The following is a 72,089-nucleotide window of genomic DNA, read 5'->3' on the forward strand; positions in this document are numbered from 1 at the left end:
TTTAGGCGAAGCCCTGCTGCTGTAGTGCATCAAGATCGTCACCACGCCGTCGTGCTGACGGAACTCTTCCCCAACACTTTGCTGGATCGGAGTCCGGGGATCGTCATCGGGCTGAACGTGTGCTCGAACTCGGAGGTGCCGTAGATTCGGTGCTTGATCGGTTGGATCGTGAAGACGTACGACTACTTCCTCTATGTCGTGTCAACGCTTCCGCAGTCGGTCTGCGTGGGTACGTAGACAACACTCTCCCCTCTCGTTGCTATGCATCACATGATCTTGCGTGTGCGTAGGAATTTTTTTGAAATTACTACGAAACCCAACAGTGGCATCCGAGCCTAGGTTATTTATGTTGATGTTATATGCACGAGTAGAACACAAGTGAGTTGTGGGCGATATAAGTCATACTGCCTACCAGCATGTCATACTTTGATTCGGCGGCATTGTTGGACGAGATGACCCGGACCAACCTTACGCGTACGCTTACGCGAGACCGGTTCCCCCGACGTGCTTTGCACACAGGTGGCTTGCGGGCGACTGTCTCTCCAACTTTAGTTGAACCAAGTATGGCTACGCCCGGTCCTTGCTAAGGTTAAAACGGAGTCTATTTGACAAACTATCATTGTGGTTTTGATGCGTAGAGGGGCATTGGTCACGGTTGGTGGCACCAACCGGGACCAATGCCCCCTTTAGTCCCGGTTGGTGCCACCAACCGGGACCAAAGGCCTTGTGCGGCTGCTGCGTCAAAAGTTTAGTCCCACCTCGCTAGTTGAGAGGGGTGCGCAGTGGTTTATAAGCCCCACTGCCGCACCCCTCTCGAGCTCCTCTCCATTGCAGGCTTACGGGCCTAATTGTCACTGCTATGCCTGTGGGCCTGAATCCTGGCCCTTGGATGGGTTTCTAGTCGTATTCAGGCCATGGGGGCCCAGTAGGTGGCATTTTTTTGTTTTTTTTGTTGCTTTAATTATTTTCTTTTGTTTTTTGCTTTATTTTTTAATCCTTTATGCTTTTAGTTTTAGAAAAATTATAAACTTTTTGTTAATGCCATTAGTTTTCAAATTTGAAAACACTTTTTTGTTTTTTGTTTTCTTTGTTGCTTTATTTATTTTATTTTGTTTCTACTTACAACAAAATACTTATTGTTGCTATTTTTTCCAGTTTTTTTGTTTTGTTTTCTGCATTATTTATTTTCTTTTGTTTTTTGCTTTATTTTTTTATTCTTTTTGCTTTTAGTTTTAGAAAAATTATAAACTTTTTGTTAGTGCCATTAGTTTTCAAATTTGAAAACACTTTTTTAGTTTTTTTGTTTTCTATGTTGATTTATTTATTTTATTTTGTGATTAACTTTAGTATAAAAATAGTTTTTTTTCCTGTTTTTTTGATTTGTTTTTTGCATTATTTATTTTCTTTTGTTTTTTGATTTAATTTTAAATTCTATTTGCTTTTAGGTTAGGAAAATTATAAACTTTCTGTTAGTGCCATTAGTTTTAGAAAAAATATAAACTTTCTGTTAGTGCCATTAGTTTTCAAATTTGAATAGTTAAAATTTGAATTCTTTGAAAATTGTTTGAATCACAAGTTTGTGATTAACTTACTAAAAAAATGAGAATGGATGCGCTTATAGAGAAAATTCAACCTAAATTCCTAGTAAATTTCTATGAATTTCAGAGAAATTAACTATGAATTTAGGTTAAACTTTTCTCTATTAGGGCATCTATTTTCACTTTGAGAGGAGCTCAACAAGGCAGAGAGGGAAGGGCTTATAAATCGGTGTGAGCCCCCTTCGGTTGGCGAGGTGGGACTAAACTCTGCCCGCAACAAGGACCAACCCTTTAGTCCCGGTTTGTGGCATAAACCGGGACTAATGGTCATGGGCCAGGGGTGAGGAGCAAAATTATAAACTTTTTGTTAGTGCCATTAGTTTTAGAAAGTTGAAAGTTGAAAGTTGGCATGGGCCAGGGACTAATGGTCATGGTATTACGAGGGCCGAACCATAAGACATGAAAGCATTTCAAATGAACTCTGAAAAAGTTGAAAGTTGGCATGGTATCATAATTTCACCCACATAGCATGTGCATGGACAAAACGGACAATGGTAGCATGTTCGTGTGTTACAAAGTTGGCATGGTATCATCATAATAGTTGTGGGAGAAAGTCTTCACTTTTTCTTCGCTTGTGTCATTTGCTTATTGCGCTGTAACCATGGATAATCTTCATTGTTTATCAGGATGGTTGGGTCAGCCTTGACATTGAAGGGAGGAATTTCATGAAACTTTTCATAATCTTCAGACATGTCTGTCTTGCCATCCACTCCCAGGATGTCCCTTTTTCCTGAAAGAACTATGTGGCGCTTTGGCTCATCGTATGATGTATTCGCTTCCTTATCTTTTCTTTTTCTCGGTTTGGTAGACATGTCCTTCACATAGATAACATGTGCCACATCATTGGCTAGGATGAATGGTTCGTTAGTGTACCCAAGATTTTTCAGATCCACTGTTGTCATTCCGTACTGTGGGTCTACTTGTACCCCGCCGCCTAACAGATTGACCCATTTGCACTTAAACAAAGGGACCTTAAAATCAGGTCCGTAGTCAAGTTCCCATATGTCCACTATGTAACCATAATATGTGTCCTTTCCGCTCTCGGTTGCTGCATCAAAGCGGACACCACTGTTTTGGTTGGTGCTCTTTTGATCTTGGGCGATCGTGTAAAATGTATTCCCATTTATCTTGTATCCTTTGTAAGTCAATACAGTCAAAGATGGTCCCCTGGACAACAAGTACAACTCATCACAAACAGTGTTGTCACCTCTGAGACGTGTTTCCAACCAACTGCTGAAAGTCCTGATGTGTTCACATGTAATCCAGTCGTCGCACTGCTCCGGGTGTTTGGAGCGCAGACTGTTCTTGTGTTCATCGACATACGGGGTCACCAAGGTAGAGTTCTGTAGAACTGTGTAGTGTGCTTGAGACCAAGAATATCCGTCCCTGCATATTATTGAGTCTCTTCCAAGAGTGCCGTTTCCAGTCAGTCTCCCCTCATACCGCGATTTAGGGAGACCTATCTTCTTAAGGCCAGGAATGAAGTCAACACAAAACCCGATAACATCCTCTGTTTGATGGCCCATGGAGATGCTTCCTTCTGGCCTAGCACGGTTACGGACATATTTCTTTAGGACTCCCATGAACCTCTCAAAGGGAAACATATTGTGTAGAAATACGGGCCCCAGGATGACAATCTCGTCGACTAGATGAACTAGGACGTGCGTCATGATATTGAAGAAGGATGGTGGGAACACCAGCTCGAAACTGACAAGACATTGCGCCACATCACTCCTTAGCCTTGGTACGATTTCTGGATCGATCACCTTCTGAGAGATTGCATTGAGGAATGCACATAGCTTCACAATGGCTAATCGGACGTTTTCCGGTTGGCAGTCATGAGACTTTAGGTTCTGAAACTTTTTCTCTGCCATATTTATTATTCCCTTTATATTCGACGAGAAGCCAGTCGTGACCTTCATACTGAGCAGGCATTCAAAGAAGATTTCTCTCTCTTCTTTCATAAGAGCGTAGCTGGCAGGACCTTTATACTGCTTCAGAGGAATGCCGTCTTTTTCGTGCAAATGTTGCAGTCCCTCCCGTGCCTCAGGTGTATCTTTTGTCTTCCCATACACGCCCAAGAAGCCTAGCAGGTTCACGCAAAGGTTCTTCGTCACATGCATCACGTCGATTGAGGAGCGGACCTCTAGGTCTTTCCAGTAGGGTAGGTCCCAAAATATAGATTTCTTCTTCCACATGGGTGTGTGTCCCTCAGCGTCATTCGGAACAGCTAGTCCACCGGGACCCTTTCCAAAGATTACGTAGTGTAAATCATTGACCATAGCAAGTACGTGATCACCGGTACGCATGGCGGGCTTCTTTCGGTGATCTGCCTCGCCTTTGAAATGCTTGCCTTTCTTTCGACATTGATGGTTGGTCGTAAGAAATCGACGATGGCCCAGGTACACATTCTTCCTGCATTTGTCCAGGTATATACTTTCAGTGTCATCTAAACAGTGCGTGCATGCGTGGTATCCTTTGTTTGTCTGTCCTGAAAGGTTACTGAGAGCGGGCCAATCATTGATGGTCACGAACAGCAATGCCTTAAGGTTAAATTCCTCCTGTCTGTGCTCATCCCACGTACGTACACCGTTTCCATTCCATAGCTGCAAAAGTTCTTCACCTAATGGCCTTAGGTACACATCAATTTCGTTGCTTGGTTGCTTAGGGCCTTGGATGAGAACTGGCATCATAATGAACTTCCGCTTCATGCACATCCAAGGAGGAAGGTTATACATACATAGAGTCACGGGCCAGGTGCTGTGATTGCTGCTCTGCTCCCCAAAAGGATTAATGCCATCCGCGCTTAAAGCAAACCATACATTCCTTGGGTCCTTTGCAAACTCATCCCAGTACTTTCTCTCGATTTTTCTCCACTGCGACCCGTCAGCGGGTGCTCTCAACTTCCCATCTTTCTTTCGGTTCTCACTATGCCATCGCATCAACTTGGCATGCTCTTCGTTTCTGAACAGAAGTTTCAACCATGGTATTATAGGAGCATACGACATCACCTTCGCAGGAACCCTCTTCCTGGGGGGCTCGCCGTCAACATCACCAGGGTCATCTCGTCTGATCTTATACCGCAATGCACTGCATACCGGGCATGCGTTCAGATCCTTGTATGCACCGCGTAGAGGATGCAGTCATTAGGGCATGCATGTATCTTCTCCACCTCCAATCCTAGAGGGCACGCGACCTTCTTTGCTGCGTATGTACTGTCGGGCAATTCGTTATCCTTTGGAAGCTTCATCTTCAATATTTTCAGTAGCTTCTCAAATCCTTTGTCAGCCACAGCTTTCTCTGCCTTCCATTACAGCAATTCCAGTAGGGTAGCGAGCTTTGTGTTGCCATCTTCGCAATTGGGGTATAACCCTTTTTGTGATCCTCTAACATGCGATCGAACTTCAGCTTCTCCTTTTGACTTTCGCATTGCGTCCTTGCATCGAAAATGACCCGGCGGAGATCATCATCGGGCACATCGTCTGGTTCCTCTTGATCTTCAGCAGCTTCACCCGTTGCAGCATCATTGGGCACATCGTCTGGTTCCTCTTGATCTTCACCAGCTCCCCCTGTTGCAGCATCACCATATTCAGGGGGCACATAGTTGTCATCGTACTCTTCTTCTTCGCCGTCTTCCATCATAACCCCTATTTCTCCGTGCCTCGTCCAAACATTATAGTGTGGCATGAAACCCATGTAAAGCAGGTGGGAGTGAAGGATTTTCTGGTTAGAGTAAGACCTCATATTCCCACATTCAGTGCATGGACAACACATAAAACCATTCTGCTTGTTTGCCTCAGCCGCATCGAGAAACTCATGCACGCCCTTAAGGTACTCGCAGGTGTGTCTGTCACCGTACATCCATTGCCGGTTCATCTGTGTGCATTATATATAATTAAGTGTCCAAATTAATAGAAGTTCATCATCACATTAAAACCAAAGTGCATACATAGTTCTCATCTAACAACATATAGCTCTCCAGAGCATCTAATTAATTAAACCATACATTGAAACTATGTAAAACATTTCAATGCGAAAACAAATGCGATCATAATCGCAACCAAGGTAACAATTGATCCAACGTCATAATGATACCAAGCCTCGGTATGAATGGCATATTTTCTAATCTTTCTAATCTTCAAGCGCATTGCATCCATCTTGATCTTGTGATCATCGACGACATCCGCAACATGCAACTCCAATATCATCTTCTCCTCCTCAATTTTTTTTATTTTTTCCTTCAACAAATTGTTTTCTTCTTCAACTAAATTTAACCTCTCGACAATAGGGTCGGTTGGAATTTCCGATTCACATACATCCTACATAAATAAAATCTATGTCACGTTGGTCGGCATAATTTTCATAAACAATAAATGAACCAATAGTTATAAAGATAATATATATACCACATCCGAATCATAGACAGGACGAGGGCCGACGGGGGCGGATACCAAAACCATCGCACTATATAATATGCGATAATAAAAGTAAGAAAATAATACAAGTATCTATGTAAACATACAAGTAAGAATATTTTTCCTTTCAGAAAGAAGATAAGAACAAGAGGCTCACCACGGTGGTGCCGGCGATGAGCTCGGCGCGGGTGATCGACGGCGGTGAAGACGGGGACGGGGCATGACGGACCGCTAAACCTAGACAAATATTATGGAAAATGGAGCTTGGAGGTCGAGATTGGAGAGGAGAAAGCTTAAGTAGTGTGGCTCGGGCATTCCATCGAACACCTTGTGTGCATAGGAGGTGAGCTAGAGCACCACCAAGCCCTCTCCCCCTCGGCCAGAGAAAAACAGAGCACTGGGGTGCTCTGCTCGCGAGCGAGGGGTATATATAGGCACCTCATTGGTCCCGGTTGGTGACATGAGCCGGGACTAAAGGGGAGCCTTTGGTCCCGGTTCAAGCCACCAACCGGGACCAATGGTGGTGGGCCAGGAGCGAGGCCCATTGGTCCCGGTTCATCCCACCAACCGGGACTAAAAGGTCCAGATGAACCGGGACCAATGGCCCACGTGGCCCGGCCGGCCCCCTGGGCTCACGAACCGGGAGCAATGCCCACATTGGTCTCGGTTCTGGACTGAACCGGGACTAATGGGCTGACCTGGCCTGGACCAAAGCCCTGTTTTCTACTAGTGCTATCAGACATAGGGTCCACATAGTATTCTCCGTCTTCAGCGATCACTTGGTCAAGGAAGAATGCCGCCAATTCCTCTTGAATTGCTCGCATACGAAATGGTGCTAGGAGTTCATCCCGCATCCGAAACATCTAATTTGAACAAGGGGGTCAATACATATACATATATATATATATGAATAAATGAAACTCAACACAAATGATGGTAATAAAATAAAATTGTGAATATTATTGCTTACGCACTTCATATTGTTCGTCAGAGTACCCTCCTTCACAGGTCGTGTGGCGGATGGACTCGCAAACGTAGTATCCACAGTAATTATTCCCGGGTTCCTGCCACAACCACTTTACAAGAAATAGAGGTCAATCAAACTGATAAACAAGCATGCTATAAATGGTATTGATGAAACTAGCGCTTGAATCGCTAGGAGATGCGTGGAACATGTTACTATAGTACTTACTTTCGGGTGTCTAAATTGCAGCTTCTTCGGCAGTCCCGGAGCTTTTTTGGTGAATTTTCTCCAAACCCTGCTAGACAAAGAAAACAATTACTTGATATATCAGGAAATGAACAAAGTTGCTGATATGGTGGATAATGATCGATTTAACTTACTTATCGAGCATTTGAGTCATGTCCGCATACTCCTGGGGATCTTTTCGTCTCGAGTCTAAGACGGTTACTAGTCCCTGCTCAAGATTAATCTCTAGGAGAATATAGTGGAACCTGTGCACACATGCATAACTCATCAATTACATTACTAGAACCTGGTCTAATAAGGGAAACCGAATATGCACAAGACAGTAACACTCACTTGAAGTTGTAAGGAAAGAGTATTATATCTTTGTTTTCATTTATTACCAACGATTGTAGTAAGTTGGCCTCAGTATCTTCGGCACGATATTTAACCTCGTTTTCATCTATGAGATTTGTGTTAATGAACCCTATATCACCGATTTGTCTTTTCTTCAATTTGGCGATCTTCAAACTGCATAATATAGTGAGGATAATTATAAATACATGCAATGAAAGAGCTGACGTATATAGAGAGACTTAATGACAGAAGTAGTACTACTTACAGACAGTAGCAAGTGACCGTTGCTTTATCGAGGGCCTTTTGATTGAAAAACTGGAAGAACTCCTCAAATGGAACATTCAACAGTTCAATTCCAACGAGGTCATGCTCCTCTCTAACTCTTAGTGTCAAAGTATTCCTCCCCCCAGACTCTCTGCAGGTTTTCATGTACCAATCATGGAATCTTTGCATCATCGTTGTTAGAGATCTTTCATCTTTGACGAGAGGCTTCCCGTACTCGTATTTGTGTTCCTCCACCTCCAAGAACTCATAATGTACATTGTCGGGCAGGTAATCTCCAAGATTGCTATAACCGGGCACCATCCTCGGATCATTAGTAGGCACCTTGAGCGGGGGGCACGATTGGTTCGCTTGTTCACCGAGCTAGGGAATTTTTTCCCAGCTCGTCGTTCTTTCAACCTTTGACCACTGACAGTACTTCCCGACCGCTCCGCTTCGACAAATGACTTTGCAATAATGCAGTCATAGTTTCCTTTTGGCGGAGACTTTGCTGGTTTTTTCAGGGCAGCCAGAATGCGCTTCGCTTTCACCGGATGTACCTTCTCCTCCGGAGGTGGATGTTTCTTTGCTTTCACCCCTTCAAAGAAGTTCCTCACTTCGGCTCGCGCGATCTTGGCGTTCTCCTCCGGGGTCCTCTCATATGGTAACTTCTCTGGGTGTACTACTAGACGGCGACAGAGCAGACGGAGCGACTGCGGCTGTCTTCTTTCCTTGCTTACGAGGCGGAGGAGAAGGACTACGACGCGCCGGAGCAGCCGGAGCGGCGGCGGATCTCTTCCGCCCTTGCTGACGAGGCAGAGAAGGAGGAGGAGGCTGTCTGCTCGGGTGCGCCGGCGCAGGCGGAGAACGAGGCGGAGTGCCGCCACGCACCGGAGAAGGAGGCTGAGTGCCCTAATCACTCGCCGGAGGAGGCGGAGGAGGAGGCGGAGTGCCCTGACTCGCCGGAGGAGGAGGAGGAGGCGGAGGCGTCCAGTTCAGAAGCTTGATGAGCTCCTTCCGCCATAGGCATGGAGTCAGTAGACAAGAACCCAGCCGAGTCAGACCTTCACCGGTAGGGTAGTTAAGCTGGAGGTCCTCAAATCCCTCCGTTATTTCGTCCACCGTCACCCTGGCATATCCTTCTGGAATCAAACTATAGTGAAAAGTTGCGTCGGGTTCAGTAGGTCAAACAGAGCCGACAACCGCCTTGACTTTGAAGTTCTGCCATTGCGTCATAAGGTGGCAATGTGGAGACTCCGTGATAGCATCCACGGGGTAGCTAGCAGGAGCCGTCAAGACATGCTCCGACTGAAGCAGCTCGGTGGAAGCCACGCTGCTTCTCCGCTGAGATGGCGGGGTAGCTTCGGGGGTAGTTTCGGTAGGTCGCTTGCTGTGAGCTACTTCTCGTTCCTCTAGCGCTTGAACCCTTTCGTGCAGCGTCTGAATTTGGGCATCCTCCACTTTTTTCCTCCTCTCCTGGCATTTGTAACCGCATGCGTCCGGAAAACCAGCCTTCCACGGAACGGAGCCTGGCGTGCCTCGTGTCCGTCTAGGGTGCTCAGGATTCCCAAGGGCCATTGTGAGCTCATCGTTCTCTCTGTCTGGAACGAACGTCCCTTGCTGCGCTGCATCAATATAGTGCTTTAGCTTCTTGACTGGTATGTTCATTTGCTCATCCGTCCAAACGCATTTCCCTGATACAGGGTCCAAGGTTCCGCTAGCCCCGAAGAACCAAGTCCGGCAACGATCTAACCAGTTCATTGTCTCTGGTACGATCCCTTTATCAAGCAGATCATTCTCAGCCTTGGCCCACTTAGGCCGGGCTTTGAGGTAGCCACCTGACCCTGTGCGATGGTGAAGCTTCTTCTTTGCATCATTTTTCTTGTTTGTCGCCGACATCTTCTTACTCTTTTCCGATGTCTTGTAGGCCACAAATGCGGGCCAGTGATCTCTGATCTTCTCATATCTGCCGATGAATTCTGGTGTCTCTTCTTTGTCGACAAACGTTTTCAGCTCATTCTTCCACCTCCTGAATAGGTCTGCCATCTTCTTAAGAGCATGAGACTTGATTAATTTTTCTTTATCTGGCTTCTCCAGATCCTCCTCTAGCGGTAGGGTGAAATTTGCCTTCAGCTCAGTCCAAAGATCATCTTTCTGCATATCATTGACATAAGACACCTCAGGGTCTTCGTTCTTAGGCTTACACCATTGCTGGATGCTGATCGGGATCTTGTCCCTAACAAGAACCCCACACTGAGCAGCAAATGGTTCCGTTGTACGGATGGCTTCAATCGGCATGCCATCGCGCGCGATTGCTGTGATCTCAAACCTTTCATTTGAGCGCAACTTTTTCTTCGGGCCTCGTCTCTTTACCGAAGTTGTGCTCGATCCGGAGGGCTAGAAAAAAGAAGAATTAGACGAGAGTTAATTAATATGTGTACATACCAAAACAATGAATGCATCAATTAGCTAGTCATCACAGGCTTAACTAATATATTTACCTGGCCAGACTCTGTTCGGTCACCGGAGCCGTCACCACGGGCTCCTTCTTGCACCAGCATTGGGTCACCGGAGCCATCATAATCATGTCTTTCCTCCTCCATTCTTCGATCACCATAGCCTTCTTCTTCTTCACCCTGTTCTGCTTCCAGACCATCATTGTTGTTAAGATACGACATGACATCACCTCCGGCTAAGATTATGTCCCCCAACACCTGTTCTTGTTCCTCGTCTCGTCCGAACTCCATTGTTTCTGCAAATATTTCAACATGGCAATTATTACACAAACATGACAACATGTGGATATATTAGTGGCAAACGTAGACCTAGCTTATTCCGGGTTTGGGGTGGCCTCGGCAACGCTTCAAGGGTAGGGGCGCGGCGGGAGGGGGTAGGAGACTGACATCGTTTTTTTCTAGGGTTTGGGTGTCCTCGAGAGTTTTGGTCGAGCGAGAGGGCCGGGGGTGCTCCCGTGGTATAAGTTATCATGGTCGAAGTTATCCAGGAGGGTGTTATATCGACAACGACGACATACATACATGGGAAAATAATGTTATCGGGGAGGGGGTAGGTCGAACCCCCCCTCTTGTTGAAGTTATCGGGACACGGGGTATATCGACAACGACATATCCGATAAAAAAAAAGAAGACGAAGAAGAAATAAAAAGAGGAGAAGAAGATATTAATAGAGGAGAAGATTGAAGAAAAAAAAAGAAGAAAAAAAGAGGAGAAGAAGAAAGAAATAGAGGAGAAGAAGAGAAAATAGAATATTCTATTTTCTCTTCTTCTCCTCTATTCCTTTCTTCTTCTCCTCTTCTTTTTCTTCTTTTTTCTTATTCTTATTTATTTCTCCTCTTCTTCCTCTTCTCTTCTTCTCCTTTCTTCCTCTTCTTATTTCCCTTTTTCCTCTCATTCATTTTATTCTTCTTCCTTTCCTAGGTAGATATATAAAACTTTTCTAAAAATGTAACTTTTGCATACATACATGGGAAAATAATATTATCGGGGAGGGGGTAGGTCGAACCCCCCCTCGTGTTGAAGTTATCGGGACACGGGGTATATGGACAACGACATATCCGATAAAAAATAAGAAGACAAAGAAGAAATAAAAAGAGAAGAAGAAGATATTAATAGAGGAGAAGATCGAAGAAAAAAAAGAAGAAAAAAAAGAGGAGAAGAAGAAAGAAATCTATTTTCTCTTCTTCTCCTCTATTCCTTTCTTCTTCTCCTCTTCTTTTTCTTCTTTTTTCTTCTTCTTATTTATTTCTCCTCTTCTTCCTCTCCTCTTCTTCTCCTTTCTTCCTCTTCTTATTTTCCTTTTTCCTCTCATTCTTTTTCTTCTTCTTCTTCCTTTCCTAGCTAGATATATAAAACTTTTCAAAAAATGTAACTTTTGCATACATACATGGGAAAATAATATTATCGGGGAGGGGGTAGGTTGACCCCCCCTCGTGTTGAAGTTATTGGGACACGGGGTATATCGACGACGACAGACCCGATAAAAAATAAGAAGACGAAGAAGAAATAAAAAGAGGAGAAGAATAAAGAAATAGAGGAGAAGATCGAAGAAAAAAAAGAAGAAAAAAAGAGGAGAAGAAGAAAGGAATAGAGGAGAAGAAGAAAAAATAGAAATTCCTCTTCCTTTTCTTCCTCTCCTTTTCCTCTTCTTATTTTCCTTTTTCCTCTCCTAAATATATAAAACTTTTCTAAAAATGAAACTAACCAAAAATGCACTAAATCAGAGAACATATATAGATAATCCTTTTCTAAATATATAAATCTAACGTTTGCATATATGAACATATATACATAGAGAACATACAAACATATATACATTTTTATAAAAAAGCAAAATACAAATCATCATATATATGAAAAAGAAATCTGAAAAGAAGCAACATACACAATACATATACTCACATATATACATATATATATATAATCTAAAAAAACAAGCATATAATATATGAAAAAAGGAACAGGGGAGGGGCGGCGCCGGCCGGACCAAGGGAGGGGCAGGGGCGCGGGTTCGGCGGCAAGGATGACGACGGGGCCGGGGGCGCGCGGTCGGCGGCAAGGACGGCGACGGTTCAGGGGCGACGGCCGGCGAGGAAGGGGGCGGCGCAGGGCGACGACGACGACGGGGGCGCGCGACACGCGTTTGGGCAGGGCGGCGAGCGGCGACGGCGTTGGGCGAGGGCACGGGCGACGGCGAGCGGGCGGCGACGGCGACCTCGGGCGGCTAGGGGAGGCGACGGCGACGTCGGGGCAGGTGCCAGCGTCGAGCAGCAGCGTAGCAGCCTGGCGGCGTTGGAGAGAAGAATGGCGAGTGGGGGAAATTTCCTAAGTGTTTGGTTATATAGAAAAGGCTTTGGTCCCGGTTCGTGGCATCTACCGGGACCAATGCCCCTCTTTAGTCCCGGTTGGTGCCACCAACCGGGACCAAAGGCCTCTTTTCAGCAGCCCAAAGGGCGGGAAGCGGCGGCCTTTGGTCCCGGTTGGTAGCACCAACCGGGACTAAAGGGTGGCATTGGTCCCGGTTTATGCCACGAACCGGTACCAATGCACACCTTTAGTCCCAGTTGGTGGTACCAACCGGGACCAATGGCCTTGTGCTGGAACTGGCGCGGTGCGGTGGGATGTTTAGTCCCACCTCATTAGCCGAGAGGCTTCGACAGTGGTTTATAAGCGCTGCTGCGCTAACCACTTCGAGCTCCTCTCAAATGCAGGCTTATGGGCCTAAAGTCACTTTATCTGCCTGTGGGCCTACTGGGCCTCCTACGGGCCTGAATCCTGGCCCATGGTAGGGTTTCTAGTCGTATTCAGGCCGTGGGGGCCCAGTAGGTGGCACTTTTTTTGTTTTTTTGTTGCTTTATTTATTTTATTTTGTTTCTACTTACAACAAAATACTTAAAGTTGCTATTTTTATTTTTTCCCAGTTTTTTGTTTTGTTTTTTGCATTATTTATTTTCTTTTGTTTCTTGCTTTATTTTTTAATTCTTTTTGCTTTGGGGTTAGAAAAATTATAAACTTTCTGTTAGTGCCATTTGTTTTCAAATTTGAATAGTTAAAATTTGAATTCTTTGAAATTTGTGTGAATCACAAATTTGTGATTAACTTATTAAAAAAATGAGCATAGATGCGCTTATAGAGAAAATTCAACCTAAATTCATAGTAAATTTCAATGAATTTTAGAGAAATTCACTCTGAATTTAGGTTAAACTTTTCTCTATAAGGGCATCTATTTTCACTTTGAGAGGAGCTCAACAAGTCAGAGAGGGAAGGGCTTATAAACCGGTGTGAGCCCCCTTCGGTTGGCGAGGTGGGACTAAACTCGGCCCGCAACGAGGACCAACCCTTTAGTCCCTGTTTGTGGCACAAAACGGGACTAATGGTCATGGGCCAGGGGCGAGGAGCATTGGTCCCGGTTGGTGCCACGAACTGGGACCAATGCCCCCTTCAGTCCCGGTTGGTGGTACCAACCGGGACCAAAGGCCTTGTGTTGCCCCGCGTCAAAAGTTTAGTACCACCTCACTAGCTGAGAGAGCTCCAGAGTGGTTTATAAGCGCTGCTGCGCCCACCCTCTCGAGCTCCTCTCAATTGTAGGCTTTCGGGCCTAACCATACGCTGTGTGCCTATGGGCCTACTAGGCCACCTGCGGGCCTGAATCTTGGGCCATGGTAAGGTTTCTAGTCATATTCAGGCCGTGGGGGTCCAGTAGGTGGCACTTTTTTTGTTTTCTTTGTTGCTTTATTTATTTTATTTTGTTTCTACTTACAACAAAATACTTATTGTTTTTAATTTTATTTATTTTCTTAAAGTTTATTTTTAATTATTTTTCTTTTAGGTCACAAAAAATATAAACTTTCTGTTAGTGCCATTAGTTTTCAAATTTGAAAGTTAAAATTTGAATTATTTGATATTTGTGTGAATCACAAGTTTGTGATTAACTTTACTATAGAAATAGTTTTTTCCAGTTTTTTTGTTTTGTTTTTTGCATTATTTATTTTCTTTTATTTTTTGCTTTATTTTTTTAATACTTTTTGCTTTTAGGTCAGAAAAATTATAAACTTTCTGTTAGTGCCATTAGTTTTCAAATTTTAGAAGTTAAAATTTGAATTCTTTGAAATTTGTGTGAATCACAAGTTTGTGATTAACTTTACTATAAAAATAGTTTTTTTTCTAGTTTTTTTGTTTTGTTTTTTGCATTATTTATTTTCTTTTGTTTTTTTGCTTTATTTTTTTAATTCTATTTGCTTTTAGGTCAGAAAAATTATAAACTTTCTGTTAGTTCCATTAGTTTTAGAAAAATTATAAACTTTCTGTTAGTGACATTAGTTTTCAAATTTGAATAGTTAAAATTTGAATAATGGTATTACGAGGGCCGAACCATAAGACATTAAAGCATTTCAAATGAACTCCGAAAAAGTTGAAAGTTGGCATGGTATCATAATTTCACCCACATAGCATGTGCATGTACAAAACGGACAATGGTATCATACTCGTCCGTTACAAAGTTGGCATGGTATCATCATAATAGTTGCGGGAGAAAGTCTTCACTTTTTATTCGCTTGTGTCATTTGCTTATCAGGTCGTAACCATGGATAATCTTCATCGTTTATCAGGATGCTTGGGTCAGCCTTGACTTTGAAGGGAGGAATTTCATGAAACTTTTCATAATCTTCAGACATGTCTGTCTTGCCCTCCACTCCCACGATGTCGCTTTTTCCTGAAAGAGCTATGTGGCGCTTTGGCTCATCGTATGATGTATTCACTTCCTTATCTTTTCTTTTTATCAGTTTGGTAGACATGTCCTTCACATAGATAACCTGTGCCACATCATTGGCTAGGACGAACGGTTCGTCAGTGTACCCAAGATTTTTCAGATCCACTGCTGTCATTTCGTACTGTGGGTCTACCTGTACCCCGCCTCCTGACAGATTGACCCATTTGCACTTAAACAAAGGGACCTTAAAATCATGTCCGTAGTCAAGTTCCCATACGTCCACTATGTAACCATAATATGTGTCCTTTCCCCTCTCGGTTGCTGCATCAAAGCGGACACCGCTGTTTTGGTTGGTGCTCTTTTGATCTTGGGCGATCGTGTAAAATTTATTCCCATTTATCTCGTATCCTTTGTAAGTCAATACAGTCAAAGATGGTCCCCTGGACAACAAGTACAACTCATGACAAACAGCGTTGTCACCTCTGAGACGTGTTTCCAACCAACTGCTGAAAGTCCTGATGTGTTCACATGTAATCCAGTCGTCGCACTGCTCCGGGTGTTTGGAGCGCAGACTGTTCTTGTGTTCATCGACATACGGGGTCACCAAGGTAGAGTTCTGTAGAACCGTCCCTGCATATTATTGAGGACCCTCCCAGCGTGCCTTTTCCAGTCAGTCTCCTCTCATACCGCAATTTAGGGAGACCTATCTTCTTAAGGCCAGGAATGAAGTCAACACAAAACCCAATGACATCCTCTGTTCGATGGCCCATGGAGATGCTTCCTTCTGGCCTAGCACGGTTACGGACATATTTCTTTAGGACTCCCATGAACCTCTCAAAGGGGAACATATTGTGTAGAAATACGGGCCCCAGAATGACAATCTCGTCGACTAGATGAACTAGGACGTGCGTGATCATATTGAAGAAGGATTGTGGGAACACCAGCTCGAAACTGACAAGATATTGCGCCACATCGCTGTTGGGTTTCGTAGTAATTTCAAAAAAATTCCTACGCACACACAAGATCATGTGATGCATAGCAACGAGAGGGGAGAGTGTTGTCTACGTACCCACGCAGACCGACTGCGGAAGCGATGACACAACGTAGAGGAAGTAGTCGTACGTCTTCACGATCCAACCGATCAAGCACCGAAACTACGGCACCTCCGAGTTCGAGCACTCTTTCAGCTCGATGACGATCCCCAGACTCCGATCCAGCAAAGTGTCGGGGAAGAGTTCCGTCAGCACGACGGTGTGGTGACGATCTTGATGTACTACAGCAGCAGGGCTTCGCCTAAACTCCGCTACAGTATTATCGAGGACTATGGTGGTTGGGGGCACCGCACACGGCTAAGGAATAGATCACGTGGATCAACTTGTGTTTCTTTTTCTGTCTTTGGTGCTAGCCCTGCCCCTCTATTTATATCTTGAGCCCTGGGGTCGAAACTTGGAGTAAAAGTCTCCACAAAGTCGGTTTCACCCGATAGGCAAGAGTCCTTCTCGGACTCCAGGGCCAGACGCCAGGGATCCCGGCGTCTGGACCCAGACGCCAGGGACCTTGGCGTCTGGCCCCTGGACTCCGCAAAACTTCCTTTTGCGCTTTCCAAAAACCTTGTGGGCTTTCCCCTTTGTCCCAAATAAAGTGTTCTCGTGCCCAAACATTTAGGGAAACATCCGGAACCTCTTCCGGTGATTTCCGGAACCCTTCCGGTGACCAAACACTATTATCATATATATCAAACTTTATCTCCGGACCATTCCGGAGTTCCTCGTCATGTCCGTGATCTCATCTCGGACTCCGAACAACCTTCGGTACATCAAAAATGCATAAACTCATAATATAACTGTCATCGTAACCTTAAGCGTGCGGACCCTACGGGTTCGAGAACAATGTAGACATGACCGAGACACGTCTCCGGTCAATAACCAATAGCGGGACCTGGATGCCCATATTGGCTCCTACATATTCTACGAAGATCTTTATCGGTCAGACCGCATAACAACATACGTTGTTCCCTTTGTCATCGGTATGTTACTTGCCCGAGATTCGATCATCGGTATTCCAATACCTAGTTCAATCTCGTTACCGGCAAGTCTCTTTACTCGTTCTGTAATACATCATCTCACAACTAACATATTAGTTGTAATGCTTGCAAGGCTTATGTGATGTGCATTACCGAGAGGGCCCAGAGATACCTCTCCGACAATCGGAGTGACAAATCCTAATCTCGAAATACGCCAACCCAACATCTCCCTTTGGAGACACCTGTAATGCTCCTTTATAATCACCCAGTTACGTTGTGACGTTTGGTAGCACCCAAAGTGTTCCTCCGGCAAACGGGAGTTGCATAATCTCATAGTCATAGTAACATGTATAAGTCATGAAGAAAGCAATAGCAACATACTAAACGATCGGGTGCTAAGCTAATGGAATGGGTCATGTCAATCAGATCATTCAACTAATGATGTGACCTCGTTAATCAAATAACAACTCATTGTTCATGGTTAGGAAACATAACCATCTTTGATTAACGAGCTAGTCAAGTAGAGGCATACTAGTGACACTTTGTTTGTCTATGTATTCACACATGTATTATGTTTCCTGTTAATACAATTCTAGCATGAATAATAAACATTTATCATGATTATAAGGAAATAAATAATAACTTTATTATTGCCTCTAGGGCATATTTCCTTCAATCGCTCCTTAGCCTTGGTACGATTTCTGGATCGATCACCTTCTAAGAGATTGCATTGAGGAATGCACATAGCTTCACAATGGCTAATCAGACGTTTTCCGGTAGAAGCCCCCTCAATGCAACCGGAAGCAGTTGCGTCATAATCACGTGGCAGTCATGAGACTTTAGGTTCTGGAACTTTTTCTCTGGCATATTTATTATTCCCTTTATATTCGACGAGAAGCCAGTCGTGACCTTCATACTGAGCAGGCATTCAAAGAAGATTTCTTTCTCTTCTTTCGTAAGAGCGTAGCTGGCAGGACCTTTATACTGCTTTGGAGGCATGCCGTCTTTTTCGTGCAAACGTTGCAGGTCCTCCCGTGCCTCAGGTGTATCTTTTGTCTTCCCATACACGCCCAATAAGCCTAGCAGGTTCACGCAAAGGTTCTTCGTCACGTGCATCACGTTGATTGAAGAGAAGACCTCTAGATCTTTCAAGTAGGGTAGGTCCCAAAATATAGATTTCTTCTTCCACATGGGTGCGTGTCCCTCAGCGTCATTCGGAACAGCTAGTCCGCCAGGACCCTTTCCAAAGATTACGTGTAAATCATTGACCATAGCAAGTACGTGCTCACCGGTACGCATGGCGGGCTTCTTCCGGTGATCTGCCTCGCCTTTGAAATGCTTGCCTTTCTTTCGACATTGATGGTTGGTCGGAAGAAATCGACGATGGCCCAGGTACACATTCTTCCTGCATTTGTCCAGGTATATGCTTTCAGTTTCTTCTAAACAGTGCGTGCATGCGTGGTATCCCTTGTTTGTCTGTCCTCAAAGGTTACTGGGAGCGGGCCAATCGTTGATGGTTACAAACAGCAACGCGTGCAGGTTAAATTCCTCCTGTTTGTGCTCATCCCACATACGTACACCGTTTCCATTCCACAGCTGTAAAAGTACTTCAACTAATGGCCTTAGGAACACATCAATGTCGTTGCCGGGTTGCTTAGGGGCTTGGATGAGAATTGGCATCATAATTAACTTCTGCTTCATGCACATCTAAGGAGGAAGGTTATTCATACATAGAGTCACGGGCCAGGTGCTGTGATTGCTGCTCTGCTCCCCGAAAGGATTAATGCCATCCGCTCTTAAACCAAACCATACGTCCCTTGGGTCACTTGCAAACTCAAGCCAGTACTTTCTCTCGATTTTTCTCCACCGCGACCCGTCAGCGGGTGCTCTCAACTTCCCGTCTTTCTTACGGTCCTCACTGTGCCATCGCATCAACTTGGCATGCTCTTCATTTCTGAACAGACGTGTCAACCGTGGTATTATAGGAGCATACCACATCACCTTCGCAGGAACCCTCTTCCTGGGGGGCTCGCCATCAACATCACCAGGGTCATCTCGTTTGATCTTATACCGCAATGCACCGCATACCGAGCATGCGTTCAGATCCTTATACGCACCGCGGTAGAGGATGCAGTCATTAGGGCATGCATGTATCTTCTGCACCTCCAATCCTAGAGGGCATACGACCTTCTTTGCTGCGTATGTACTGTCGGGCAATTCGTTATCCTTTGGAAGCTTCTTCTTCAATATTTTCAGTAGCTTCTAAAATCCTTTGTCAGGCACAACATTCTCTGCCTTCCACTGCATCAATTCCAGTACGGTACCGAGCTTTGTGTTGCCATCTTCGCAATTGGGGTACAACCCTGTTTTGTGATCATCTAATATGCGATCGAACTTCAGCTTCTCCTTTTGACTTTCGCATTTCATCCTTGCATCGACAATGACCCGACGGAGATCATCATCATCGGGAACATCGTCTGGTTCCTCATGTTCTTCAGCAGCTTCCCCCATTGCAGCATCATTGGGCACATCGTCTGGTTCCTTTTGATCTTCAGCAGCTTCCCCTGTTGCAGTATCACCGTATTCAGGGGGCACATAGTTGTCATCGTCCTCTTCTTCTTCGCCGTCTTCCATCATAACCCCTATTTCTTCGTGCCTCGTCCAAACATTATAGTGTGGCATGAAACCATTGTAAAGCAGGTGGGTGTGAAGGATTTTGCGGTCAGAGTAAGACTTCGTATTCCCACATTTAGGGCATGGACAACACATAAAACCATTCTGCTTGTTTGCCTTAGCCACTTCGAGAAAATCATGCACGCCCTTAATGTACTTGGAAGTGTGTCTGTCACCGTACATGCATTGCGGGTTCATCTACGTGCATTATAGATAATTAAGTGACCAAATTAATAGAAGTTCATCACCACATTAAAACCAAAGTACACACATAGTTCTCATCTAACAGCATATAGCTCTCCAGAGCATCTAATTAATTAAACCATACATTGAAACTATGTAAAACATTTCAATGCAAAAATAAATGCGATCATAGTCGCAACCAAGGTAACAATTGATCCAACGGCATAATGATACCAAGCCTCGGTATGAATGGCATATTTTCTAATATTTCTCATCTTCAACCGCATTGCATCCATCTTGATCTTGTGATCATCGACGACATCCGCAACATGCAACTCCAATATCATCTTCTCCTCCTCAATTTTTTTATTTTTTCCTTCAAGTAATTGTTTTCTTCTTCAACTAAATTTAACCTCTCGACAATAGGGTCGGTTGGAATTTCCGGTTCAACTACCTCCTAGATAAATAAAATCTATGTCACGTTGGTCGGCATAATTGTCATAAACAATAAATGAACCAAATAGTTATAAAAAAAATAATATATACCACATCTGAATCATAGCCTGGACGAGGGCCGACGGGGGCGGATAACTAAACCATCGCACTATATATATAATACCATGCAATAATAAAAGTAAGAAAATTAGACAAGTATCTATCTAAAGTAAGAATTTTTTTCTTTTAGAAAGAAGATAAGAACAAGAGGCTCACCATGGTGGTGCCGGCGACGAGATCGGTGCGGGCGATCGACGTCGGTGAAGACAGGAATGGGACGTGACGGGCCACTAAACCTAGACAAATATCGAGGAAAATGGAGGTTTGAGGTCGAGCTTCGAGAGGATAAAGCTTAACTAGTGTGGCTCGGGCATTTCATCAAACAACTCATGTGCATAGGAGGTGAGCTAGAGCACCACAAAGCCCTCCCCTCGCCGGCCAGAGAAATAAAGAGCACTGGGGTGCTCTGCTCGCGGGCGAGGGGTATATATAGGCACCTCATTGGTCCCGGTTCGTGGCATGAACCGGGACTAAAGGGAAGCCTGTGGTCCTGGTTCAACCCACCAACCGGGACCAATGGTGGTGGGCCAGGAGCGAGGCCCATTAGTCCTGGTTTGTCCCACCAACCGGGACCAAAGGGGCCACACGAAACGGGACCATTAATCCCACGAGGCCCGGCAGGCCCCTGGCCTCACGAACTGGGACCAATGCCCCCATGGGTCCCGGTTCTGGACTGAACCGGGACTAATGGGCCGACCCGGCCTAAACCAAAGCCCTCTTTTCTACTAGTGTGGGCTAAATTCAGCCCGTGGTTACAGTCGGCCCGTTTGTGGTTCATTAATAGGTTGGGCCGTTTTCGTAGCATCATCAAATACGACCTATTAACGATGGCCCGTTATGGTCGGCCCATGAACGGACGATTCCAACTCTAGCCCGTTTACGGCCAGAATGCGGTCTGTTTGGCCCATGTTTGGCCAATTGACACATCTCCAATGTATCTATAATTTTTGATTGCTCCATGCTATATTATCTACTGTTTTGGACATTATTGGGCTTTATTATCCACTTTTATATTATTTTTGGGACTAACCTATTAACCGGAGGCCCAGCCCAGAATTGTTGTTTTTTGCCTGTTTTAGGGTTTCGAAGAAAAGGTATATCAAACGGAGTCCAAACGGAATAAAACCTTCGGGAACGTGATTTTCTCAACGAATAAGACCAGGGAGACTTGGACCCTACGTCAAGAAATAAAACAAGAGGCCACGAGGTAGGGGGGCGCGCCCACCCCCACTAGGCACACCCTCCACCCTCGTGGGCCCCCTGTTGCTCCACCGACGTACTCCTTCCTCCTATATATATCCACATACACCGAAACGATCAAAACAGGAGCCAAAACCCTAATTCCGCGGCCATTACTTTCTGTATCCACGAGATCCCATCTTGGGGCCTGTTCCGGAGCTTCGCCGGAGGGGGCATCGATCACGGAGGGCTTCTACATCAACACCATAGCCCTTCCGATGAAGTGTGAGTAGTTTACCTCAGACCTACGGGTCCATAGTTAGTAGCTAGATGGCTTCTTCTCTCTTTTTGGATCTCAATACAATGTTCTCCCCCTCTCTTGTGGAGATCTATTCGATGTAATCTTCTTTTTGCGGTGTGTTTGTTGAGACCGATGAATTGTGGGTTTATGATCAAGTGTATCTATGAAAAATATTTGAATCTTCTCCGAATTCTTTTATGTATGATTGATTATCTTTGCAAGTCTCTTCGAATTATCAGTTTGGTTTGGCCTACTAGATTGATCTTTCCTGCAATGGGAGAAGTGCTTAGCTTTGGTTTCAATCTTGCGATGTCCTTTATCGGTGACAGTAAGGGCAGCAAGGCACGTATTGTATTATTGCCATCGAGGATAACAATATGGGGTTTTCTTCATATTGCATGAGTCTATCCCTCTACATCATGTCATCTTGCATAAGGCGTTACTCTGTTTTTAACTTAATACTCTAGATGCATGCTGGATAGTGGTCGATGAGTGGAGTAATAGTAGTAGATGCAGGCAGGAGTCGGTCTACTTGTCTCGGACGTGATGCCTATATACATGATCGTACCTAGATATTCTCATAACTATGCTCAATTCTGTCAATTGCTCAACAGTAATTTGATCACCCACCGTAGAATACTTATGCTCTCGAGAGAAGCCACTAGTGAAACCTATGGCCCCCGGGTCTATCTTTATCATATTGATCTCCTACTACTTAGTTATTTACTTTGCTATTTACTTTGCCTTTATTTTACTTTGCTTCTTTTATCATAAAAATACCAAAAATATTATCTTATCATATCTATCATATCTCACTCTCATAAGTGGCCTTATAGGGATTGACAACCCTTATTTGCGTTGGTTGCGAGGATTTATTTGTTTTTTTCAGGTACAAGGGACTCACGCGTAGCCTCCTACTGGATTGATACCTTGGTTCTCAAAAACTGAGGGAAATACTTACGCTACTTTGCTGCATCATCCCTTCCTCTTCGGGGAAAACCAACGCAGTGCTCAAGAGGTAGCAAGAAGGATTTTGCTTAAAATCCTAATATGCTAGGTATTCAAGATTAGTAAAATTTTCTTAAGAGTGTTTTGAATACTAAGAGAAGTTTTATGCTTGATGATTGTTTTGAGATATGGAGGTAATAATATCAAAGTCATGATAGTTGAGTAGTTGTGAAATTGAGAAATGCTTGTGTTGAAGTTTGCAAGTCCTGTAGCATGCACATATGGTAAACGTTATGCAACAAATTTGAAACATGAGGTGTTATTTGATTGTCTTCCTTATGAGTGGCGGTCAGGGACGAGTGATGGTCTTTTCCTACCAATCTATCCCCCTAGGAGCATGCGCGTAGTACTGAGGTTTTTGATGACATGTAGATTTTTGCAATAAGTATGTGAGTTCTTTATGACTAATGTTGAGTCCATGGATTATATGCACTCTCACCCTTCCGTCCTTGCTAGCCTCTTCGGCACCGTGCATTGCCCTTTCTCACATTGAGAGTTGGCGCAAACTTCGCCGGTGCATCCAAACCCCGTGATATGATACGCTCTTTCACACATAAACCTCCTTATATCTTCCTCAAAATAGCCACCATACCTACCTATTATGGCATTTCCATAGCCATTCCGAGATATATTGCCATGCAACTTTCCATCATTCTGTTCGTCATGACACATTCATCATTGTCATATTGCTTAGCATGATCATGTAGTTGACATAGTATTTGTGGCAAAGCCACCGTTCATAATTCTTTCATACATGTCACTCTTGGTCCATTGCATATCCCGATACACCGCCGGAGGCATTCATATAGAGTCATCTTTTGTTCTAGTATCAAGTTGTAATCATTGAGTTGTAAATAAATAGAAGTGTGATGATCATCATTTTCTAGAGCATTGTCCCAAGTGAGGAATAAAAAAAAGAGAAAGGCCATAAAAAAGAGAAGGCCCCCAAAAAAGATAAAGGCCATAAAAAAGAGAGAAAGGCCATAAAAAATGAGAGAAAAAGAGAGAAGGGACAATGTTACTATCCTTTGCCACACTTGTGCTTCAAAGTAGCACCTTAATCTTCATGTTAGAGGGTCTCTTGTTTTGTCACTTTCATATACTAGTGGGAATTTTCATTATAGAACTTGGCTTGTATATTCCAACAATGGGCCTCCTCAAGTGCCCTAGGTCTTCGTGAGCAAGCAAGTTGATGCACACCCACTTAGTTTCTTTTGATGAGCTTTCATACATTTATAGCTCTAGTGCATCCGTTGCATGGTAATCCCTACTCCTTGCATTAACATCAATCGGTGGGCATCTCCATATCCCATTGATTAGCCTTGTTGATGTGAGACTTTCTCCTTTTTTGTCTTCTCCACATAACCCCCCTCATTATATTCTATTCCACCCATAGTGCTATGTCCATGGCTCGCGCTCATATATTGCATGAAAGTTTATAGGTTTAAGATTACTAAAGTATGAAACAATTGCTTGGCTTGTCATCGGGGTTGTGCATGATGAGAGCATTCTTGTGTGACGAAAATGAAACATGACTAAACCATATGATTTTGTAGGGATGAACTTCCTTTGGCCATGTTATTTTGAGAAGACATAATTGCTTAGTTAGTATGCTTGAAGTATTATTATTTTTATGTCAATATGAACTTTTGTCTTGAATCTTTCGGATCTGAATATTCATACCACAATTAAGAAGAATTACATTAAAATTATGCCAAGTAGCACTCCGCATCAAAAATTTTGTTTTTATCATTTACCTACTCAAGGACGAGCAGGAATTAAGCTTGGGGATGCTTGATACGTCTCCAACGTATCTATAGTTTTTGATTGCTCCATGCTATATTATCTATTGTTTTGGACATTATTGGGCTTTATTATCCACTTTTATATTATTTTTGGGACTAACCTATTAACCGGAGGCCCAGCCCAGAATTCCTGTTTTTTGCCTGTTTTAGGGTTTCGAAGAAAAGGAATATCAAACGGAGTCCAAACGGAATGAAACCTTCGGGAACGTGATTTTCTCAACGAATAAGACCAGGGAGACTTGGACCCCACGTCAAGAAATAAAACAGGACGCCACAAGGTAGGGGGCGCGCCCACCCCCACCAGGCGCGCCCTCCACCCTTGTGGGCCCCCTGTTGCTCCACCGACGTACTACTTTCTCCTATATATATCCACGTACCCCCAAACGATCAGAACATGATCCAAAACCGCAATTCCACCGCCGTAACTTTCTTTATCCACGAGATCCCATCTTGGGGCCTGTTCCGGAGCTCCGCCGGAGGGGCATCGATCACGGAGGGCTTCTACATCAACACCATAGCCCTTCCGATGAAGTGTGAGTAGTTTACCTCAGACCTACGGGTCCATAGTTAGTAGCTAGATGGCTTCTTCTCTCTTTTTGGATCTCAATACAATGTTCTCCCCCTCTCTTGTGGAGATCTATTCGATGTAATCTTCTTTTTGCGGTGTGTTTGTTGAGACCGATGAATTGTGGGTTTATGATCAAGTGTATCTATGAAAAATATTTGAATCTTCTCCGAATTCTTTTATGTATGATTGATTATCTTTGCAAGTCTCTTCGAATTATCAGTTTGGTTTGGCCTACTCAATTCACTACAAGAAATATGCTCGTTTATGACAAAAAATAATGACCGTGGTCAGATTGGTCATGGATCTGTGACCAAAATTGACGAAATGGTCGTGTGGTGTCTAGCAGGGTCCAAACCCTACAACATTACGACCATTTCTACCAGGAAGGTCATGATCTCATTGCACAAAATGGTCATAAAGATGTGTAGAACTATCCATATTCTCATTATTGGTCCTCCTTGACCAAATTAATAAGGTCATAGGCTTGAATAGAGATGACATGGCAGACACCTCAACAGTTTCACCTACATGTCGCGTATAGGTGTCAATTTTTCCTACATGTTGAGGCCACAAAGTATAACTACACCTAGATATGAATTCACAATCCTTTTGTGTGCATTGTTTTACTTACTTGTTGTTCAAATTTCAAAATATCCATAAAAATGCACAAGTATCCATTGAAATGACTTAAAAATAGCAAAATGACATTGAGAAATGTCAAGTTTTGACATGAAAGGCATGTCTATATATCCGAATACGATGACGTCTATTTCACCCATGCTTCCATCTACGTTGATATCTTACTTTGAAAATAACTAAACTCTAAAACCCCATGATTTTAAAATTGAATATAATGGCCGATGCAAATCATGCCATCACCTAATCACATTAGAATGCATCAGTTGGTGATGCCATTCGACCACCATATCCAGTACAATTGTAAATGGTAAGGAACAATTTTTACATAAAAGAAAGAGATCACGATTCAAAGTGTTACAACGTGTTAACAAACTTCATAAAACATTTATTGTCATATCAAGGTTACATCATCAACAATTATCAGAGTATGTTTTATTTGTATAACTTTGCATCAAGATGTCGCTTTGTATTTTACTCTAGTTTTTCTACTAGCCATACCATACTTTCTATGCAGTGTGGGGTAAAATAGAAGACGGGGCCCAGCTACAGCTAGCGAACATGAAAGGATGGCGTGAAAAATGCAAAAGGAAAATCGCGCGGAGTCAAGATCATTTTGGAGAATGAGGGCGGGATCACGGAATTTCGGCTTTTGGAATGAGGGCGTTGTGCAAGTGGGCGGTGTCTTCTCCTCCACCCATTCTACATCACAGCTGCCACACAACCCTATCCTATCAGGCTCACCTCCCACTCCTCTCTCTCATTCTCCTAGATCCTCCGCCGCCCCCTCCCCAACCAACCCCCTGCCGGTGTGTGACCTCTCCCGTCATCTCGCTGGCCGGCGAGCCTGCCGCCTTCCTTCACCGCCACCAGCTCCCCAGCATGGCTTCCCTCCCTCTTCCCCGCTTCCTACACTGCATCTCCATCCGGCCCTCCTCGACCACCTCTTCTTCTCCCCGGCCTCGTCCACCGCATCGGGCACCCATGGATCTGCCGCCACTTCTCAAGGGGTGCCCTCTGATGACCAATTCATGGTGCTGCCAGCCAGATCCGCGTGGTGACCCAGGGGTACTGATGCCGTGCACCCAGCCGCCGCCACGCCCGACCACCAGGGCAACTGGACGGTGCTCCCGTCTGCGAGAAAATCACCCGCGCGGGCAAGGCGCTGAGCGCCACGCTGGTGACGGTGCTACTACGCTTGGCCGCCATCACGGACGTGATTGTCGCCTCTAACGCTCCCGCCTACCGAGTGGCGCTGGAGCACCCACGCCTTTTCCATGCCGACCTCCGTTCCGTGCTTCGCCCCGTCGGCGCCCTACTCGTCGCCTTCCTCCTCGGATACTTTACGCACTACAACAACTCCGACCTGTGTCACTGCCGTCAACCTCCTCTCCAACGGCAAGGTTAGGCCATCTCCCGACTCTCTTTCCAGTTTTTGTTATAACATTGTGTATTCGATTTGTTAATGGGCACCTCTGTTGGTGTATGCTTGGAAATGTTGTATCTGTAGTTCCACATTTTTTGCTTAGGTGTGGTAAAATAGAGATGTGATAATGGGACAGGGACGAGTGGCTATCAGGTGGGCAACACCCTGAATTCTTCACCACTGTCTACCTACCTTGAGATAGCTGCATTTAAGGATTTCTGAATTAGTCGAATACACATCCAATACGAAGTTATACACAGTGGTATCCTGGCATACTAGTGAATGCACACCAATTGCTATTTGCGGATCGAATGGGAACAGATGAGCCATGTGATACTTGGCTGCACCCGCACTCTTCTTCCCCAGCTCAACATACACCACACCACACCAAACATTCCCTAGAAGTTACAGTCCAGAACATAACCATAGTTCACTGACTACATGAAAACATAAAACACTTAGAGCTAATTAATGTGTCAGGCATATAATTACATGTTAATCCAACACTAGTTATTGTCAGTTACTATATTAAGCATAAGATTATTTTGCGTCCCATTTCCAGAACCAACAGTGGCCAATCTTTGCATGAAAGAGAGAGGTTAAAGAATTTCATGGAACACGTGGAAGTCTCTCAATCCATGAACCTCCAGTTCGTTGCTCTTGGATTCCACCATGGTCACTGCATCATGTCAGAAAACAAAATAAGTAAGGTTTTGACTTTGAGCAAGGACACACACAGGAAGCATGAATTTTTGATGAACACAAGAGTCTGGAGTGACTACTGTGCAGGGGGCTCACCCTACTCCACCCTCTCATGGCCCAAAATAAGTGTCGTTGATTTAGTACAACTATATAATAACTTTGTACTAAATCAACGTCACTTATTTTGGGACGGAAGGAGTAGAACACATTCGTGCAAAATATGCGATACCTCTGATTGTGGGAAACCCATTTTGGCTGCTATTAGTTCTTTTGAGATCTTGTGAATTCTTTCATAAGCAGTTAAAAATTTAGCACCATGTAAATTATAGCTTGAACAAATGCATATTTTTTAGTTTTTTCTCTTGATGCAAGTCTATGCAATTCTTTTGGGATCTTGTCACTCTTGTTGTAATTTCTAATAGTTTATGCAATTCTTTTCTTGTCTTCCCTTTTATTCTATATTTCTTTCTCATGGGCGATCCATCCAATGTCAGGTCAATCTGGTACATAAAAGTTGGAAATGTGACCATGAAGCTGGAAATGGAGACCATCAATTGTTATGGCGCTTCCGGACCATAGATTACTTCTCTGTGCCATACGCTACGACGCTGAAGACGCCATGAGGAGGACTGGACGTCCTCAAGCGGTGCACTTGTGGGGTTGTGGCACACACCGTACATCCACGGGCGTCCTCAACTGGTGCTGCTTCTGGCTTCCTCGACCAAGCAGCGCAGCTTCACTGCATCGGCAGGTACCGGTCCACAAACTAGACCATATTGGTATACTAGCATGCTACATAGTATGAAGAGTGCAATTTTGCAAGGTGGATATGGTCCTAATAGAATCCTGCAAGTGTTTGTGATACTATTGTCCTATGCAACTGTAGTTTGTTGCTTTGGATCTCTACGTGGTTAGCGTTGCAAACGGTGGGCATGACCATTTGTAGTTTGTTAGAACTATGGGCCAGTCCTGCGGCCGCTAGTGGAAGCACCTCCTCTAGGCCCCCGATGCCTCCTCACTTCCTTCAGACTTCCCCGACCGTGAGCGCCTTCATACCCTTCATGTTGCTAATGTCTCAATCGCCTGAGATCTGATCTGCAAATTAATTGAAATTCTAGATGCTAGATCTTCCTCTGCCACGCTTCTTGGTTGCTGCACACGTGCGATTATAGTCTGTTGAGCTGTTAAGAATAAACTGATGATCCACTTCAGTCCTATAAACTGATGAGGTGTTTTATTTTGCAAGATATAATGGTTATTTGGTATATAGATACATATCAAATATACGGAATTGTATTACAATTGTTACTATGATCATGCAATTGAACACATTTTTTGCCAGAACAATGGCTAGCCTGTCAATTATTATATCATATGCTCCAAGCTTTGTAGTTTCTGATTGTATCTCAAGCATTGTTTTCTGTATTTGTTTCTGTGGAAAACTACTGGTGTAATATGCAAACAATAACATAGCTAGAGATGCTATGTTATAATTAATCACCATTTACTAAAATTTAGCTTCTGCTTGCTACTGGTGCAATATATTTCCTGTTTTTGTCTACTAATCATCAGTTACTAGAATATGCCTTCTACCTGCTACTGCTTGGTTCTTGACGCCACTAGTTTGTACTGAAACATGGAGACTTTACCCCTTGCAAGATCATTTGTTCATGGTGACCCATATGATGGCGATTTGCTCTGGCCATCTCAGTTCTGGCGGTGGTGGTGGCGCTGCTCTTATAATGGTAGGCTCATCTGCCTCCCCTGGCCGCCGCCGTGGTGATGAAGCTCGGCCTAGGCTACAACCCCCTCCGGTGAGCTCCTCACGTCCCCTTCTACCCCTCCTACTTGCTCCATGATTCTATGCTCCGCATTTGTGAGGTGTAATTGTTCAATTTTGTTCATAGTCAAGCATTGGAGGATATTGTATTTGTCACGATGTACATGGTTCATGAACTATGCCAACCTGCAGCTTGTTATACTAGTGATAGTAGGATAATGCAAGTTTTGACAATCCATACATATTTCCGCATGTTTAGTGTCTCTCCGGTTTCTGACCTGTCTGCCTTCTAACAAAGAGAAACCAAGAACAGACACTTTGATCGATGCATGATTCAACTTGTTCTCTATTTAAGGACCTTCTTATTTTTGTTACCGAACATTATGGATTGCTGCTGCGATCGAATTTGTTTCACTCATGGAGATTAGCTCCTTTACTTGCTCTGTTTTGGTTAAGATTGATGATACCATGGATAAGAGCATGCACATTACTACTGAATCTGTTTCATGTCTCTGTCTACTAATCATCAATTACTAGTAGTTGGCTTTTACATGCTGACCATTGTTGATAGTTAGATACTAGGTATGTGATGCGCTAATTGTACACCTACATTTCCAAGTTCCAACTCCTATAGTCTCTGCCCGTGTTGGATTTTGTTGCCTGTGTAATAAAATTAGTGTATGTCTTTAAAGGAGTTCGTGATTTCATTTCTGGTTGTGTCAAATCTTCACTATGTACCATCCTTAGTGTTTACTTAACCGAGGCATTGGACATCGGAATTTGTGCATGATGTATAATCTCAGTTCTAGATGTGTCCAACACAAACATTACTATCAACTATGAAGTTGATTCTAAAATGTCTTATTAACTTCAGTTCAGATGGTTAATTTTGGATTCGATACCAGTTTATTGTTGGCCTGGCCTGTGCTTCGTACCTTGCTTTGGTTTCATGTAGCAAGTAGTGCCTCAGTACCTTTTCTATGTGGTGTCCATGGATTGAAATTTTGGCTGTATGTATTTATTATAGTATCGAAAATGGCTCAAACATTAAGTTCTTAGGTTGTGCATATGGCTACGCTCCATTCTTTTGTGCGTGTTAATTCAGTTTTGGTGTTGATTTGATGCCGATGTTTAGAAACAAAAATTTGATGGATGGGTTTATTTCAGTAGTCTAAATAGGTTAATCTTCTTCCACCAGTTGTAGCGGGAATGATGCTGGAGCAGTACAACGATCATTAGATACCTGTGCCATTTGGGCAGGGAGAAGCTGGGACGGCCCTAATGCAGTAACACCACCATGTGGAAAATCCAGCAGATGGACACAACATTGGTGCCTGGGTGATGGGATAATGTATGTGTACTAGTGACATGATATTTGTGCTTCTCGTCCAATCTATATTGTTGTGCACTTGTGTACTTGTTGCGCTTTTTTGCCGTGCACTTGCAATTGTAGAACTATTTTTTTGTTGTTGTGCACTTCTTGGTCCTTGAACCTTGCTGTGTATAGGAGTCAATGGATGATTTATTGTATTTCTTGTGATGTGTTACTGAAATGAAATATACAGTTTTTTTGGAAATATTGTATTATGTTGTACTTGTTTTATAATGGGCCTATCCTAAGATGTGCATGCTTTTGACAAAATAATGCATTAGCCCAAATAAATCAAACCATTTCAATTAAGAAAATAGGTATTGGGCACGGCCCATGTCGTTTGGAGTGGGCTGTGAAATTTATGATGATTGGGCTGGGCCCATGTAGGCTAGATTGGTGGACTGGGCTGTGAAATTTATGATGATTCCATTTGGTCACTAACAATGCCACGTCAGCTCAGCCAGGTCAGATCCTACGTGGCTCAGGCAAATGGGTAATGACCTTTCTGAAATTTTGGTCACAAATCTATCTAAGACCAAAATTCCAAAAAGGTCACGTTTGTTCGTTCTTGACGGCCAACTGTTGATCATCTGAATTTGGTCAAAAAAAGTTCAATAAAAGATAACAATGACGAATCAACGACCAAAATGGGGAGTCACAATTGACCGTATTTTTTGTAGTGATTGATCTTTCCTGCAATGGGAGGAGTGCTTAGCTTTGGGTTCAATCTTGCGGTGTCCTTTCCCGGTGACAGTAAGGGTAGCAAGCCACGTATTGTATTGTTGCCATCGAGGATAACAAGTTGTGGTTTCTTCATATTGCATGAGTCTATCCCTCTACATCATGTCATCTTGCTTAAGGCATTACTCTGTTTTTAACTTAATACTCTAGATGCAGGCAGGAGTCAGTCTACTTGTCTCGGACGTGATGCCTATATACATGATCATACCTAGATATTCTCATAACTATGCTCAATTCTGTCAATTGCTCAACAGTAATTTGTTCACCCACGGTATAATACTTATACTCTTGAGAGAAGTCACTAGTGAAACCTATGGCCCCCGGGTCTATCTTTATCATATTGATCTCCTATTACTTAGTTATTTACTTTGCTATTTACTTTGTCTTTATTTTACTTTGCATCTTTTATCATAAAAATACCAAAAATATTATCTTATCATTTCTATCAAATCTCACTCTCGTAAGTGGCCTTCTAGAGATTGACAACCCCTATTTGCGTTGGTTGCGAGAATTTATTTGTTTTGTGCAGGTATGAGGGACTCGCACATTGCCTCCTACTGGATTGATACCTTGGTTCTCAAAAACTGAGTGAAATACTTACGCTACTTTGCTGCATCATCCCTTCCTCTTTGGGGAAAACCAACGCAGTGCTCAAGAGGTAGCACCAATCGATCATACGACCCGTATAAGGCCCATTGATGATATACTACTACGGAAAACCCTAGTAGTAGTGCGGGTTTAAAGCCCACTAGTAGCGCGGGCAGCCGCGCTACTAATAAGGCGCTACAGCTATTACTTAGCAGTAGCGCGTGCGACAAGCGCTACTGCTAAGACACATAGCGGCAACGCTTGTTCTGTCCCGCGCTGCTGCTAATCTAGCTAGTTGTAGTGTGTTTCTTATCCATCGCTACTAGTACTCTTTTTTTCATTTTTAGTGTATTTATACGACATTATACAAATTTTGGTACAATACCAATTATGAGGTTTATAACATTATGTCCATAACAGTGTGTCAAATGAAGGTGGATTAGGTTCAAGTGGAGGCAATATGTGGTGCATGTCAAAAGTATACTACTAATCCAAACTTGATCTAGTTTGGACTAGTAGTACTTTCGATGTGCACCACATGTTGCCTCCACTTGAATCTAATCCGCCAGCACAAGCTATTTAATCATCATCATTGTCATTACCACCAACAGTATTTATTTAATCACCATAGTCATAGTGTAGCAAATCATCATCTTCAAACTCATTCTAGCTAGCTAATCACCACCAACACTAGCCGCGATAGCTATCTAATCACCACCAACACTAGCTAATAATAATCATCATAGTCATTACCACGAACACTAGCTATTTAATCATCATAGTCATAGTGTAGCACATCATCATGTTCAAACTCATTTCTAGCTAGCTAATCATTCCTGCTGCTCTCTCTCAGGTAAAATAACATAAAACATGTATAGCACTCCTCCTTCATCAAGTTGGAGCATGCAGATGAACCTGTCTCCTAATCGTGGGCCGCACTTTTGATTGCTGCCCCCTAGTACTTCTCTGCGATCATTCACAATTTTGCTCCAGTCTTTCACTATTAAGCATTCCTCGCTATTAGAAATCCTGAATGCACTAAAGTGCATTGTAGGATATCTTGTCCGTAAGCTAACAATATTCATGGTACCTTTAGTCTTGATCCAATCAGGCACAACATTCATCGGGAGTCCTTGTTGAAGAACATCGTATAGTAACATACTTAGCAATGAAGTTTAGCTTAAAAATAATGTATGCAAAAGATGAACCGAGGACAAATAGTAAAAATCTTACCATCTTTCGTAGATAGATGTGACCGTAGTTCAGTACAAACACTATTGGTCTCGTGTTTTCAGTACTAACATTTCTAAGTGCAGGAAGAAAATTTGTCTTGACAGTATCAAGATCCTAAAGTCATGAAACATAATGACTTAGCTCCTCGCAGTTTAGTTCAGCCCAGCGACAGTAGTAGGTCCTGTCTACCAAGCGCTGGTCATGTTTGCTGGAACGGAAATAAGCTGACAATAGAAATTAGTTGTCAACTATTTTTGAATAAACAATATCGAAGACATAAATATGGTTAAGAAAGTCACATAATGGTATAACTGGAGGCGTCTGCACATCGACCCAGATGTCGGTATTACCTTCAGTATCATCTTCTGGATGAATATCAAAGGTGATAACCATATCAGGCTCAAATGCATAAGTCTTGCATAGTGCTCGCCAAGTTTTGCATCCAAAATAGGTGTACTCATCTTCGTTGTATAATTTTGCGTGGAAAATATAACCATGCTCGGTCTTCAAGTAAACTTTCTTTACCTCCATAGTACGACTGAAACCTATCTTATCCAAGATAAAAACTCTTGCATGGTAGGGGATACGCTAGTAGAATAGTAAAAAAATTAAATTATAAGTTGAAGCAAATGAAGGAGATGTCATGCTTAATTACGAAAAAAGACTTGCCATTGTGACTTACTGTATCCACTTCGAAGTTCTCGTCCAGCTTGATGCTGAAGCGCCTATCAACATCTAGGAACATTCCGTCGCATAGGCCACGCTCGTCTTCGCGGTACTTGCAAATACCGAAATCCTTTTCACCGTCAGAGATTTCCTATGTTCATAGTTGAAACATTAATTGAAAATCGATCGAAGACAACTACCAGGATACTCAACACACAAATCCGGGACATTGGATATTTCCTTCATATTCTGGCACAAGTCATGCCAAAATTCACGGAAAAATCCGGCATGACCTTTGCTAAAATAGGACATATCGAGCGCCTGAAATTTGCCGGAATGGAAATGAATCAACACTCCAGCAAAACATAGGCCACTCGGAGGTGTAACCTGCAAACATGATCGGCCACTTGGGCAAGAACATATCCTATTTGAGCAACACAAGATATACACTTCAAAATATCTTATAGGACTCATATTGACATGAGCATTCAATAAGCAAAACCAAATCGTAAAATAAGTAAGTATTCAAATTAGCATGCATTCAATAAGCAAAAGTAAATCATCTCATGCGTCCATACATCATCGAATATTATCACTAATACATCCCGAATAGTATCATACATATAACATCACTAATACAACTAAAACCCTAGCGCACGACGGGTATCGGCGCGGGCGGTGGACACCCACAGAGAAGGAACTATCACAGGATCATAGCTCCAGTGAGATCCCTGGAGAACCTGCCAGGTATTGGAGAACATGTGCTCTAACGCAAACAACTAGCGACGGACGTGCGCGTCCTCCTCACTGACACGGTGACGCACCACCTCCGCGGGGTCCTCGAGCCTCTGGACCGTCATTGGCCCACGCGACCGCCACCAAAGAAGGTTCGGGTCAACGATGGGCTGACTCCTCACCAACCTGTGCCCCCCGATAGGTAGAGCCTCCCAGTACCACCCCGGCGGAGCCCAGTCCCGGACATGACCCATCTGGTGACGCAGGTGTCCTCCGCCGACTCGACGACGAGGATGCGGGATAGGCATCATCGACGTCGATGCGGGAATAATTTCTTTAACTAAAAAAGTAAACTAGTTCTATTAATTTTTGTACTAAAAGTAAAATAGTTGTATTAACTCAACTAGTTCAATTAGGCACTTACTATGAATAAAAATAAACTAGTTTTTACTAAAAATAAACTAGTTCGGCTAGTTATATTAATTTTCTTACTAATTCTATTAAACACTTACTAAAAATAGTAAAAAAACTAGTTAGATGAACTCTAAAATTTAACCCTAGTTGATGAACTCTAAAATTTAATGAACCCTAACTAATTTGATGAAGTCTAAAATTTAACCCTAACTAATTTGATGAACTCTAAAATTTAATGAACCCTAACTAATTTGATGAACTCTAAAATTTAACCCTAACTAATTAGATGAAATCTAAAATTTAACCCTAACTAATTCGATGAACTCTAAAACTAATTCTATTTAACAACTACTGCCATAATTAGCATCTAATTTGACGAACCCTAACTAATTAGATGAACTCTGAAATTTAACCCTAAGAACCCTAGCTAGGCAGAAGTAGGGGAGGAGGAGGAGGGTGTGCTCACCTCTGGCGCCTGCGGAGTTAGGGAGAGGGGCACGCGACGTCAAGGTCGGGGACGTGGTCGGGGTCGGGGCGGCGGGCGCACGGCGTAGGGCGGCGATGTAGGGGGGCGTCGAGGTTGGGGTCGGAGGCAGCGTCGAGGTCGCGGTCGGGGGCAGGGGCGGCGTCGAGGGTGTGCGGAGAGCGACGGCTCGCGCGCGGCTGCCGACGACGATGCAGGGCGGCGACAACGGAGGAGTAGGGATTTGGGGGAAGTGGCCGTGGGGGAAGAACGAACCGCGCGGTTAAGTTAAAAGTAGCAGTAGCGCGTTCCAGGAAGTGCGCTGCTGCTACGGTAGCTATAGCGCGTTTCTTAACAAGCACTACTGCTATTCCTTCTCTTTTTTATTTGCTTTCCATTTAATTTTATTTTCGTTAGCAGTAGCGCCTTTGTTCGTAAACGCGCTGCTAAAAAACAAGTAGCGGTAGCGCGGTTCTACGTAGATCGCTACTACTATGTGTAGCCTATCGGCTAAGCCGTGGGAATTTTAGTAGTAGCGCTTTTGTACACGAGCACGCTAATGCTATAACTGTATCTGTAGCGCGGTTTAAAACACCGCGCTGCTGCTAATTATCACCAACGTGCGTTTTTAGCCCGCGCTACTTCTAATGTTATGTGTATAAGGTTTTCCCTAGTAGTGATACGGCCCGTAGAAGGCCCATTGTTTCTACGGCCCGTAGAAGGTCCATTGTTTCTACGGCCCATAGAAGGCCCACTGTTTCTACGGCCCGTAGAAGGCCCACTGTTTATACGGCCCGTAGAAGGCCCACTGTATCTACGGCCCGTAGGAGGCCCAGTGTCACTACAGTAAGTATTAGCACATGGTTATTGTGGCCTAGTTTTAAAAAATAGGTTATTGCAGCCACTAGCAAACCGCAGAAAAAGAACTACACTGACTACAAGCAAACAAATAAACAAGACAACAAGGAAATAAATAAGCAAGCAACTTACACTAGGCTATCACGGCTATTACACATATTACATCCACTGGGTATCAAAGTTCGCCACCAGTGCAAATATAGGGAACACAGCAGCATATAAACGCCGCAACAAAACAAGTCCAGAACTGAAACCACTTCAGAAGAGCTCAAGAAACAATATCCTAGGTACCCATAATGCTGGCAAGATGCTTAGCAAGCTTATTAACTTTCTCTTGTTTGGCGCTTAAGTCCTCCAGCGCTTGTTGTTGCACCAGAAAGTATGCATCTAAATTTTGCAGGGACTTCCTCAGTCCTTCGGGTTCCTGTCGCGTAACATCTGATCGATGTCTTTCAACTTGAAGTTGAGACTCAAGAAGCCGAACTGATTCAGGCAATGAGTTCGAAGAGCTGGTGCCAGCAGTGGTAGCCAGTAACTCGAACACTACATCAAGACAGGACTTTGGGGTTGTCTTAGTGTCTTCAATATAGTTTTTATCAACTTTCTTGGAGACCAACATGGATGTCTCACTATCTTGAACCTTATCTACATTACTTTCTTTAGCATTGCATAACAGGGTACTCTTCTCCAATATTTTATCCGCGTTCTAAAAGAGAAACAAACAAACACATCTCAGGTTTACAATGTAGTATATGAAACTCATTTTGGTAAACCAGTTCAGTAGTAAGGTGGACAGGATAATAGCATGACACAAACATATATCTATGTAGTATGGTCACTGTATGGTCTATATCATTCCATTTTATGTTGCCAAATCAAGATAGATACAGTTCGAATCATATCTATTTAAGACAAAGTAACATAGACAAAATATAAGTGTGGGAAACTACACAGCAATAACAGCACTTGTAATGTGCATGGCATGAAAACATAACTATTTATTCAATTGAAACTGAAATCCACATAGAGCAAGTTACAATAGCAAACAACCAAACACGTTGAAGAAATAGGTTTAAAACATACATGTTGCGCCATTGGAGTGTCAATTGCATCCTTCAAATATGAAATTAGTTGGTATCAGTAAATGCAGTGATGCAAGAGAAAAGTAGTATGAACCATAGCTACGAAACCTGACCTGAGAACAATTCTTCTTGTACTTTAAGCGTTGACTTCGGGTTCGGAGTGATGGTCTTCGTGATTTGGGCACTGCAATTTCCTTACTAACTGCTCGTGTTTGGGTGCTCTGTGGTGGAGACGGTGCTGTGTCAACGGGAACTGGGTGTCTATCTGCTGGGGTTGGGGTTAGAAGGGGTGTAGCTGGTTCTCTGTCCAACTGGGTAGGGTTACAATCTGCATGAGTGTGGGTTATGTGTGGTGGGGCTGGTTCTTGGGCAAGTAGAACCGTGGTTCTATCTGCATCGACTGGTAGCACGATCTTTTCTGAAGACCATGTTTTTACTCCCATAGATACTGCCATCACTCCCTCCAATTGAAATGGCTCGTAAACAAGAAAAGTAATTGAATGTATAGACATTGTAAGATAGACAAGTGCAATGGATAGTAGGGAAGAAAACAGGGCATGAAATAATTCACATTTATGTTGTCTAAGCAAACAGAATAGCAGGACATAATTTCACATATATGATGGCTAATTAAACAGGATAGCATGACACAATTTCACATGTATGATGACTAACTAAATAGGATAGAATGACATACTTCAAAATATGATGACTATGTAAACATGATGACATGATATAACTATACGATGTGTCTATTAAAGTGGTTGGCATGCCATAAATCACAAACATGCCGTCGATGGAAACATGATGGCATGATATAATTCACGGATAGATTGACATAATTTAAAATATGATGACTATGTAAACAGGATGAGACGATATAACTATATTATGTCTTTAGAAAATGGGTTGGCATGCCATAATTCAGATACATGCTGTCTATGTAAACATCATGGCATGACATAATTCAAATATATGATTTATATACTAAGGAAGTGAGCAGAGGGCAATCGCATATATGATGTGTCAACTAAGGAGATGGCATTCAATATTGTGTATATGATGTAAAAACTAAGCATTGCAATCCAACATATGCATTATATGAGTAACATAACCCTGCCAAGTTTGAGCATACACCTCAGGGTGATAATAGGACTGGTCATCTACCTCTGAATCCTCCTCTGAAGAGCTATCTGTAACCAGCAAGATATCTGCTTCAGCACGTAGCATTGTCTTCTCTGAAGACCTTGTTTTCACTCTAGATTTCTCCATCACCAATTCAAATGGCTGATGCACAGGAAGAGCAGTTGAATATACAAACATTGTCGACAAAAGTAATAAGAAGTACAAAAAAAAGACGGCATGATATAATTTACATATATGACGCTTGCCTAAACAGCATGGCATTGCATAATTCACATACATAATGCCTTGCAACAAGATAACATTGCATAATTCACATATATAATGTCTTGCCACAAGATGGCATTGCATAATTCACATATATGGTAATTAGACACTAAACAGGTGGCATTCACACAAAGCATGTCTAAACTAAGCAAATGACATAGCAATGCAAGATACCATACGCACGATATGAGCAACATAACCCTGCCAAGTTAGGGCATGCACCTCGGGGGGGGGGGGGGATATGACCGGTCATCTGTCTCTGAATCCTCCTCCGAGGAGCTATCGGTAACCAGCAAGACATGCGCTTCGTCAGATAGCATTGTCTGCTCTGAAGACCTTGTTTCCACTCCAGATTTTTCCATGACTGTGCCAAATGGCTAATGCACAGGAAGAGTAATTGAATGTACTAAATTGTTGACAAATTTAACATGTGATAAAAAAATGATGGCTTGATATAATTCACATATAAGATGACTGGCTAACCAGGGAGGCATTGCAAAATTCACATATATGATGCCTGGCTAGACAAGATGGCATTGCATGATTCACATATACGATAAAGAAACTAAACAGATGGCATTGACACAAAGCATGTCTAAACTAAGCAGATGACATCTTTAATGTATACAATAAGCAATGCAAGGCACCATATGCATGATATTACCAACATCAGCATGCCAAGTTAGAGCGAAGACCTCATGGGGTAAATAGGAGTGGTCTTCTCCTTCTGAATCCCCCTCAGAACAGTTATCTTCCTCTTGATTACGATCCGAAATGGGTGGAGGGGGGCTGCCTTTGCGCCCACCATGGAACGACGTCTGCATGAAATTTTATTGCCACGCAAGGCTCGTCTCTTTTGCTCTACATGATCGGTTCCATTGTGTACAATAACTAGCATGCATAGGAATAAAACATAGTGAGATTATGTAAGGAGTGCATGCACAAATCCAGAGTGATGGTAGCAAACTGTGGATAGACCCAAAACCAATGATAGCAGGCAGATAATAGCTTTAGTTAAAAAATACAGATAATGGCTCCTTTAATGTTTGTTTGCACCCAACATGAAACTCACAGTAGACACCGGAGATTAACCAGATAGTAGACAGATAGTACTGATTGCTGCCCCAATATGTACCCCACAACCATTTAAAAACTCAAGTTTCAGCATTAGTTTGGACCTGACTCGGATTCTAATAGGTCAACACGACGATAATGTAGCATGTCATCATATTAAGCAACGTATAATGTAAGCAGACACGGAAGAGTGCGACCTCTCTTGCGGACCCGTGTAGGCCTCAAGGTCAGCTGCTCAGTTGATGATGGTTGTGCAGTTGATGTGGCTGCCGGCGGCGGGGAAGAAGATCTGAGGCGGCGAAAGACAGTCTGGAGAGCGGATCCCTGCTGTGGTGAACCCTTCCGTCGTTGGAGCAGCTGAGCTGGGGTGGAACACAGCGCCGCAGGAGCAGAACAAAGCACACAAGGTTTTCTTTGACACATATCTGTAACAGAAGTAATTGAGTAAGGGCTTGTTTAAATTTGAGGATTCTAACAATGCAGGGATAGGAAATAGACAGGAATAGGATAGGAATACACGTGCAAAACAGAGAATTTAAAAACACAGGATTTCTGCCAATCTAGGTGTTTGATTCACAACAATTGGAAGATCACAGGATGCAAAAAAGCATGGTGAGATTAAGTCAAACCACAAGAAAATGTACGGTTATAATGCTATTATGCTACTATCTCTTAGTCTTGTGCTTGATGAATAGGAATATGAAAAGAAGGAGAAGTCGAAATGAGAATTCCTACGGTTTTTCTTTCAAGGAGACACTAAAGGAACAAATCCTATAGTTTTCCTTTGCTCCATTCCTTTGCACCAAATTCATGAAAAGTAGTACCATAGGAAACTTTCCAATTCCGATGTTTTTCATTCACGTTTCCTTTCAAGCACTTGCGATTCTAGTAGGCACGCTTGAGCAAGGAAAATCCTACACTAAAAAAATGTTTTTGTGCTACTTCTATTACTTTGGACCCAGGCCACTGCCATACTAGCTCAACTCCCAGGCCCATCGACAAATGCACAGCTCAAACGCGCAGAGATAAATAATGATGGCGTTCAAGAGAGTCCATCACGGATAGCTAAGTTGCCTGGTACCTCACTGCTTGTCATATAGTAGGATAAAATAATCGTATTTCCCGTTACTACGAGTGCTTAGTGGACAATATATATAACATGTAGAGTAAAATAGAGATGCAACAAGTGTACAACCTCGTTGGCGAAGCCATGTCGATCTCAGCGTGATTGATTGGCCGGTGAGGATGCTCCGGCTGACTTGGCTGTCGGAGGAGGGGAAGAAGATCTTAGGCATCTGGAGATGGAGCCCGAGGTACTGTTCCGCTGTGATGGAGGGTTTCATATTTGGAGCAGCTCCAGTGAGTTGTACGACGCCTAGGCTGAAGTAGGACAAGAGAGACAACGAACAACGTTAACCTGAGTGGAATTCTAATAGCATCTCCAATACATGACGTAAAATACATAACCACAAAGTGCTAGATGTAAAATACATCAGCCGCTCATCTCTGAACTTAACTGTCGAAACTGAATTTAACTGTCGAAACTGAACTTAACTGTCGAAACTGAATTTTGATGTTGAAACTGAACGCACTAGCACGGTGAGGCTACACGCCGGTCGACTGACTTTTTCATCTCTGGTGAGTCGATTTTGCAGCCGTTGGATACGAAATCAAGGGCCTCGGTTCATCTTCAACCTCCACCCCCTGAGCCGCCAGCCACCACCGGCCAAATAGCAGCCCCCCGCCTCCTGCGGCCGGTGGTGTGCCGCCCCGCCCGCCCTGAAAACACTCCCCACCGCCGGTCCGCCGCCGCCCCGGCCATCCCTCTAGGCCCCCCGTGCCGAGCTTCTTCTCTGGCGATCCCCATGCCACTGCCTCGCCAATGCTCCGCCACCGCCGGCGACCACCGCCCCCATCCCGAACCCTAAGATAGATAGTGGGGTCGCTCTCCGGCGAGCCCCCCTCCCCGCTGTGGCTGGTTCTTCCTTCGCCCCGGCGAGCCCCCCCACCCCCTGAAAATCGACTGACCCAAAAGTCGATTCAGTCGACTGAAGCTAAATCGGAGCAGCATCACAAGAAAGAGCAAGAGCGAGAGCAATAGCGAGAGCAGACCAGGCAGGGGACCGAGAGCAAGAGCAGAGCAGCAGCGCGAGCGAGAGCTAAAGCAGCAGCAGCTCCTATTAATGTGGATGTCGCCGCCGAGGGAGCGACGCCGTGGAGGAAGTGGCCGGCGACGCCGCCATGGATGGAGCCGCGCCGTGTCGGCTCGGGACCGAGCGCCGGCAGCACCGTGAGATCGAATCAAGAAGAAAATGCGGCGATTAGTGTACAACCTCTTTGGTGGCGCCGATTAGGCCGCAACTTCATCCGAGGAAACGGTGATGATGATGCTCTTCCGGTGGTGCAGGTGAAGATGGTGGTGTGGGAATAGAGGTGGCGCGAAAGACGAGGGGAACGTCGGGGCAGCTCCTTGGTGGTGGAGGACGGGGTGGCTGAATCGCGGGACGATGAGATCGACGATGGATCCTCATCCGGTACGGTGGATGAGGGACATCGAGGTGTTGCTGTGGACGACGTCATCGGGGAAGAGGCTCCGGCTGGGTGGCGGACGGAGCAGGGTGTGGGGTTTCGTTGCGGGTTTTCGCGGCCTCGGTGTACGAATGGGTGGGCGGATGGGATGGCAGTGGGGAACCATGGATTAGAGACGCGCTTGTCCGAAATGTGGGGTAAGTTACGAAAGTACCCCCACCGATTTGAGGCGGTTCTTTCAGCTCAGGGGTACCACGGGCATTTCGCTTGTTGGGATTTCATCGGAGGTGGGAGTTTTCGCGCGCGTTGTAATTTAGGAATAGCAAGGCACGGTTTGAGATGGAGGGAGTTGTCGAAGCACAATGAGACAATGATATATCTTAAATATTTTGGGCTAACAAGGCGCGGGTTGAAGAGGCGGGAGTTTCGCGGCCCGATAGACAGAGACACTAGCTTGAATTTTCGGCATAACAAGGCACGGCTTGAAATTTCGGAAGAACAAGCTTAATGTGTACACAAGAAAAAAGACAATTTGCACCTCAACACGCACAACACGCACACAAACACCATTTAGACTAGAGTAAGATACACGTGCATTGCACGCATGAGATTTGGCAACCAAATTATGAATAAATACCACATTATAGCATGCATGCTTTGAGTCATATATGCATGATGTAGATGTTCGTTTAATTCTTATAGTTCATTTCATTCAAAATCATCTAGTTTTTATAAGAAAGCTAATCTATTTTAAGATTCATGGAATCGTGCGTCGTAAGACATAAAGTAAAAAGTGCTTGTGTTTTAGAAAAACATTTGGGCAATTCTGATATGGAAGATTCTAGAACAAATAAGAAGTGCATGTGTTTTGATGTTTGTGCATTATGCTTAAGTTCAACCATGGAGTCTTCTAGATTATACATGTGGCGAAATATGGTGGAATCTAGATGATATCCAACGTCCAGTAGTGCTCAAATTTGCCATCTTTGGACCATCGGATTCGCCTCATCCAACGACCATCTTTCAAAGTTAAAGTTACCCGCACACAATATATATATATATATATATATATATATATATATATATATATATATATAGGGGTATAGATATAGATATGTGATGCGAAAGATGCCCATCATCTCCAATTAGAATAGTGTGTCCATGCACGGATGCGACGTGGCCAAATGATGTCTGTCATCGGTATCTCAAATTCAAATCAGTCTGACCTTGTTCAATGTGTATGCATTACAACATGCTCGTTTCCAAACCACACCGCACAGATCTCCGTTATATTCATGCATCCATGGGTTTCAAACATCAGGATCTCTTATTCAAATATTTGAATTCAACTTTACATTGATTATGAACTCACCTATTCTTTTAGACCCACACAGTAGTCTTATCTTTATAATTGTACCACTAACTTTCTCTCGTGCATGCATGCACACACACTACTAGTCGGCATTATCCATCGCACGCATGCAATCTTTTTCTTCAGGTCGGTCTCCCATGAAGGCGCACACCCACACACATCCCCCTCTCCATCATATCGGGCATTCTTTATCTCTCACGCGTGCATGCACAACGATCAACGTTCCTCTATGTATGTGTGTATATAGCTAGGTCTTTCATAGTTTTCCACACAAACCGATCAATGGATATATCCAGTGAGGTCTCACCCTCTTTCCCACGTCCACATCGATCAATCTATACTTATCAATATAGGATTAACATATATAGCTAATACACCCACATTAATTATATATCCAACGCCCCCCTCTCATCATCCATGCCTTCCGCTTCATCTCTCACACGCGTGCACAATGGCGAAGACAGGGGGCAGTAAGGGCCCTGCCCCCTCCCCCCTAACATCACTATATATCGAGGCTAATATGAATGTGATCATTAGACAATTGCTGCTAAAAATGGTTTAAGTTCATGAATTGACCCTCCTCGTAAAGGATTAGCAATTCTTGGCCCCCTAGCTCATTTATTTTTCATGGCTCCTCCACTGCGGCAACAGCGCACGTGTTCGCCCCCTCCTCTAAATATCGATCTCGCACTTGTGCATTCCTTCATATTCCCCCTCCACACGGCCCCTCGCACCATCTTCTAGCCCCCCACCGGATTTTGCCACATGTACAATCTAACAGACTCCATGGTTTAACTTAAGCATAATGCACAAACCTCAAAACAACAGTGGTTCCCTTTTGTTCTAGAATCTTCCGTATCATAACTGCCCAAATTTTTTTTCTAGTTGAATTTCCATTATTTCTTTTTACTTTATGCTTTACAACGCACACTTCCATGAATCATAAAATAGATTAAGGGCTACTTTGATTCAAAGGATTCTCAAAGGAATTTCGGAGGATTCTAATCATTAGGAATTTTTCCTATCTTGGTTGTTTGATTCGTAGGATTGTAAACCACAGGAATTTTTCCATATGATTCATTTGCACTAGATTTCATAGGAAACATCCCATCCACTCAAACCTCTTTGAAAGAATTCTGCGTTTTTTCTATGCACAATCAAACACTCGTACAATCCTGTAGGATTCAACACGACATTCCACTATAATCCCATGTTTTTCCTATTCCCGCGTTCTTAGCTTTTTTATAAAAACTATTGATTTTGAATGAGATGAACTATAAGAATTAAATGAAGGGCTACATCAGGCATATATGACTCAGAGATTACATGCTATAGTGTGGTATTTATTCATAATTTGGTTGCAAAATCTGATGCGTGCAATGCACGTGTACCTTACTAGTACTTCGAGTATGTGCAAAACACGTAAACTAGAATAGCAATGGCACGCTACACAGTGTCTCTTACAGTTCATGAAGCTATCTTGCACATGTGGAGGCGTTGTCGCGACCTCCTTGCGTGGATTGATCACAGTGACGTGCTGCTGGTTCCAGAAGAATGTACTCGTCCTCCCTGAGACATACTGGCGGTACATGCATGAAGCGAAGATGTGCACATACGCCACGCACGCACTCATTCCCTCGCAGCACACGCGGGTACACGGGCAGGCGCAATTTTGTACCAACATCCACCCCATGTGATAATTTGACGCATGTAAAGTCGTTCACTTCATTGATGGTCAATTAATATAGCGCATGCAAATTGAGTGGACGTGAGGGCGGAAGAAATACATTATTACTCCACTTCGCGCATGCGAGTAGTTAAATCGTGGGTTGCTAGTAGTACTTCCATTGGTCTCCTTCGTATTTTATGCCAATTTTTGACAGTAACATAATATTTACGCATTTGAGTAGTGTAGTACTTGAAATTTATGTTCCGGTAAACTCATCGGGAGCCGTTTCAGGCCTCGAAACCAAAACCATCAATTAATCTTTACCTTGTTCCCATCACATTCGAAAGCCTGCTCACACCTACTAGTACGTACCAAACCTGAACGTGTTCCCACTATGCAGGTATTAGTACTAGTGCTAGTACTTAGGTTATAAAAAGGGGGACTACCTAACCAAAAATTACTCAACCTTTCCTCCTCATAAGTGCTTCTTCTTCGTCCGTCGTTGCCATGGCCGGTGAGCAGAGCTCTAGGTTGAGAACTACTCGTAACAAGGGAGCGGTAACCAAGGCTGCGGAAAAAAAGAGAGGGCTCACCGCCACGCAGAGACCTCGAAAGATCTCTCACGGGAAGGCGATGGCTCCCAGGAGCGCCCTAGCCGCGGAGGCGAACATGCCGAGCCAGCGGAGCTGGAGTTGTTATCCCTCGACGGCATGCTCGATCAGCTCAATAAGCACCTCAATAAGCAGAAGGAGTTAACCCAAGGCTTGATGGAGTTGCTGAAGGAGAGCCTCGACGACATGCCCGCTGAGATCAATCAGCAGGGGGAGTTGACCGCCGGCTTGGTGATGCTGCTGAAGAAGAGCATTGCCTCAGACAAGAAGGCGACCGGCGAAATCCTGCGACTTCAGGAGGACAAGGCGAATCTCTACCACGAGATCGACTTGTTGAAGGAGAAGAACGCCGGCTGGAAGAAGCTGCATGCGAATAGTAGTTCCTCGATGAAGATGCTGCAGGCCCTCGTCATGGAATAGAAGGAGGAGTTGGCGAAGCTCCGCATCGAGCACCCGGCTGCTGTCAAGGTACGTAATGCGGCTGTGGAACAGATGATGAGGGCTCGCATCTAGAAATCCCGCGTCATGGACAGAATGAAGAAGATGGCGGAGGAGACGCACAAGGAGATGGAGGTCGTGGAGGCGATGAAGAAGCAGTTATGACTCCACGGCGAATTAGATCATTTGGGGTGATAATCTTCCTTCTTCTTTTGCTCCTGTGTTTCATCTTTTGCTTCGGGTGTTTTGCCGCACGTGTCACGTTCTCTGCGAGGCATGAATAGAACAATGGTTTTTTTGAGGGAATGAATAGAACAATGCTAACAATGAGATGACTAGCAAATTAGATCATTTTTATCGCCATATGGCACTGGGCTGCCGTGTTTCGTGCTCCTCCGTCGCAGTACTACTCCAGTGGAAAACTTGAGTATACTGCACGGTTCTTTGCTCCTCCTCGATCAGGTCATCAGCGCATTTATACGAGCAGTCAAATCACAAGGCCCCGCCTTCCAGCAGTAATGAGTTGTCAAATCACAAAGGCCCTCGCCTCTCATGAAACCGACCAAGCTAGACTGCCCCGCCCTCTAGCCTTTTAAAAATGTATACTTTTGTACAACAGTAGTATCGATGGATTGCGCCATGGAGCAAAACTTGAAATTTAAAAAAGGTGGTACATATAGAGAGCGCTCGTCGCCAAATTATGCATATAGTACTATTAAAAAGGCTAGTCACAATAATGGTGTCCAGCACAACACACCCCTCAAATACAACTAAGAGGGTGCTTGGATACGTTTTAGTCCCATGACTAAAAGTAGTGGCACTAAAACATGCTAGCCTCACCCATGCTTGGATCCAAATACTAAAAAGGCTAAAATCAAGTTAATGAGAATTTATTATCCTCCAAACCCTCCAATCTAGAACTCGACTGTGTTAAAGGAGAGTAGTTAAATGAGTAGAGAGAGGACTAATCCACATTTTAGTAGGGGTACCCCAGACTAAATTTTTTTAGTCTCAAGACTAGTTTTAGCCCGTCTTTAGTCAGGGGTGCTTGGAACTTTAGCCTATTAAAGATACTATTTTTAATCAGACTAAAATAAGTCCCTTGGATCCAAGCACCCTCAAAGCATCCTGGAATTCTTTGACAAAACTAAGAACCCTGAAATTCTTTGACAACTAAACTGCTGGCTATATGATGTTGGCCATATATATTGTACATATATAATGTGAAGAAACGAGTGGTAGTACTATACCAACTAAAAGATGAAATGTAAGAAATACTAGTATGTACGTACTGAAGAGTTAAAGTAACGAGAAGAAACATAACATAGTTCTACTGGGGGCTCATCACAACACACCCCTCAAATTAAATTAAGCACACCTGAAATTGAACTTTGCAACTATTCCGGTAGACACTGCATTAGAACCACCATGAGCAACGACACTGCCACCTTACTCGGAGTCCTCGTCCACGTCCTCGACTTCGTCCTTGTCCCTCTTCCTCTTGGCTGATACTTCTTTGCTTGAACCGCACACTTGGCTGTTGCTCTTCATCCAACCCCTTGTAGATATTGAAGCAAAGGTAGCCATCCATTGCAGCGTAGTGGATGTGGTCTATATCTATTACATTCCACTGCCATGCATGACGATGAAACGTGTATGGAGGTTTCTCCAGTTTACCGTACGAAGGATGAACCATGGCTCCTGCCAGGGTCAGCATTGAAGGCTGACGAGAGGACACCAGCCGACTCTTCTGGAGGTCGAAGGTGTTGCCTACAACGAGGCCTATCTGACGCGGGACTTCTTTGTCGTTACCAAAGTCTACAGTAATGAATTTGACTAGGTTGCTCTCGAGAAAGTCCTTAAAATCCTGGCACTCAACGTGGGCATGGCATATGTGGTAGACCAAGCATAAGTCATGCACGCAAACCTGGATCACGGCGGGCTTCTTCCTCTCTTCGTCTTTTAGCTCCGTCTCTCATCCCAGGACTGTGGCGTACTCAACATCTAGCCCAGCGACCCACTCATCATCTGAGTCTTCGAACATGCGTCTAAAGCGAGAAAGGCATCCTTTCACCGTCGCAGAAGAATGGGTGTAGATGACGTCGAAATCATCGCCGGTGATGGTTCTAACCTTGTACTCACCGCCGATCATGGAGATTTGGGACGCCATGGATTTGGGAGGAGGGTTAGGATTAGTGGAACTGCCGTAATGTGAATGGACGGGACGACTAGGAATGAACCGCTGTAGTATTGAAGGACGTGCGAGGACGAGTACGAGTGGCATTAATTAATTGAATCGTCTCGCCTCCCTCCGCATGCAGCCACATGCAAGCCTCACGCGCACATCCCTAGTGCATGCTATGGCTGGGTATTTATTTCTCCCAATCAGCGTAGGCAATGAGCAGCAGAAGCAGTGTAATATGTGGTGATTTAATTACAGCGGGACAAATAAAAATGGGACGTGGCTTGCTGGCTAATAGGCCCAATAAACCCAGACGGAGGGAGTACTACGTTGGTGCCTGGACGATCCCTGCAAGACACGGAAGATCAGTTCGTCCATGCATGTGACCAGACTCCAGCAGACACGGAAGATCAGTTCGTCCATGCATGCTTGTCAAATACAGTACGTGGTCAAACTTTGACCCAAAATACGCAAAACAACAAAAAAGCACTTCCAAGACCAGCGCCGCTCTTTCGATCTTCTCCTCTTAAACCACCGCCGCTCCTCTCCTATTCCAATCTAAATGCAGCGCCGCTCCTCTCCTCTTCTATTTGAAAACCACTACCCCTCCTCTCCTGTTCCAGTCCAAAACCAGCGTCGCTCCTCTCCCGTTCTAATCCAAAACCAGCACTGCTCCTCTCCTCTTCCATTCAAAAACCACCGCCGGTGAGTGAAGGTGTTGTGGAGAAGTAGATCGATGGAGGAGTACAACTGATACGTGACGATCGCAGACGGCGACCTTGTGAAGCTAGCTAGGATGTTGGAGATACAGTCTTGCTTTGATAACAAGGACCAACTAGCGGCAACAGCGACATCCATGGCCAAATATCTGCAACAGAGCGAAAAGGCGGCGATACTCCCGGAGTGTCGCGCCGGAGTATAGAGCTGCTCCTCTGGGCCATGGAGCAAACAGATTCACCGAATCCGATCCTGAGGGAGCGGTGGTGGGAGTATCGATCCCAGATGGAGCATCCACCAGAGATTGAAGGATCGAGCATCCACATGGTGCCATTTGTGAGGGTGTCCTGCCAGAGCGAGCCAGTGGAGTCTTCGTCGACCGAACCCAACTGCAAGAGGAGAAAAGCAGTTGGCCCGATGACACTTCCCCGCCATCGTCTCCCTCACCGTTCAAATCGTCTCACGGGGTGGCTGTCTGCCAGCGAGGAATAGGAGGGGGCTGCCCCCCCAGCCCAATAGTCGGGCAGGTTGTGAATTGTCAGGAGGAGCTTAGGGTTGTCAGTATTTGCAGGTTGTGAATTGTGTTTTGTGTTGTGTATTTTGAGAGTACTTTCAGATATGAATGTCTTTTGAATTTCAGATTTGCAGTATTGAGCATATGAAGTATTTTATGAATTCTAGAGATCTATTTTTAGCACTTAAAAAAAATGTAGTTTCATAGGAGTATAAAAGTGCGGACAATGTGATTCTCAGAGAAGAAACTACAAGTTTCAGTTTCAGATAAGAAACTACAAGTTTCAGTTTCAGATAAGAAACTACAACTTTCAGAGGAAGAGCATTTATATTAACACGGCCTTTTCAAACAGGGTTAACATCATGTTGGAAGTTTTATTCATGGTCGAAAATGGAACTACCAACCAGTGAACATCATGCTGATCAACATTCATGCATAGCACATCTTCATATGATGCACAATCAAAATGCCCACACAATGTCGAGTGTGCGAAACACAGAGAAAACGAGGGACGAAGTTTTGGTAAGTGTTGGACGTGGTGTTGGGCTGCCCCGTCTAGGCTTTCATTTTTAACATGCGCATCCCACGACCTCGGATGGGAGGCCCATAGGCCTATTTTTATTTTCTTAGGGCCGTCATGTATCGACCGGCCTATGGACCTCCATCCGAGGTTTTATTTTTGGCAGCCCAATTTATGTATTTTTTTGAAGAAAACGCAGAGGTCTGTTCTATTTTTCTATATAAGAATAGGAACGCCAGGTCCAACTTATGTTTCCCTTCTAACTATATTATATATATTTAAATTCTTTTATATGTTATTATATATTATTTTTATTGTCATCGTATATTTAACAGATACTTATATATGTAAGAAAACAATATCCCACATCTTATTAACTTATGAAAATAATTTCTTAACAAATAAAATCCTGGATTGTTTTGGCACGATAATCCTAGTGATTGTGTACAAAAGCTTGGTAAGATTTAAGGACGAATGTAATAATATCACTTATTATTTAAATATATTTATAACAAAATGCTCAGCCCCTTTTTATTTTTAGTCAACAAATGATTCTGACATGTTAGCCGTTGGATTGACATCCAACAACCGGCATCTATCTTCAATATCTCGTCTTCTTCCTCCAGCGCTGCCGGGACCACCTCCCGCCTCCTACTGCTAGCAGCTCTGCTTAGCACGCTTCGCTATGAAGCGCTACTCCACCGTTGGCCAGGCCATCCCTCCATCCCTCCACACCTCCTGTTCTTCTCCATCGACTACCGAACCACACCGCACTAGAACCAGTTAACCCTCGTACACCTCTCCGTCTGCGACTCTACTCCCGCGTCTTCCCATCTCCGGCTCATTGCTTTCCGGGGCCTCGCCGTCGTCTAGCACCTTGGATGCGCTCGGCGCGGCGTGGTCAATGTGGTTAACGAACGACACCATCGGAAGTAGACTGTGTGTGGAGAGGCTGACAGCTGGGTCTACGGCCGCACACAAGGAAATGCCTCTGAGGGAGTCCTAGATGAGGGGGTATCCAGCACCGGGATTATATCCTTTGGCCGGACTGTTGGACTATGAAGATACAAGTTTGAAGACTTCGTCCCGTGTCCGGATGGGACTCTCCTTGGCGTGGAAGGCAAGCTTGGCAATACGGATATGTAGATCTCCTTCCTTGTAACCGACTTTGTGTAACCCTACCCCCCTCCGGTGTCTATATAAACCGGATGGTTTTAGTCCGTAGGACAATAGACAATCATACCATAGGCTAGCTTCTAGGGTTTAGCCTCTCTGATCTTGTGGTAGATCAACTCTGGTACTACTCATATTATCAAGAATAATCAAGCAGGACGTAGGGTTTCACCTCCATCAAGAGGGCCCGAACCTGGGTAAAACATCGTGTCCCCTGCCTCCTGTTACCATCCGCCTTAGACGCACAATTCGGGACCCCCTACCCGAGATCCGCCGGTTTTGACACCGACATTGGTGCTTTCATTGAGAGTTCCTCTCTGTCGTCATCATTAGGCTTGATGCCTCCTTCGATCATCGATAGCGATGCAGTCCAGGGTGAGACTTTTCTCCCCGGACAGATCTTTGTATTTGGCGGCTCTGCACTGCGGGCCAACTCGCTTGGCCATCTAGAGCAGATCGAGAGCTACGCCCCTGGCTACCAGGTCAGATTTGGAAACTTGAACTACACAGCCGACATCCACGGAGACTTGATCTTCGACGGATTCGAGCCCTTGCCAAGTGCGCCGCACGGTCACGATGAGCATGGCTTAGCTCTACCATCGGACAGTGTTCGGGAGATTGCACCGGCGACCGCTCCGGCCCTCAAATCGGAGCCAATTGCGCCATTCAGTGACGGGTGGATAGACGCTGCCGCGGAGGCCGCACTCTCATCGGCGATTGAGCCGAGTATCGACCTTATCCTTCATGAGAGACATGACGCCAAACTGCCGGATTCTTCCCCGGCCACGGACTCCGAACCGCCTGCGCCCGTGCCTATCGAATCCAACTGGGCGCCGATCATGGGGTTCAACTCTGTGGATATCTTTTAGCACTCGCCCTTCGGAGACATACTGAACTCATTAAGGTCTCTCTCTCTGTCAGGAGAGCCCTGGCCGAACCAAGTCCGGCAGAACTGGGATGCGGATGACGAAGAAATTCGCCGCCCACCCACCACCCATTTAGTAGCCACTATCGAGGATTTGACCGACATGCTCGACTTCGACTACGAAGGCATCGACAGTATGGACGGCGATGCAGGAGACGAACAGGAACCACTGCCCACAGGGCACTGGACGCCCACTTCATCATATGATGTATACATGGTGGACACACCCAAAGAAAACGACGACGAAGAACGGAAGGACGCAGCAAAGGGTTGTTCCCTCGAGAAGCAGTCAAAGCAGCAGCGTAAGCGCCGCTCCAAATCCCGCCTCGGCAGAAGCAGCGATCATATAAATTCAGCAATAGAGCAAGGCGAGCCAGCGGATGACAAACACGGCATTGAAGCATCGTCCGACCACGGCAACACGGAGAATCGATCCGAACAACCTGACTTTGTCGAAGATAACAGTACGGATAACAACAGACCGGACAGGCACCCGGAGCAACAGAATACCCATAAAAGGCTTGTTGGCACTACGAGGAGTCTGAAAAAGCAGAAGCAAAGGCTCAGGGCTGCACAAGACACACTCAGAATCAGATGGAGTGAAGTACTCAACACTGAAGCGAAGTACGGCGGTAATCGCCACACTAAGAGCTACCTGAAGCGAAAGTTGCTACCTGAATTCGATGAGGAGGCCTTAGATCCCCCGCAATCAAAAACCAAAATGGCTATCCGGTCGGATAGATGACCTCGTGGCCAAAATAGAGTGGCAAACGACGCCGCACATAAGCCAATACGCGATCCGCGTGAGGGCTTGCATCAAAAGGACGGCGCAACCAGATCCATCAACGGGATACGCAAGCGCGCTCCAGCGTGCAATGCAACACAACAAACATCCCAACACCACGGTACACCCAAATACAGGGGTGCCGCACACTCCCTATGTTTCACCGATGAGGTGCTGGACCACGAATTTCCAGAGGGATTCAAACCCGTAAACATAGAGGCCTACGACAGAACGACAGACCCTAGGGTCTGGATTGAGGACTACATCCTCCATATCCATATGGCTCGAGGAGATGATCTCCACGCCATCAAATACTTACCCCTCAAGCTCAAAGGGCCAGCTCGGCACTGGCTTAAAAGCCTCCCCGAGAACTCCATTGGAAGCTCGGAAGAGCTCGAAGACGCTTTTCAGGAAAATTTTCAAGGGACCTATGTCCAACCACCAGATGCAGACGATTTGAGTCATATAACTCAACAGCCCGGAGAGTCAGCCCAAAAGCTTTGGAACAGGATTCTCACTAAAAAGAACCGAATAGTCGACTGCCCGGACGCCGAAGCCTTAGCAACTTTTAAGCACAGCGTTCGAGACGAATGGCTTTCCAGACACCTCGGCCAAGAAAAGTCGAGAACAATGGGAGCATTAACAAGCCTCATGACCCGCTTTTGCCCAGGCGAGGATAGCTGGTTAGCCCGATGCAGCACCAGTGACCCAAGTACATCCGAAGTCAGGAATGGAAACGGGAAACCACGACGCAGCAAAAACAAGCGCCGGAATAAAGAAGACAGCCCGAAGAGCACGGCGGTAAACGCCGGATTTGGAAGCTCTCGGCCAGGTCAACAAAAGGTGCCCTCCAAAGGCAACAGAGACGAACTGTCCAGCCTAAACAAGATTCTGGATAAAATATGTCAGATCCACAGCACCCTCGATAAACCTGCAAATCATACCCACAGAGAATGTTGGGTCTTCAAGCAGTCCGGCAAGCTCAACGCCGAACATAAGGGGCAGGATACACCAAGCGAAGACGAGGACGAGCCTCACAAGCAAAGCACTGGGGAACAGAAGAAATTCCCACCAGAAGTCAAAACAGTAAACGTGTTACACGTGACAAAGGGGACAAACAAAGCGGCACTCCTAGAGACACATGCACCAGGGCCTATCACCGCGGAGTTCTGCCACTGGTCATCCCAACCGATCACCTTTGACCATCGGGATTACTCGGCAAGTATCCGGCGTGCAGGATGGGCTGCCTTGGTATTAGACCCAATAATCAATGGATACCACTTCACACGAGTCCTGATGGACGGCGGCAGCAGTTTAAACCTGATATATCAGGACACAGTCCACAAAATGGGGATAGACCCAACAAAAATTAGCCACAGCAATACTACCTTTAAAGGAGTAATGCCAGGCCCAGAGGCCCATTGCATGGGCTCCCAGCTACTAGAGGCTATATTCGGCTTTCCTGATAACTTCCGTAGCGAAAATTTAACGTTCCACATCGCTCCGTTCCGAAGTGGTAATCAAGCACTACTCGGACGCGAAGCTTTTGCTCGCTTTAACGTAATATAGAATTACCCTTCTCTCATGCTTAAGATGCCCGGCCCATGTGGCATCATTACAGTAAATGGAAATAATGAGCGCTCCTTGCGTATGGAAGACTGTGCGGCTGCCTTGGCAGCTTCACACTAGACGGCCTCACCAACTAAAGCATCTGACAGGTCGTTAAGACCACATACACGGTTAGACGAGTCCGGTGGAGCTATATATAATTGATACAGATGACCATCGTGCTACACCCTTCTAGGATACGACACAACGGAGACACAGGCGCAGACGTGCAGCAAGGACCCGTTCCAAGGATTCTTTTTAGATTAAGACCCTGCGTAAACCTTTTTTACTGTCTCTTGTTGATACACATCCCCCGGATTCTCAGTACAATTGAGAAGGATGCTGACGTATTGGCATGTGGCCATGTCAGAATATTGCACGTACCTGGACACCAGGGGCTTATTACAAAGGGCACTATTTAGCCCGGTTTACATCATAAAGACCGAATACCTTAGGGAGTGTTCGGCGTCGCGAGTTTGGCCTTATATGCATCAGCTCCGAATCATGTCTTTTGGTCAAATGTTGGGTTTGCCCGGCTGCTGTGTTTTGCTGCCTTATGTTCCGCTCTATCGGCTAAGGCGGCACCAGGAGAACTACTACGATTGTGCCCTGGTTCATCCAGATGAGCACCTCAGTAGATAAAGCCGAAAACTGACTATCATGATATAGCGTGAGACTGGTCAACCACTCGATGACCTAGCAGAATCTTCGGGATTCCTCCGCCTTAACGAAGGGCCGTTTCCTGGCCAGGCATGTACGCGCCCCGAATTCGGATGAGCGCGGAGCCACCAGGGGCTATATAGTAGCCCCACTGTCAAACTCCTCTGGCTAAGTGAAAGTGTGAAAGCATTATAGTCCGATTGCCTAGTTCGCTGCGCTATCACCTCCTTAATGGACCAAGACGTTGGATCAAGTGTGAACATGCGGCTTCTGCGAGCACCCCCGCATTATATGCGTGGGGGCTGAAGCCGACGACTGCCATCTTTCAGGTTATATACTTATATACATAAACGACCGCACAAGAGGCATCATAGTACTTTCAGGCAAAAGTATAAATACAGCCTTGATAAATGCAATAAAACATTGTCCTTACAATGGGAATACATGTCACTTAAACATAATATTCTTCGAGCACTGAGCCTCTATCAAACGGGCGCCTTCAAGAACTTCTTCAAAGTAGTGCTCGGCAGCCACTCGGCCTATGGCCAAACCCTGTGCCGCAACAGTGCTGGCATCCATCTCCGCCCAGTATGATTTGACACGGGCAAGGGCCATCCGCGAGCCCTCTATGCACGCCGACCTCTTTACAGCATCGATGCGTGGCACAGCACCAAGGAATTTTTGCACCAAGCTAAAGTAGCTATTCGGCCATGGCCCTCCTGGCCACAGATGATCCACAACGGACCTCATGGCAAGTCCGGATAATCTATGGAGCTCGGCCCAACCGGTCAATCGCTCATTCAGCAACAGCGGACGGACTAGAGCGTGAAGCTTTGACCAGAACAGCTTCTCCACTTTAGGACCTTTCTGATCCTTGAAGTACTCGGCTGCACCAGCAGCACTTGAAGCCAAATCCATGTACTCGTCCGCAGAACTCCACAGACGGTCCAGATGAGCATATTTCGGATCTCCGAACCTAGTCCGCAACAAGAAAGGCTTCCCAGAAATGATATCCGCAGCTTGATTCAGCTCCTCCTTCATCGCTCTAATTTTGGAGCGGGCCTCCTTGGCAGCCACCCGGGCCTTCTCCAGGTCCGTCGCCTTCGCCCGGTTTTCTTCTTCAAGAAGCCGGTAACGGTCAGCAGCATCTTTTAACTCCATGACAATCTTGGCAATTTTTTCTTTGCTCTCGCAATGAGCGGCCTGTTCGGCCCTTAACTCTTCGGCCGCATTGCTACTCCTTGCTTACTCCTTGGCTCGGGCAAGCTCTGCCCGAAGGATCTCCACGGTGGCTGCTCCATCTGCAGTCACAACATATTAAAGATACTAGCATCATGCTCCTCTTATTATGTGACAATCACCAGAAAAATCACTTACCCTGTGCCTCATCAAGCCGTTTGTTGACAAGTACAATGTCGGCATCTGCCACATCAAGCTGCCGCTTTAGCTCGACAAACTCATCAGTCCGGGTGGCCACCGGACCCTCCGCCACCTGCATATTAAGCAGCATGATTATTCCTGGGACTATGATCCCCTGTGCGTCGTCATCTTCGACAGCACCCAGAGTCTCAGGGGATACTATCTACACAAGGCACATCTAAAAATGTGTGGTACTGTAAAAAATGTACATCATTTCGCGTACCTCAAAACCCGTCAGTAGACTCATAAAGGCTTCATGCAACCCGCTTTCGGCGGACGAAATCCTTTCAATCACCGTACCCATCAACGTGCGGTGCTCTTCTGAGATAGCCGCTCACTCTAGCTGATCCCTTATTAAGTCCGACCGTACACCAGACGGTGCCGGACTCTTTCAATTGTGCTCTTCAATAGCCGGGTACTGAGGACTTCGGGTGGCCATAGGATTACGTTCTGGCCTTGCCGGATTGGGAGAAACCCTCCGCGATGACACCTCGGGGTCGCCCGCCTCATGAGGTGGTGTGGCAGGGGGAGGCATTTTGTTCTCCATCATCTCTGGAAGAAGATCCCCTGAAGACGAGCTCTGCTGAGAAGGCCTAAGATCCGAACTGCAAGATAAATGCTTCGGTTCTTTTCCTCATAAGTAAAGTGAGATATTTTCATTATTAAGTACCCTTTTACTTATAGCTCGATGGAGGGCTGATCCCCTTGAGGGCGTAGTGCGGCCAGGGTAGCCCCCGTGGCAGGACCCTCCGGCAAAGATTTCTTCCCCTATTTGGAGACCATTGTCTCCGGGTCCCCGGAGGCGGTCCTCTTCCTTCCCTGGGGAGAGGAAGTTTCAGTCCCTCCTCCCCGGCTAACCTCCTTCGCGGAGGCGCTAAACTCCTTGTTCCCCCCTTTATCTTCTCCCAAGGGCGCTTGATAAGGCACGATCTCCAGCATCCTGGTTAGCACGGGATTTTGTGAGGTCTCAGGGAGGGGGGCCGGACACCTGATCAACTTTGCCTTCGCTATCCAATCCTGGACCAAGAGCGGTTTTTCTTTTTGAGGGCAATGTTGCTATAAATAAAACAGACAGTGTGTTCGGATGCGGGGCTACTTACATGGGTATCCGGGCGATTGCAGCTCAGACCTGCATCCTCAGTGATGTCCGGACACATTATTTGTGGTCTGAAGAACAATTTGTACATCTCTTCGTGCGTCATGCCGAGGAAGTGTTGGATAGCTCGCGGTCCTTCCGGGTTGAATTCCCACATGCGAAGGGGCCGGCGTTTGCAAGGCTGGACTTGACGGACTAGCATAACTTGCTGCACTACCATAACCAGACTAATATCTCTCTCGAAGAGATCTCGGATACGACCTTGCAGCATTGGCATGTCCTTGGCTGGACCCCAGCTCAGCCCCCTGCTGATCCACGACATCAGTTGCGGTGGGGGGCCTGAGCGGAAGACGGGGGCAACTACCCACTTGGCACTTCGGGGAGCTGTGATGTAGAACCACTCCCATTGCCACAATTCGGACACCTCTGGGAAGTAACCCTCAGGCCATGGAACGTCAGCAATTTTGCTTATCGAAGCACCTCTGCATGCTGCGTGCTGCCCCTCGATCATCTTCGGCTTCACATCGAAGGTCTTGAGCCACAGGCCGAAGTGAGGGGTAATGCGGAGGAAGGCCTCATATACGACAATAAATGTCAAGATGTGAAGAATGGAATCCGGGGCTAGATCGTGAAAATCTAGCCCGTAATAGAACATAAGACCCCTAACAAAGGGATCTAGAGCGAGGCCTAGTCCTCGGAGGAAGTGGGAGACGAACACGACACTCTCGTTGGGTTCGGGAGTAGGGACGACCTGCCCTCGGGCAGGCAGCCGATGCGAAATTTCGGTGGTCAGATATCTGGCCTCTCTCAACTTCTTGATGTCCTCCTCTGTGATGGAGGAAGGCATCCACCGACCTTGAAGGTTGGATCCGGACATAGTTAAAGGTCTGAAGCGCCTAAACTTGAGCTTTAGGTGTTGGAACTCGATGCAAGAGGCGGATTTGATTAAGATCGAGAGGAAAAGGCCTTGTCCCCTTTATAAAGAGGGTGAATATCAAGCGTCCTCCTTGTGGCCGTTTAGGACTAGCCTAAGATTTAGGAGTCCTACTAATAGGCGCGGTTGGGTTACCCACGTCTGTATTAATGGGAATCCTGTAATGAGGGGACACGATCTCTGCTTCGACAAGACATGCCAAGGAAACTGCCTCGCGAAACACGCTGAGATAGGTTACAAAAAATGATTCGAATAATGACCTGGCTGTGATGTGATGTCACACTACGGGGTACGTTAGCAGATTAGATTTGTGTAAATATTATTCCCTCTACGGTGGTATGTGGAACTTATTTTGCAGAGCCGGACACGATCCTCGTGTTCAAGATCTTCTATGAAGTATTCGGAGGAGGAACCCGCCTTGCAATGCCGAAGACAATCTGCGTGCCAGACTTATCGTCATTGAAGCCTGGTTCAGGGGCTACTGAGGGAGTCCTGGATGAGGGGGTATCCGGACAGCCGAATTAAATCCTTTGGCCAGACTGTTGGACTATGAAGATACAAGATTGAAGACTTCGTCCCATGTCCGGATGGGACTCTCCTTGGCGTGGAAGGCAAGCTTGGCAATACGGATATGTAGATCTCCTTCCTTGTAACCGACTCTGTGTAACCCTAGCCCCCTCAGGTGTCTATATAAACTGGAGGGTTTTAGTCCGTAGGACAACAGACAATCATGCCATAGTATAGCTTCTAGGGTTTAGCCTCTCTGATCTCGTGGTAGATCAACTCTTGTACTACTCATATTATCAAGAATAATCAAGCAGGATGTAGGGTTTCACCTCCATCAAGAGGGCCCGAACCTAGGTAAAACATAGTGTCCCCTGCCTCCTGTTACCATCTGCCTTAGACGCACAGTTCGGGACCCCCTACCCGAGATCCGCTGGTTTTGACACCGACAGCGTCCTTATTACGCGCAAAATAATGATTCCTCCACCTGACATCTGGGACCCATCGGAAGGGCCTCTGTATTTCGCGAAAATAACGTGCCCCCCGCTGACATGTTGGACCCACCAGCTATCTTGGCACGCAAGGAAGTGCCTCCTTATTACTCATAAAAAAATGAATATTCCCCCTGCCAGCTGGAACCCAGCATAGTGGGAGGCTGACTTGTGGGCCTACCAAGTTGACGGGGACGGAGGGCTTTGTCAACTTAGTCAATATGAACGATTCTAGCTCCTGTTACCGTACGATGTTCATCCAACGGCCGTAGTGCTTCTTCAACCTCCGGTCTTCTTGCTCCAGCCGCCCAAACCAGCGCCGGTCGTGCCGCGTGCTCCTGCCTCCCATGGCCGACTGTTATGCCGCGGAGGCCTCACCGCCCCCTACTACTCCCACCGCTGGCCAGGCCATCCCTCTACTCACCCACACCCCCTGTTATTCTGCGGCGACAGCAGCCTCACACCGCAGCCGAACTAGTGAACCCTCGTACTCCTCTTCGCTTGGGCATCCACTGCTGCGTCTTCCCCGGCTCCGAGTCGTCCCCTTCCTAGTCCTCACCGTCGTCCACCGCCATGGTGCTCTCGGTGCGGCGTGGTCAATGTGGTCAAGGAACGACTTCCATCGGACGTGGACTGTACGTGGAGAGGCTGACAGCTGGGTCCACGGCCGCAGCAAGGAAGTGCCTCCTTATTACGCGCAAAATAATGATTCCTCCACCTGACAGCTGGGACCCACTAGACGGGCCACCGTATTTCGCGAAAACAAAATTTCCCCATGACTGCTGGGACCCACCAGCTACATCTTCGCACGCAAGGAAGTGCGTCCGGGCAAAAAAAACGATTCGCCCCCTGACTGCTAGGACCCACCAGCTACATCTTCGCACGCAAGGAAGTGCGTCCGGGCAAAAAAAATGATTCGCCCCCTGACTCCTGGGACCCACCAGCTACATCTTCGCATGCAAGGAAGTGCCTGACACTACGGGAAACTGGAGATTTGCCGTCAGTACTGTTCTTTGCCGTCAACATTTCATCGGGCCAGACGGCAAAGATAAAATTTGCCAACAATGGCTGACGGCAAAGAACAACTGACGGCAAATCCATACTTTGCCGTCTGTAAAAAAACACAGATGCCAAAGATTCTTTGCCGTCTAGGATACTTTTTTACATACGATAAAGAACTCTTTTTGCCGTCTGTAAAAAAAATCACAAACAACAAAGACTTTGCCGTCTGCGATTTATTTTGTAGATGGCAAAGAGACTCTTTGCCATCTGTAAAATAAATCACAGATGACAAAGAAAAAGCACAGCGCACAGATCGATCCCACGGATTGATGAGGTGGCACGATCTAGGGCGCCCCCACCCGCATCCATTTCTCACCACGCACGCCCCACCCACCCATCCCACCAATCCCTCTCTCCCTTATCCCTAAGCCCCACCACAATCTCTCTCCCACGCCAGACCCCATCTCTCCCTCAATCCCTTCTCTGCCGCACACACTCCGCCTGGTCCCCTGCTCGTCAACCTCCGCCGGTCGACCCGCCTCACCGTCGCTTGAGCAGAGGCCGGCGCGGGATCTCCCTCCTCCTCCCCTGCTCATCAACCGCCACCGCTCGACCCCGCCTCTCCCTCGCGTAAGCCGAAGGCCAACGCGGGATCTTCCTCGTCCTCCACGCCCGCGACCCGGCGCCTTCTCCTCCTCCCTTGCTCCTCAACCGCCGCTGGTCGACCCCGCCTCGCCGGCGCGGGAGCCTCCTCCTGTGCTCGTCAACCTCCGCCGCCCTTCCACACGGCAGGTCCTATGGCATGCGGAGGGCGCCGTGGCCGGCGACGATGGCGCCGTCGACGAGCATCCCAGAGATGATGAGCGACGCGACGGGCATGAAGAAGAAGGCCCAGGGGCTGCTCTCCTTCCTCGTGGCACCCGGATCAGGTTTGAGGCGGCGGGCGACGAGATCTGGTAGGCTTCCTAGGCGCGAGAAGTTCGTCTTACCCTGGATCTGATATGGGTTTAACTCTGCCCTGTACTTGCCCAATCCAGGGGCTCCATGGCGCCATGGTCAACTCTGCCAGAAGACCACCATTCACCTCCTCTAGCTCGACGACCGTGATCGGATCTGGATGCTGGCAAGGGCCAGTTCGTCCGTTTTGTAATTGTTTTGTTGTTGTTTGGTTTGTTCGTTTTTCATATAAATGGAGAACATTATATTGTGTAACTACTGTGATGATGGATATAGTATGTAAATATAATATTTCTGTCTTGTAAAAATCCGTTCATTCGTCATTGCTATGAAAGATTTTCCATATGCCTTCAGCCATCTACGACCTCGGCACTTGTACTGTTGTTTTGTTTTTTTTAATAAAAATATTTGCTTTGCCGTCTGGGCATACAAGGAAGACAGCAAAGACATAGCGTAACTGACGGCAAAGTACTTGACGCCGTCCGTCAACGCCACCGCTCCGTCTGTTGGCATATTTTGCCGTCTGGCTAGTCTGCTGACGGCAAACCATATTGACAGACGACAAACTCTTTGCCATCATCTCGACAAACAGTAGACGGCAAAGAATTCTTTGCTGACTTATCTTTGCCGTCTGACTTTGCCGTCTGCTTCCTGACGGCAAAGTCTTTGCCGTCTGGAATTAGGTCTTTGCCGTCTGTGATCCACAGACGGCAAATTACCAGTTTCCTATAGTGTGACAGTCGGAACCCACCTGGTCGAAGCGTACGTAGCGTTGTCATTCTGGTCGTGAACGTGTACGTACATATATACTGGTGGATGTAGAGGCGCGCACGTGTCATATTAGAGGCGCGCACGTAGCATGTACACGTACGTACAGCGGCCAGGGTGCAAGAAAGAAAATAGGGCCACGTATGTGTACATACGGGCGGGGTCTCGAACGCCTACTCGCACATACGTACGGCCAGGGCTCGTGTACATGGCTGGGTCGAAATGGAGAAACAGCATCGTTGTCGTGTTCATGGGGAAGCAACGGAATGCGTCGTGTTCATCGGGAGGCAATGGAACACGTGGGAGCCAACCGGCTGGGTCGGAACGGAATGTGTGGTCATGTTCATCGGGAGTGCTTCGACGGAACAGGCGATGGAAACGAGGCCTGGCGTACCGCAAAACGGAGGAAACGGACCTGCTACGTTTGGAACGGGGTCCTGTTGATCGGGAGGGGTGTGGCGTACAGCAAAACGGAGGAAACAGACCTCCTACGGTCGAAACGGGGGTCCTATTGATCGGGAGGGGTGTGGCATACCGCAAAATGGACGAAACGGACCTCCTACGGTCGAAACGGGGGTCCTGTTGATCGGGAGGGGTGTGGCGTACCGCAAAACGGATGAAACGGACCTCCTATGGTCGAAACGGGGGTCCTGTTCATTGGGAGGGGTGTGGCGTACCGCAAAACGGGACTCCACGGGATACTGTTCATCTCCACAGTTGACCTCCTCCAGCCTCCACTGGCTCCTGTTCATCCAGCCTCCACCGCGTGCTACTCCACCAGCTACTGTTCAACCACTCCTCCACGGGCACCCCTCCACCGTCTACTGTTCATCCAGCCCTCCAAACCACGGGGTCCTGTTTATCCAGAGGCAACGCCACCGCTCACTGTTCATCCACCCCCCCCGCAATGCTCACTGTTCATCCAATGGATCGGCTTCAGTTAGCAGCAGTAGCGAAGGAATCGCTCGATCGGGTTTAGTTAACAGCCATCGATCGATCGCTCGGGTTTAGTTAGAGCCCAACGCCTCGGTCGGGTTCAGTTAGAGCCAACACCTCCCACACACGCGCGTACGAGTACGAGAGAAACGCGCATCGCTCGGCCCCCGACCTCCCACCGCAACCGGGAACTTCCCGAAATTTTCCTCCCCCTCGCTTCTACCACGGTTTTTTCCGTCATGGACGGCCCAAAAAATGTCATGTAGCTGCGTCTCCGGCCCGCCCAGGACGAAAAGCCCATTTTCTGTCATGATTTTTTGTCATAGAAGTAGGAGCACACCAAATCTATGATGATACCGGGTTTTGTCACAATTATCGTCATAGAAGTGTCATATGTATGACAAAAAAATTTCGTTCGGCCCAAAATGTCACGGATGTGTCTTTTTTTGTAGTGTAGTCAGCTTGCAACTCTCTACATGTCCAGAATTGTTTCACTTCACGCTATTCCACTGGTTATCAGTTCAGACCATGACAGCTTATTCACTTCAAGATTGTGGGCTAGTTTCCAAGAAGCTATGGGAACTCATATGTCGTTCAGTACAGCGTTTCATCCTCAGTCGCAAGGACATGTCGAATGTGTCAACCAAGTTCTCGAGGACATGCTTCGAGCTTGTGTAATTTCCTTCGGCAAGAAATGTGAGGAATCTCTTTCGTTTGCAGAGTTCTCTTATAATAATAGCTATCAAGCTAGTCTGAAGATGTCCCCCTTCGAAGTGTTATATGGCCGAAAGTGTCGGACCCCTCTGAACTGGTCAGAAACTGGGGAACGTCCACTCTTCGGTCCAGATATTATCCAACAGGCCGAAGAGCAAGTCCACATTATTTTGCAAGAATCTCAAGACTGCTCAGTCATGTCAGAAAAGTCAGTATGACCGTCATCACAAAGACATGGTCTATCAACCTGGCGAAAAGGCTTATGTTTGAGTTACACCAATGAAGGGTGCTCACCGCTTTGGGATCAAGGGCAAGCTAGCTCCTCGCTATATCGGTCCCTTCACTATTCTTGAAAGGCGTGGAAAAGTGGCATATCAACTGGAGCTCCCGCCGAACCTTTCTCAGGTTCACGATGTATTCCACGTGTCACAGCTCTGTCGTTGCTTCAAGGACCCAATCGGAGCAGTGGATCATGAAGTGCTCGAATTGCAGCAGGACCTCTCCAATAAAGAGCATCCGGTCCACATTCTCGACCAAGCTGAACGCCGCACACGTCAGAAGGCGATCAAGTTCCACAAAGTCCAGTGGTCGCACCATTCTGAAGATGAAGCCACTTGGGAATGCGAGGACCGCCTGCCCCGCACTGTTTCCTTCTACCTCCTAAATCTTGGGACAAAATTTCTTATAGTGGAGGAGTTTTGTAACGCCCGGATAATTAGGCTATAGTAGTCCCGCGTTAATGATGCCTCGTCACCTCGGTTACTACTGATAATCTCGCGTTAGTTCGAAACAAATTCAAATTCAAAATTTAAATTAAAGTTAAAACAATTAAAGTTTTCAAAAGTCAAACTAAAATGTTCGATGTGTTGAAAATATTCCCTAACTATTTGTCATGTAGAAACCGTGTTTTTATATAAGGCCTATATATTTAAAATGAGCAAAAAAAGGGAAAAATAATAAAAAATAATTAATTATTTAATTAAAGGATTACTTTACTTAATTAATTTTGATTAATTAAACTAAACAATTAATTAAACTAATTAATCATAATTAGATTAATCTAATAGTTAAATAGACTAATTAAACTGTTAGTTAATTAATTAATCAGTCAATGACAAGTGGGGCCCAAACCTAATTAATCATGTTTAGGTTAATTAAAACTGGATAATTAAATGTGTCACTGACAGGTGGGACCCACATGTCAGGCTGACCAGGTCAATGCTGACGTCACGCTGACGTCATGATGATGTCAGCAAACACTATTCTGGATAATGTTTATTTAAATAATTAAATAAATCCTAAAAATGATTTAAATCTTTTAAAATTAATATAAAACAAACCGTAGCTCCGATGAAAAAACTTTGTACATGAAAGCTGCTCACAACGACGAGACGAATCCGGATAGGCATCCCGTTTGTCCGCCACGCATCCCTAGCATAGCGAACACATAACTTTCCCCCTCCGGTTCATCTGTCCGAAAATGCGAAATCCCGGGGATATTTTCTTGGATGTTTCCCCCCTTCACCGGTACCACCTCATACCGCTTTAGGGCACCCCTAACACTGATACTTGTCATGTCATGCATCTCTATGCATATGTTTGGTTAATATTTATTGTTTCTTCCCCCCTCTTCCCTCGCTAGACACCGAGACCGACGCCGCTGCTACCTAGTACGACTACGGTGTTGACGACCCTCTCTCTTGCCAGAGCAACCAGGCAAGCCCCCCCTTGATCACCAGATATCGCCTAATCTCTCTCTACTGCTTGCATTAGAGTAGTGTAGCATGTTACTGCTTTCCGTTAATCCTATTCTGATGCATAGCCTGTCATTGTTGCTACAGCTGTTGATACCTTACCTGCAATCCTAAATTCTTAGTGTAGGATGCTAGTTTATCATCAGTGGCCATACATTCTTGTCTGTCTGCCATGCTATACTATCGGGCCGTGATCATGTCGGTTGTTGATCAGGGGTATATATTATACATACTACACATGATATATGTTGTGACTAAAGTCAGGTCGGCTCGTTAAGTACCCGTGGTTGATTCGCGAATTGGGGCTGGAAGGACAAACTTTCCCAACGGCCCTCTGTGTGTATCTTTATGGCGGAGCGACATGGCAGGTTGAGACCACCCACGTGAGAGGTGGGCCTGGCCCTGGTCGGCGTTCGCGGTGACTTCAAGATAACACGATTAACGAGATCTTGGTATTTGATCTGAGTCTGGCTACTGGCCTATACGCACTAAACAACTACGCGGGGACAGTTATGGGCACTCGACATCATGGTATCAGCCGAAGCCTTCGTGACGTCAGTGACTGAGCGGCGCGCCCTGGGTTGGACCACGTAATGTAACTTCCTTTGTAATGGAGGTTCCTAGGTCTGCTCTCCGGCCGCCCTCGCGATGGACCCAGACCCCTGCGCCATAGGATTTAGACCAGCGTGCTGACCTCTCTGTTGTGCCTAGGTAGGGCTGCATTGTGTTGATCTTCTGAGGCCGGGCATGACCCATGAAAGTGTGTCCATACAAAGGGGATCGAGCGTGTTGGGAAATGTGGTGCACCCTTGCAGGGAAGTTAATCTATTCGAATAGCCGTGATCTTTGGTAACAGGATGACTTGGAGTTGTACCTTGACCTTATGACAACTAGGACCAGATACTTTATAAAACACACCCTTCCAAGTGCCAGATACAACCGGTGATATCTCTCTCACAGGGCGACGAGGGGACGATCATTGGTTAGGATTATGCTATGCGATGTTACTTGGTGAACTTACCATCTACTATCTTCTTCTGCTGCAAGATGGAGGTTACCAGAAGCGTAGTCTTCGAAAGGACTAGCTATCCCCCTCTCATTCCGGCATTCTGCAATTCAGTCCACATATGATACCCTTTTTCCATTTGATACCAATGCATACACATGTAGTGTAGCTCCTTGCTTGCGAGTACTTTGGATGAGTACTCACAGTTGCTTTGCCCCCCTTTTCCCCCTTTTCTATACCCGATTTTTGCGACCAGGCGATGGAGCCCAGGAGCCAGACGCCACCATTGATGACGACTCCTACTACACTGGAGGTGCCTACTACTACGTGCAGCCCGCTGACGACGACCAGGAGTAGTTTAGGAGGATCCCAGGTAGGAGGCCTGCGCCTCTTTCAGTTTGTAGCCCAGTTTGTGCTAGCCTTCTTAATGCAAACTTGTTTAACTTATGTCTGTACTCAGATATTGTTGCTTCCGCTGACTCGTCTATGATCGAGCTCTTGTATTCGAGCCCTCGAGGCCCCTGGCTTGTAATATGATGCTTGTATGACTTATTTTATTTATAGAGTTGTGTTGTGATTTCTTCTCGTGAGTCCTTGATCTTGATCGTACATGTTTGCGTGTATGATTAGTGTACGGTTAAATCGGGGGCGTCACAGCATCACATCGATGTTATATGGAAGTTTGAGGTCTTTGAAATAGGGAATCTGCGTGAAGGGGGTAATGTGAGTCTAGTTGTGAGTTTTATCGTATCCTTCAAAAGATTTGGCTTTTCCTTTGCCCTCTCCCTCACCTTCGCCTGTGGCTTTGGATTTGACTTTGGCTTTGGCTTTGGCTTTGCATTTCCCATCGCCGGTAGCCTTAAGAGCTTTCAGTTGAGCAAGCACATCGGCACCCGAGAACATTGGAATCTCGTTTACTTCATGAACGACTAGGCCTTTTGTGAAGTTCTTCTTGTCTTCCCTGTCAGGATGGTCTGGATGGAGGATCTACTGATGCAGGTCAAAGGCAACATACTTGCCACCCTTCTTCATCCAAATGAAACACAAGGCCTGCATGCACACTGGGCATGGCATCTTCCCACCAACATCTCGTTTACTTTCATCAAGAAATTTTTCTGCAGGTGTCGGTCGTATGTCAACCTCGGGAAGTACCAAGAATCACTAGTAGTAAAAGGGCCCTTTGTCCCGGTTCGTAAGGGCCTTTTGTCCCGGTTTGGAAACCGCGACTAAAAGATCGTTACTAATGCCCTTGGCCTTTGGTCCCGGTTCTTACAAGAACCGGGACAGATGGGCCTCCACGTGGCCGGTGTGGCGAGCCCAGGCAGGAGGCCCTTTGGTCCCGGTTGGTGGCACTAACCAGGACCAATAGGCATCCACGCGTCAGCTGTTCAGGGGCTAGGGTTTTTGTTTTTTCTGAAGGGGGGGGGGGGTGGATTTGGGGGTTCTGTATGGTTAATTAAGGTGTTTCATATATTGTGTTAGTTAGCTAATTAATTAATAGAGAGAAGTGTCCTCTCTTATCTCCATGCTTGGTCGACGCTACGTACTATACGTACAGAGAGCACTAGACACGCTAGCTTGTAAGCAAAAATGAAGGAAACAGAAGATCGTCATGAACATATGCATATAGAGAGAAGTGATACCGACCTCTCCTTCTCCGAGAGATTGGTCGAACATCAAGTTTTCGTATATCTATCCGACGCTACTGGCTACCTATATACAATATAAGATATCTTACAATATAATACCCTAATTATATATGAACACAGGGTCCATGTAGTATTCTCCGTCTTTATCGATAACGTGGTCAAGAAAGAATGCCGCCAATTCCTCTTGAATTCCTCGCATGCGATCTGGTGCTAGGAGTTCATCCCGCATCCGAAACATCTAATTTGAAGAAGGCGGTCAATACATATATATGAATGAATGAAACTCAACACAAAAGATGGTAACTAAAGTTAAATTCTGAATATTATTGCTTACGCACTTCATATTGTTTTTTAGTGTAGCCCCACTCACAGGTCGTGTGGCGGATGGACTCGGAAACGTAGTATCCACAGTAATTATTCCTGGCTTCCTTCCAAAACCACTTTACAAGAAATAGAGGTCAATCCAACTGATAAGCAAGCATGGTAAAATGGTATTGATGAAACTAGCACTTGAATCACTAGGATATGCGCGGAACATGCTAGTATTACTTACTTTCGGGTGTTTAAATTCCAGCTTCTTCGGCAGTCCCCGAGCTTTTGAGGTGAATTTTTTCCAAACCCCGCCAGACAAAGAAAACAATTACTTGATATCAGGAAGTGAACAAAGTTGCCGATATGGTGTGATAATGATCGATTTAACTTACTTCTCGAGAATTTCAGTCATGTCCGCATACTCCTTGGGATCTTTTCGTCTCGAGTCTACGACGGTTACTTTTCCCTGCTCGAGCTTAATCTCTAGGAGAATATAGTGGAACCTGCGCACGCATGCATAACTCTTCAATTACATTACTATAACCTCGACTAATAAGGGAAATGAATATGCACAAGAAAGTAACACTCACTTGAAGTTGTAAGGAAGAGTATTATAGCTTTGTTTTGATTTAATACCAACGATCATAGCAAGTTGGCCTTGGTTTCTTTTTTCTTAAATTCAACCAAAAATGCATCTATGTTATTTGTGTTAATGAACCCAATATCACCGATTTGTCTTTTCTTCAATTCGGCAATCTTCAATCTGCATAATATATTGAGGATAATTATAAATACATGCAATGAAAGAGCTGACGTATATATAGAGACTTAATGACAGAAGTAGTACTTACAGACAGTAGCAAGTGACCGTTAATTTATCAAGGGCCCTATGATTGCAAAACTGGAAGAAATCCTCAAATGGAACATTCAACAGATCAGTTCCAACAAGGTCATGCTCCTCTTTAACTCTCAGCGTCAAAGTATTCCTCCCCCAGACTCTCTGCAGGTTTTCATGTACCAATCATGGAATCTTCGCATCATCGTTTTAGAGACCTTTCATCTGTGACGAGAGGCTTCACGTACTCGTATATGTGTTCTTCCACCTCCAAGAATTCATAATGTACATCATCGGGTTGGTAATCATCAAGATTGTTATAACCGGGCACCATCCTCAAATCGTTCGTGACGATATCTCTAGACACCTTGAGCGGGGGGGGGGGGGGGGACGATTGGTTCGCTTGTTCGCCTAGCTGGGCAATTTTTTTCCCAGCTCATCGTTCCGCTAACCTTTGATCACTGACAGTACTTCCCAACCGCTATGCTTTGATTAATGACCTTTCAATATGCGCTCATAGTTGCCTTTCAGCGGAGACTTTGGTGGTTTCCTTCAGGGCTTCCAGAGTGCGCTTCTCTTTCACCGGATCTACCTTCTCCTCCGGAGGTGGATGTTTCTTTGCTTTCACCCCTTCAAAGAATTTCCTCACTTCGTGTCGCATGATCTTCTCGTTTTCCTCAGGGTCATCTCGTATGGTAACTTTTCTGGAGTCTTCAAAGAAGGACCGAATCTGTATTGCCTCCCGCCTCTGGATGTATTGCTGGACGCCCGAGCAGATGGAGCGGCTGCGGCTGTCTTCTTTCCTTGCTTACGAGGAGGAGGACTACGACGCGTCGGAGCAGCCGGGGCGGCGGCGGGTCTCTTCCGCCCTTGCTGGCAAGGCGGAGAAGTAGGAGGCTGGTGGCTGCTCGGGCGCGCCGGCACAAGCGGAGAAGGAGGCGGAGTGCCGCCACGTGCCGGAGACGGAGGCTGAGTGCCCTGATCACTCACCAGAGGAGGAGGCGGTGGAGGAGGCGGAGTGCCCTAACTCGCCAGAGGAGGAGGAGGCGGAGGCGTCCAGTTCAGAAGGTTGATGAGCTCCTTCCGCCATAGGCATGGAGTCTTCAGACAAGAACCCAGCCGAGTCTCCCCGTCACCCGTAGGGTGGTCAAGCTGGAGGTCCTCAAATCCTTCTGTGATTTTATCCAACATCACCCTAGCATATCCTTTTGAAATCGACCGATAGTGAAAAGTTACGCCAGGTTCAGGAGGTGCAACAAAGCCAACAGCCGCCTTGACTTTAAATTCCATCCATTGCGCCATAAGGTGGAAATTCTAATACTCCGTGATAGCATCCATAGGGTAGCTAGCAGGAGCCGTGAAGACAGGCTCCTGAAGCAGCTCCGTGGAAGCCACGCTGCTTCTTTGCTGAGATGGCGGGGTAGCTTCGGGTGTAGCAGCTTCGGCAGGTCGCGTGCTGCGGGCCTCGTCTCGTTCCTCTAACGCTGTACCCTT

The 72,089-nt window shown here is 45.6% G+C and overlaps 2 long non-coding RNA genes across 2 annotated transcripts; both read left to right on the forward strand.

Moving 5' to 3' along the window:
• The first annotated feature begins 26,677 nt into the window (after positions 1-26,677).
• LOC125531888 (uncharacterized) lies at positions 26,678-31,457 on the forward strand. Its single transcript, XR_007293586.2, has 4 exons — positions 26,678-27,375; positions 28,595-28,851; positions 29,760-29,914; positions 31,079-31,457. It is a non-coding gene; the product is annotated as an uncharacterized LOC125531888 (long non-coding RNA).
• A 30,617-nt stretch (positions 31,458-62,074) lies between these two features.
• Positions 62,075-62,980, forward strand: LOC125547340 (uncharacterized). The gene is made up of 2 exons (XR_015599977.1): positions 62,075-62,620; positions 62,702-62,980. It is a non-coding gene; the product is annotated as an uncharacterized LOC125547340 (long non-coding RNA).
• The last annotated feature ends 9,109 nt before the right edge of the window (positions 62,981-72,089 follow it).

Source organism: Triticum urartu, chromosome 3A, assembly GCF_056163025.1.
Source record: "Triticum urartu cultivar PI428250 chromosome 3A, HENAU_Tu73, whole genome shotgun sequence".
NCBI lineage: Eukaryota > Viridiplantae > Streptophyta > Magnoliopsida > Poales > Poaceae > Triticum > Triticum urartu.